We start from the raw sequence: 68152 nt of genomic DNA, 5'->3' as shown, positions 1-68152 counted from the left end.
AAGGTTTTATAGTTGTGTAGCTATAATTGCCTACTTCCAATTCATGTGAGCTCTGGTGGACAGTTGAGTCATTGTCAATGATGTACAATGTAACACATCTTACTTCTATAATGTATACAAAATGATGGCAAAAGTTCACCTTTTTGCTATACATGTAATTGAACCAGGTAAGTTAAAGAGATCTAGCCTAGGGAATGAATAAAAATAAGTATGGGGAGATATTTCTTTAACTACAACTTCTTTATATATCAAACTTAATTGTAAAATTAGTTCTTTGTCCAATTAAGTTACTTTTATTAATAATTGATTCAGCAAAATTTAACAAAATACAGTAATTAAATCATAAATGTCCGACCCTAAATTATATAATAATGTCTGAAAGAAAAATAAAGAGTATGAATTAGTAAAATTGTTTAAATGACAGGGTAGGGGCCTATGTAAAGTAAACTATACTCAACTTTCAATTTTCTTCTTCTGTACGCTTTCCCTACAGCATCTGAAAGAAAAATAAAGAGTATGAATTAGTAAAATTGTTTAAATGACAGGGTAGGGGCCTATGCAAAGTAAACTATACTCAACTTTCAATTTGCTTCTTCTGTACGCTTTCCCTACAATATCTGAAAGAAAAATAAAGAGTATGAATTAGTAAAATTGTATAAATGACAGGGTAGGGGGCCTATGTAAAGTAAACTATACTCAACTTTCAATTTGCTTCTTCTGTACGCTTTCCCTACAGCATCTGAAAGAAAAATAAAGAGTATGAATTAGTAAAATTGTTTAAATGACAGGGTAGGGGCCTATGTAAAGTAAACTATACTCAACTTTCAATTTTCTTCTTCTGTACGCTTTCCCTACAGCATCTGAAAGAAAAATAAAGAGTATGAATTAGTAAAATTGTTTAAATGACAGGGTAGGGGGCCTATGTAAAGTAAACTATACTCAACTTTCAATTTTCTTCTTCTGTACGCTTTCCCTACAACATCTGAAAGAAAAATAAAGAGTATGAATTAGTAAAATTGTATAAATGACAGGGTAGGGGGCCTATGTAAAGTAAACTATACTCAACTTTCAATTTGCTTCTTCTGTACGCTTTCACTACAGCATCTGAAAGAAAAATAAAGAGTATGAATTAGTAAAATTGTATAAAAGACAGGGTAGGGGCCTATGTAAAGTAAACTATACTCAACTTTCAATTTGCTTCTTCTGTACGCTTTCCCTACAGCATCTGAAAGAAAAATAAAGAGTATGAATTAGTGAAATTGTATTAATGACAGGGTAGCTAGGGCCTATGTAAAGTAAACTATACTCAACTTTCAATTTGCTTCTTCTGTACGCTTTCACTACAGCATCTGAAAGAAAAATAAAGAGTATGAATTAGTAAAATTGTATAAATGACAGGGTAGGGGCCTATGTAAAGTAAACTATACTCAACTTTCAATTTGCTTCTTCTGTACGCTTTCACTACAGCATCTGAAAGAAAAATAAAGAGTATGAATTAGTAAAATTGTTTAAATGACAGGGTAGGGGCCTATGTAAAGTAAACTATACTCAACTTTCAATTTTCTTCTTCTGTACGCTTTCCCTACAGCATCTGAAAGAAAAATAAAGAGTATGAATTAGTAAAATTGTTTAAATGACAGGGTAGGTGGCCTATGTAAAGTAAACTATACTCAACTTTCAATTTTCTTCTTCTGTACACTTTCCCTACAATATCTGAAAGAAAAATAAAGAGTATGAATTAGTAAAATTGTATAAATGACAGGGTAGGGGCCTATGTAAAGTAAACTATACTCAACTTTCAATTTTCTTCTTCTGTACGCTTTCCCTACAATATCTGAAAGAAAAATAAAGAGTATGAATTAGTAAAATTGTATAAATGACAGGGTAGGGGCCTATGTAAAGTAAACTATACTCAACTTTCAATTTGCTTCTTCTGTACACTTTCCCTACAGCATCTGAAAGAAAAATAAAGAGTATGAATTAGTAAAATTGTTTAAATGACAGGGTAGGGGCCTATGTTAAGTAAACTATACTCATCTTTCAATTTGCTTCTTCTGTACGCTTTCACTACAGCATCTGAAAGAAAAATAAAGAGTATGAATTAGTAAAATTGTATAAATGACAGGGTAGGGGCCTATGTAAAGTAAACTATACTCAACTTTTAATTTGCTTCTTCTGTACACTTTTCCCTACAGCATCTGAAAGAAAAATAAAGAGTATGAATTAGTAAAATTGTTTAAATGACAGGGTAGGGGCCTATGTAAAGTAAACTATACTCAACTTTCAATTTTCTTCTTCTGTACGCTTTCCCTACAGCATCTAAAAGAAAAATAAAGAGTATGAATTAGTAAAATTGTTTAAATGACAGGGTAGGGGCCTATGTTAAGTAAACTATACTCAACTTTCAATTTGCTTCTTCTGTACGCTTTCACTACAGCATCTGAAAGAAAAATAAAGAGAATGAATTAGTAAAATTGTATAAATGACAGGGTAGGGGCCTATGTAAAGTAAACTATACTCAACTTTCAATTTGCTTCTTCTGTACACTTTTCCCTACAGCATCTGAAAGAAAAATAAAGAGTATGAATTAGTAAAATTGTTTAAATGACAGGGTAGGGGCCTATGTAAAGTAAACTATACTCAACTTTCAATTTGCTTCTTCTGTACACTTTTCCCTACAGCATCTGAAAGAAAAATAAAGAGTATGAATTAGTGAAATTGTATAAATGACAGGGTAGCTAGGGCCTATGTAAAGTAAACTATACTCAACTTTCAATTTGCTTCTTCTGTACGCTTTCACTACAGCATCTGAAAGAAAAATAAAGAGTATGAATTAGTAAAATTGTATAAATGACAGGGTAGGGGCCTATGTAAAGTAAACTATACTCAACTTTCAATTTGCTTCTTCTGTACACTTTTCCCTACAGCATCTGAAAGAAAAATAAAGAGTATGAATTAGTAAAATTGTTTAAATGACAGGGAAGGGGCCTATGTAAAGTAAACTATACTCAACTTTCAATTTTCTTCTTCTGTACGCTTTCCCTACAGCATCTGAAAGAAAAATAAAGAGTATGAATTAGTAAAATTGTTTAAATGACAGGGTAGGGGCCTATGCAAAGTAAACTATACTCAACTTTCAATTTGCTTCTTCTGTACGCTTTCCCTACAATATCTGAAAGAAAAATAAAGAGTATGAATTAGTAAAATTGTATAAATGACAGGGTAGGGGCCTATGTAAAGTAAACTATACTCAACTTTCAATTTGCTTCTTCTGTACACTTTCCCTACAGCATCTGAAAGAAAAATAAAGAGTATGAATTAGTAAAATTGTTTAAATGACAGGGTAGGGGCCTATGTTAAGTAAACTATACTCAACTTTCAATTTGCTTCTTCTGTACGCTTTCACTACAGCATCTGAAAGAAAAATAAAGAGTATGAATTAGTAAAATTGTATAAATGACAGGGTAGGGGCCTATGTAAAGTAAACTATACTCAACTTTCAATTTTCTTCTTCTGTACACTTTTCCCTACAGCATCTGAAAGAAAAATAAAGAGTATGAATTAGTAAAATTGTTTAAATGACAGGGTAGGGGCCTATGTAAAGTAAACTATACTCAACTTTCAATTTTCTTCTTCTGTACGCTTTCCCTACAGCATCTGAAATAAAAATAAAAAGTATGAATTAGTAAAATTGTTTAAATGACAGGGTAGGGGCCTATGTAAAGTAAACTATACTCAACTTTCAATTTGCTTCTTCTGTACGCTTTCCCTACAGCATCTGAAAGAAAAATAAAGAGTATGAATTAGTAAAATTGTTTAAATGACAGGGTAGGGGCCTATGTAAAGTAAACTATACTCAACTTTCAATTTGCTTCTTCTGTACGCTTTCCCTACAGCATCTGAAAAAAAAATAAAGAGTATGAATTAGTAAAATTGTTTAAATGACAGGGTAGGGGCCTATGTTAGGTAAAATATTCTCAACTTTCAATTTTCTTCTTCTTCACTTTCAGCTCTCTTGGCTATATGCATATCTCTACAGTGCCTAACAAGGTTTTGTGAGACAAAACTGACCTTAAAACAATCAAATTGAATTTTGATATCAAAATAGGCAGATGGAACAGATATTTTGACTTTAAATAATGACTCTGACAATTTGGAAGATCAATTGTAATTATAACATTATTATGAAATTGAAAAATGTTTTCTTTCATTAGATAAACAATAATTTTATCTGGTGTAGTCATAAGTAAAATGTATTTTGGAATTTCTCTTAGCTTTCAATCTTAATGTAAACCAATTTGAAAACAGGACTTAAAATAAAAAATCTAAATTATTATATACCCGGTTAGATTGGCATATCAAAGAACCCAATAATCTAACTATTGATGAAATCAAACAAAGTTTAAATTCGGACACTTTGGACCTCAATGTGGACTAGAAAATAGGGCCCAAAAACAAAAGTCTTAATACATGGTTTGATTCAGCATATCAAAGACCCCCAATAATTCAATTTTTGTTAAAATCAAACAAAATTTAATTTTGGATCCTGATTTGGACCAACTTAAAAACTGGGCTCTGATCATCAAAAGTCTAAAAACATGTTTAAATTCAGCATATCAAAGAACCCAAAGAATTCATTATTTGTTAAAATCAAACTAAGTTAATATTGGATTCTTTAGACCCTAATGTAGACCAATTTGAAAACGGCACCAAAAATATAAATACACTGTTAGATATGGCATAAGAAACAACCTTAAATAATTCAGTTTTTGATAAGATCAGAAAGATCCATACACTTACATACCTGTTGAGACCATAACCCCTAAAATCAGTCCCAAACTTCCTTTCATGGTTTCATACCTTGTTGTTAAAAATTTATAGAGATCTGCATTCACTTAAACTAAAGTTATTGCTCCTAAACTAAATATCTTAGGATGATGCAGACAACAACACTGAAGGATGTATAAAAATAAACAAAAAACAAATATGCAACACATAAACAAACGACAAGCAATTAATTACAAGCTCCTAACTTAGGACAGGCACAAACATAGAGAATGTGGTGGGGTTCAACAAGTTAGCGGGATCCATACCGTCCCCTTAACCTGGGACAGTGGTGTAACAATTATAAGAACCAACTATTAAAACCAGAAAGGTTTAACTCATCAGATGGATAAAAATACAAATACTACAAATACAAGTGGACGTGCCTGGTTACTTGTCCATTCGAACAACAAAAAGACTCTAAGTAAAGATCTGAGAGTACTCGCAGTTACTGACAGCTATTTCAAAAGCAACTAACAACTAATAAAACATGAGTGCACACACTGAAATGTCTCACCTTCTTTACTGATCATTTATATTATGTTGATAGTCCTAGATATAAAGCTTCACTATACAACTATCACATAAACTTAACATGATCCAAAAAAATGAGGTCAAGGTCAAATAAACCAATAAACAAATACATGTACACCGTACAATAATTCAATACACTATACAGTTGACCTATTGCTTATAGTTTCTAAGAAACTGACTTAACTGGTCAGATGACCCATGCCAGGCAGACCTGAACAGCTTATAGTTCTTCCATACATGATATAACAAATAAAGTTGACCTTTTGCTTATAGATAAAGAAAAACAGACCAATTCACAAAAACTGCATGAGCAATGAACAGTAAAAATAAGGTCAAGGTCAAATAAAACCTAGGAGACTGACATGCACATCATAAAATATTTCCATACACCATATATATATATTTGACCTATTGCCTATAGTCATGATAGTGTTAGAAAAAAGACCAATTCTCAAAAACTTAATTTTGACCACTGAACCATGAAAACAAGGTCATGATCAGATGACACCTGCCAGTTGGACATGTACACCCTATAATCATTTCATACACCAAATATAGTAAACCTATTGCATACAGTATAAGAAAAACAGACAAAAAACACAAAAACTTAACTTTTACCACTGAAACATGAAAATGAGGTCAAGGACAGTGGGACATATACACTTTACAATCATTCCATACACCAAATTACTAGACATATTGCTTCTAGTATCTGAGATATGGACTTGACCACTGAAACTAAACCTTGTTCACTGATCCATGAAATGAGATCAAGGTAAAGTGAAAACTTTCTGCTGGGCATGAGCCTTGATGAGGACCTTGCAAGTTTATCACATACCAGATATAATTACAACTTTTTTTAAGTAGTCACTGAACTATGGAAATGAGGTCAAGGAAATCAACATTTGACAGATGGAAGCTCGTAAAATGAGGCGTCTATATATAAAGAATGAAGCATCCAGGTCTTCCACCTTCTAAAATATAAAGCTTTAAGAAGTTATCTGAAGCCGCTGACATAGCCACAGCTACAAAAGTCGCAGGCTCGACAAAAAATCCTGCATCTAACACTAAAATATCAATCAGTACAGATCCAACATCTAATGGATTTAGTGTAAAAACGTTTATAATATAAACAGACACAGAAAAACATAACCTTGTGCAAAGCAGCAATGCCAAGATACAGGTATCGACAAATTGTAGATCCATCAATGTGTTACATAACAATAATATTATAATAATATTCAGTGAACTTATTACAGCGTTGAATTGTTAAAGTTTTAGTATATGTTTATTTAACATGTTTAGAGGATCGATAAGTTTACCAGGATTGTTTCTATTTTTCCACGCATCATGTAAACGACATTTCCGTAAAAATGAGGATGTGCTATCCCTTTTGAAATAAGTTTTCTACAAGAACAAACAATCTTCAAAACCAAATTTTTATATCTATGGAAGAATTTAGTATAGATTTTAAGTAATTTGTGGTAAAGCAATCCCTGGCTTAACAATTTACAATAATACATAGTTTGTTCAAATAAAAAATGTCACAACAGACACAGGTATAGCAAACTTGTAGTGACATATAAGAGAGATGGGGCCAAAGAAACATCACAATCCAAAAATGGAAAATTAACAAAAGGAACAATGAAAAATCGTCACTTTTTTTAGTAAATCTTAGTGTGGAGTTTCCTGTTTAAAACTGAAATATCTGAAATTTGGAAAGGACTGTTATTACCTTTCAAAGGAGTAGGTCCAGTAATACCCTTTTTTGGCCCCAAAATATAGCAGTTTTACAAAATTGTTAAAATGTAAACTTTTAGGTACTTATTGGACAGTAGAATGCTTCTGCTACATAAATACTGGGCTGTTTTTGACAATGCAATGCACATATATCAGGTACCAGCACCATTAAGTCATGCTAAATTACTGAAATCTTCACAATTCTTGCATTTTAGTTAAGTTTTAGACGTTTTTTTTAGAAAGTGGCTGCATTCGTGTTCATATTAAAGTGAAAGTTGTATTTTATGATAATACATAACATATATAGAGGTTGAGGATGAACACGGATGCAACCACTTTCATTTTTGACAAAAACCATCTGAAAAGTGACATTTTTTGGCATATTTGCCAGATTTTTCATATTTCAGCTTAAATCGTTGCGGTTTTTGTGATTAAATCAGTTAAAATCTTTAACATAAACTAATTGATTCAAATGACATAGACACTTAAGTGTTTAAAAAGTGGTAAAAATCTTTCATCAGATGAACCTGAAATTTGAGGCCAAAATCGGTCTTTACCGAACCTACTCCTTTGATTTATTTAAAGCAAGTTTCTTGCATAAATTTCTGCACTATATTGAGAAAATTCTTCTTTATTTAACAAAAAAATGTCATCAATGTAACGGTAAGTGTTGTTGACTTTATCAATTAAATGCATTTTAGGTGGGTCTTTACCGAGTTTGTTTATAAACTGTGATCTATAACAGTATAAAAACTAGAGGCTCTAAAGAGCCTGTGTCACTCACCTTGGTCTATGTGAATATTTAACAAAGGATGCAGATGGATTCATGACAAAATTATGTTTTTTTTATGGTAAATTGTTTGTACATCTTATTTTACTGAACATTCTTGCTGCTTACAATTATTTCTATCTATATTGAACTTGGCCAAGTAGTTTCAGTGGAAAATGTTAGTTAAAATTTATAAATTTCATGAAAATTGTTTAAAATTGACTATAAAGGGCAATAACTCCTAAAGGGGTCAACTGACCCTTTTGGTTATGTTGACTTATTTGTAGATCTTACTTTGCTGCACATTATAGCTGGTTACAGTTTATCTTTATCTATAATAATATTCAAGATAATAACCAAAAACAGCAAAATTTACCTAAAATTACCAATTCAGGGGCAGCAACCCAACAACGGGTGGTCCAATTCATCTGAAAATTGCAGGGCAAATAGATCTTAACCTAAATAAACAATTTTACTCCATCAGATTTGCTCTGAAAGGTTTGGTTTTTGAGTAATTAGCCAAAAACTGCATTTTACCCTTACATTCTATTTTTAGCCATGGCAGCCATCTTGGTTGATTGGCCGGGTCATGCCACACATTTTTTAAACTAGATACCCCAATGATGATTGTGCCCAAGTTTGGTTTAATTTGGCCTGGTAGTTTCAGAGGAGAAGATTTTTGTAAAAGATTACTAAGATTAACGAAAAATGGTTAAAAATTGACTATAAAGGGCAATAACTCCTAAAGGGGTCAACTGACCATTTTGGTTATGTTGACTTATTTGTAGATCTTACTTTGCTGAACATTATTGCTGTTTACAGTTTATCTCTATCTATAATAATATTCAAGATAATAAGCAAAAACGGACAAAATTTTCCTAAAATTTCCAATTCAGGGGCAGAAACCCAACAAGGGGTTGTCAGATTCATCTGAAAATTTCAGGGCAGATAGATCTTGACCTGATTAACAATTTTATCTCCTGTCAGATTTGCTCTAAATGCTTTGGTTTTTGAGTTATAAGCCAAAAACTGCATTTTACCCCTATATTCTATTTTTAGCCATGGCGGCCATCTTGGTTGGTTTGTCTGAAAATTTCAGGGCAGATAGATCTTGACCTGATTAACAATTTTATCTCCTGTCCCTTCGGACCAGGTGAGCTAACAAGTCTGCTATAAAAGAGGCCCAATAAGTGCCCAAAGGAATGCCTACAACCTGTCCATAAACTCTGTTGCTGAAACGTACATAAAAAATTAACAGCTTCAATCACCTCATCACACCTCCAGTAAGAATATCTAGCATATTTACCTTTCTCATTAGAGAAGAAGGCTATAAATTAGGTGCAGCAAATTTTTTGCATTCAGATTTATCAAAAGACCATTTAGATGATTGATTCATGCATGTTCTGATTTAATCAATATATATATGTGTATGAAAAATTTGATTAACAGTTTGAAAGTAAATTTATTATAGCTTTAATAATCCAATCAAATTGTGTAAGATTCAATTTAACTGGTCCTTCGTCATAATAAGTAATAGGGCATGTAAGGACGGGGGCATATTCTATTTTATTATCGTGTCACATATTGCTTGGCAGTTGGCATACATATTATACAATGATATTAAAACTAATACAACCACAGGCACTTGATTCTGTCTTTTTGCACAGTTTACTATCCACAGCCATATGAAAGGTTGATTTACATGGATTAATTTTTCATATGGGTGTGGATCATGTGGATTGTAAATCTCACATTGACAGAAATAAGTAAATATTACAATAAAAACCCAGCAATATCTATTTGGCTTAACATTGCACAAAAAAAGGATATAAATATTATTAGAAATTCAACAACACTTTATTTATTTTTTTATTTTTCAGATTAAGTAATTTAAACTATGTGATAGTACTTTCAAAATGAATAAAATAAAAGATAAAATAAAATAAAATAAATAAAAAATATTATATTCTCTACAGAATGGAGTGGGTGAAAATTGAGTGTTCTTCAATTGTTTTTTTTCTCACAAAATTATCGATTTACATTTTAAATACAGCATATATTCATACCGGTCTACTCGACTTATACAGTAATCAATTTGAAAATAAAGAAAAAACTGAAATTTTCCCCAAAAGAAAAACAAATTGTCGTACCTAAATATAACTAAAAGTGGTCGTCACATCATAATCTTCTTGTGTTTTAACTCGTTCTCGGCATTAAAGTTAAAAATTCATATAAATGTGTACAAAAAATTCTTACCCAGTGTGCAGCCATTTGTGTTGTCAATAAGGAAGCTACCATTTGAAGATTAGGGGCAAGTAAGAAATTTAAAAACAAGACAAGACATAATTTTGGGTCATAAAAAGGCAATAAGATGATTTTTGTAATAAAGAAATCAGGACGAAAAAAAAATTAATAAAATGACATGACAGAGATTAAAAATAGAAAAATGCAGAACATTTATTTTTATCCTAGCCCCTCCCCCCCCCTAAATATCAAATGGTACCTCCTTAAAAAAATGACTGACCTAATTTTAATCCACAAAACGGAAATATTTTAAAATCGTGTTGAAAAACAGTCTGCTAGATAATTTCATTTTTTTCTTTTTTTTTAATCAAATATTTTGGTTCCCAGGAGGCCGATTTTTTGGAACAAAGTTATAGGTACGAGCAAGAATATTCCTTAGATCCAGATTCCAATCTATTGAGACTTTTAATGTGCCCATTTCAAAGGGAGATTATAATTTATTTACATTGCACAATATTTCGGTGCTAAGAATCATCTATAACTTAGGAGGATGTCCTTATCCACAAGAAAGCAGAAATTCGTCGAAGATGCTAATGCAGCTAAAGAGCTTTGCAATACAAACTCTCTGCCCTTTGGAGGTATTTCCATGACATTCTCAGATGAAAATTATGAAAGCTTTTCCACAAAGTCGTTTACCAGTTACTTTCGTTTTAATTACATTGTTTGTATTTTCTACAGGTTTAACGCAACGCGAAACATGGAGAGTAGCTCCTTGTTTGAGTAACTGTGTGATGAAAAAAAATATTTTGCCCTGAAAATGACATTTTAAAGGATAATAAAAAAAAAAACTAAACCACTTTCACAAGATTCTCAAACTAAAATCTCAGTGGCTAGTTTAGCAAGTCAGATTTATAGTTTTATTGTGAATGATGGTCTGTATCTTTAAATCAGTTTCACTCACCGTTTACCATATCAAAACATTTAAAATTATCTCATATTTGTGAAATTAAAGCATTAAAATAAACAACACACACATATGAAATGAAGCAAATTGATATCAACGTTAACCCAGAAGGAATATTATTGAAAAACCTAAACCCATCAAAAGCAATAGACCACTTTCGAGTTCATCCATCACCGGCAAAAACTCGTCAATTATGCACGCCTTTATGACGTCATTTACCAGATAGAGGGGGTCGCCTGTATCCCTGCACTATTTACGTTCATCAAGCGTTTTAGTGATCGTCTTTGTGCAGGATAAACTAGAAATAATGGTTGCTCTGTAGGTACTTACTGACAATTCCCTAATGACAGCAGTGTTTATTGTTAATTTTGAGAATTCAATTTGCCGAATAATTCGTACAATATAGAATTATTGTTTTCCAACCACTCGCTCGACATTGGAAAGGAAGTGACGACGCCCCTAAACGCACAAATGACGGTGATAAAGGCGCGTATAATGGACGAGTTTTTTACGGTGACGGATGAACTCGAAAGTGGTCTATTGGTCCAGACAAAGTATCACCTCATTTTCTTGAAGAAGTACATCATGAAATTTCACTTATGATATCTGACTTGTTCAAATCATCAGTAGATACATGCATAGTACCAAATGACTTGAGAGAGGCCATGGTTAGAGCAGTCTTCAAAAAAGGAGCAAAATCTAAGCCTGAAAATTATAGGCCTATCTCCCTCAGCTGTATTCATACTTTTTCTTAGCAAATCATAAGAACACATAATTGTATTCATCTGTAATGAAACAGTTAGATAATCATGACTTACTTTGCCCGTTACAACATGGGTTCAGATCAAAAGTTACCTGTGAAACACAACTATTAACATTGACACAAGAAATAGAATCCGGGTCTGTCCGCCCTGATTCTCGTTTGTTCTAGTTTCTGTTTGCCCTAATACCTGTTTGCCCCAAGTCTGTTCACCCTGATTTTATTTTTTAGTATAGTGTTGCGTTGTGTGTATATAATTGAATGTGTTGAAGACAGTCTACATTTTCGCAGAAAATTTATGATGTTTCATGCTATTAGGAAATAAGTTTCTTGGAATTTCAGCACTACATTGTATTTTTAAATGTAAAACTGAAGACTAAGTTGTTGTCTTGCTGCTACGAGGATAAGTTTCTGTGAATTCAAAGACTACAAAGTATTTGACATAAAACAACTAAAGACTAACATGACTAAATTATTTATATATTTAACTTTATTGAAACATTTAAACAATTTTAAAATATTCAGTAACAGTTATAACAAGATCAATTCCGAACTGTACTTATTTATATATAGCAAACAGGGTAATTTTTGATATTATTAGTGTGCTGTTATAAAAACTGTATAATAATAATAAGAAGAAGCTGGTGTCAAAAGGGAAGTATCTCTTGATAAAATTGATTTATTAGACTCGACTTTATCATATTTATAATGTTATGCTTTGATTATTTTTCAGATTTTTCCATCTCTGAATCCACTATTTCATTTGCTGTTACCTTGGAAACACCTAGATTTGAAAAATGTACAATTTGTGTAACAGATGACTACCCAGGTAAATCATTTAGCATCATTATTAATTGTTTATCAAAAATTTACCAGGGTAAATCATTTAGCATCATTTTAAATGGTTTAATAAAAAATTTACCCAGTTAAATCATTTAGGATCAAGGTTTTATCAAGAATTTACCCAGTTAAATCATTTAGCATCAATTTTAATGGTTTATCAAGAATTTACCCAGTTAAATGTTTTAGAATCATTATAAATGCTTTAATCAAGAATTTCTACAATGTGAAACTCAATTCTTGGTGTGAATTGGACATCAATTATGTTGCGACACATTCCAATTCCTCAGATGACATTAATGTCTACATTAGAATTTCATTTTGAAATTAGGCCATATTAAGTCAACTGTTATTAACTCTCTAATAGCATTCTAGTAAATGTCCGTAATACTACAGGCAAAAATCGTTTCAGATGGCATCATATTCAAGCAAAATATACAAGTAGCATATTGATGCTTAAAGGTAGAACGCTGGAAGTGGCTCATCATTCTCATTGACGGTGAATGTACCAGTAGTTCAAATGTTTCATTTCTTTCCAACCTCTTTAACATCAAAGTAAACAGTAGAACTTATGAATGACTAGAAACATCATTTTTGATCTAAATCACGAGTCAGAAAAAGTGTACATCTTGAATTCCTACAAAAATAAAGGCTCAATTCAAAAATTCCGGAAAAGGTCCATCCACCCCTCAACGAAAAGGAAATGACCGAAATTACACATTGTTTTTAACATTGAGAAGATGACTTTTTATACAATTTGTTCACTAATATTAAAACATTGTACTCATATTTCAGAAAATACCTTTATTTGTAAATTTGGAGAGAAAGAGGAGACAGAAATAATAAATAGCACAATACCAATAATTATTGTCAAACTACATAATGGTAAGTACTGTGTATTTATATTTTTATGGATACCTTATTTTGTGGATTGAAAAGCAAAAGTATCTTTATATTAAAAATTATCAGTTACATATCTTCTAAATTACAAAATATTGTTGGTTTATAGGATCATTTTAATACTTTATACAAGTTTTAATTATTATGTAATATTTTTGTTTAAATACTCATTTCCTGTTGTATTTAATTTATTTCTTATGAGTATAAAGTACTTCATGTATGAATGAACTATAACCCAGGAAATTGATCTTCTGTTTAAATTTAGATTTAACCAGCCCTCTTGAGACGATGAGTCAGTCATCATTGTCTGTACCTCCCTCTACACAGAGATCCATCAGTATGGAGTCTTCAGGATCTAGTTATATGGACTGTAAATCTACTGTGTCCAGTGAATCGGAAGAAGAAGATATGGACTACTATTACAAGGTATATAGATTTATCTGTGCTTTGAATGATACATGTATTCATGCATTCTTCACTCTAAACAGTTTAGCCTTACTTGTTAAACACATATGTTTGATGTTTGAAATTTACCTGTTGAGATTGCCAAGTGGCCTTGTGGTCATTAACATTTGCAATATAATTCTCGTACTCTGTCTAGCAATTCAACCAATGAAAACACTGTAGTTGGTGTTTTGAGTACGCATTTTGTACTTTGAGAACTAAGTAAAGTTTTATGACTGAAAGACCAGAGATACTATCAGTAGAACATAGATATTTGGTACACATTTACATCAAAATTCTTGAATCAATTTAGTTTAATTTTACACATATTTACCCTGTCCACTTATTATTAACTTTAATAACTCCCAGTCTTCATTTATTATTTGTTATATGAACCTCTTATATATATGGTGTACCTTAATTGTTATTCACCTAATATATATATTGAACAAGTTTATTTATTCCATGAAATTTTTATTGGATTTTTCTCAGAAACTCCATATTCAGCCTTTCTTTATTTTAGAAAAAATTGCTTCATAAGAGCATCACTGTATGATGTGTTTTAACATTCATAACTGAGCATCTTCCCGCTTACCAAATATATAAAGAGCAATTGTTCACAGTTCAAATTATTTTTACTGATAACTTTTAGATTGTCAAATTTTGCCAATATTTCAATTTCAGATATATGAGTAAACTTTAAAAAAAAAAGTAAACATTTCCCCTGATACATGATTAGATACATTTTGTCATTTTAAGCAAGTGATAGCAAGAGTAAAGTTAAAGACGAGAAAAAAGTCACAGAGAACTTCCAGGATAACACCCATGACCTCTTTGAGAATGTTAAAGTTTTTAATAACATCTGCAACAAAAGACTTGGAGGCAAGATATAATGATCCTTTATTCCAGACGTTAGATTATTTTATAATACATGACAGTTCACCATTATGTAGCATTTCATCTAGATTTAGACCAAAGTATTTTTGTTACAGGAAGAAGGTTGTGTTGGTCAGAAAATTTGTCCTGTGTTGGAAAAAGATATGGAAAAATTAGTAGAACTGTATGGAGAAGCAGCTATATCATACAGGTAATTAAACTGATAGACTAAAAATCACTTTTGTTGAAGTTAAAGTTATTTGAAAATTTGTCAAAGAAACCTTTAATTGCACAGTATTGTGCAATAGATTTGTAAGATCTTTGAACACATTTATTTTGTGTCAAAAACCTATATTATGTCAAAAATTTGATCACAATGCAAATTTAGACAGTATTAAACCTGAATATTGTGACCAAATTTGCCCCAACAGTTCAGGGTTCGACCACTGCGGTCGTATCAAGCTGAACTCACAGTGATTTTCCAACCCTCTTATTTGGGTCCAAATATGGGCCCCTGCCTCAATGAGAAATATGCTCTTTTTTTCATATTTTCAGCTCTAAAAGTCCCAATTGTATATAGACATCATTGTAAGGTTTTGTTGGTGTCGTAATGGGATATTTTGCTTGAAAATCTCTTGAAACTGTTCACAATTTATGTGTTTATAACTTATTCCTTCTCCGAATGCAGAATTTTGCACTTAATTTTTCAAAGTTTGGTGGGGACCAAGTTGCACGCTGCTGGTGTGAACTAATATATTTTTTCCGGAAATCTAACATTTCACGAACATTTATTCCATGGGTCCTGGGCCCCTTCCCTTAAACACTAGGATATCACTGGCTCAGCAAACCATCTTAGGGCTATTCCATTTAAACATAGATCAACCCCCAGGAAGGCATTTTGAAACCACTTCTAGTGGTGGGTGCCCTTTTCAAAGTTTTGATGAGGACAATCCTTCAAAATTTGTAAAAATGCTTCTCTGGGTGGCTGCCCTATTGTCATAGTGCCTTCCTGGGGGTTGATGTATGTTTAAATGGAATAGCCCTTATTTATATTTAGTGAACCTCAGGTTTATTTTTTTTGATTTGCCAAATATTGAATTGTCTCCATTTATATATTTTATATATTTCCAGATTACTAGATGCCATAGATGAGATAGATATACAGATTAATCTACCACTTAGTTCTATTATTGATGTAAGTAACATTTTATAATGATTCATTTATTCTGATAATTACATCATTTAAACTGGTTGTAACAAGTGGGAAATTTTTTGATAAAGTCTGCATCAAAAGCCTTTGAAGCAAGATATAGTGATTCTTTATTCCATACAACTCTATGACAGAAACTTAGTTTTAAGCAAAAGACATTATTAAATGCAAAATTTTTATAAAATATTTTTCAGTATTTATTTATTTTACCATGATAACATTCACATATTTTATATTTTTTGCAGGCCCCTGTAGCAGAAGCCTGGAAATTAAATAAGGAAGAACCTCTAAGTATTTGTCTTCATCTGTCGTATACAAATTATCTTGACATCCCAAGTGAGTTTTATTAAAATATTTTAATAAAAATATAGATCAATAATCTTATATTTCATTAGCCTACAGATGTTTTACTTACATAGGTAGCAGTATAGCCAAGAAAATAAAGTAGCACTTTTTGTTCTGGTCATTTCATCATCATATTTACAACTCTGCTTCCAAAACTGAAGTTTGCACAAATGCTATGTATAACTGAAGTGTTTCTATACTTTTTTTATTGCATTTGTGGCCTTTTTCCTAGTAATCGACAGTATTACTCGATTTATTTCACTTGACTGGGCGGAGTTTAACTGGTTCGCTCATAATAAACCAGGCCATCTATTGATAGGTGTATTAGGATAAACTCATCAATGAAGTGTCCAGTAATTCTTTTGTAAATTCCTTTGATGACACTGATAGGTGATTAGAAATCAGTATTAATTATAACGGCAATCATCCTGATCACACACATCTTCAAATAGATTGTCCTTATGCAAATTAAAACCTAGCTCCGCCCAATCAGTTGAAATAACATTGGTAATACATGTGGCTAGAAATTTTTTAGTTTTATGAAAAGCTGCTGTATAAACAGCACATAGTTTCCATTAAAGACTCATACTTAAAAGTATTACATTTCGATTATGTGTCCAGACTTATAATTATTATTTATTTTGCCAGGTCCACCAAAAGTGGAAGTTTTTCAGACATCTAGAAATGAAAAGAATGGGATTTCAAGTCAGATGAAAAAGTAAGTTCCTGTCTTGTACATACAATGTATATTGAAAAAAATGATTAAAAATAAATTATTTTGATTTTTCACTAGAATATATTAATTATATACGGCAGTTATTTATAACCAATACAAGTTCTTATATCATCTTTATATTACAACAATTTACCTTTAAATGAGATACCTAGAAGCAGATCTAACAAGACTATTCAAAAAGCATTAAATTTTAAGCATGTTACACAAGTTTATGATATCTTATATTAATAGCAATTTTATTCACAGATTTTCATGTTGTATGTTGTAACTTACAAATGAATATCTTTCTAGGGTAATGGAGACTTTTGTATTTCATCAATGGCCTAAAAATAGCAACAGGATGATAGATGAATATCATAAGCGACATGAAATTGTTTATAACCAAGTAAGGTATGTATAAGAAAAATATAAAGGCAACATTTCCTTAAAAGATTGATAAATATAACTTATACTAAAACTTCCAACATCATGGTCAAAACATGAAGAAACAAACACATGAAAATATATTTACCTGTATTTATAATGACAAAAAAGAACAGATGAGTGGTTTTTAGGATAATGCGTGCTCAAAGATTATCAAAATGGTTTTAGACAGTTAAAGTCATAAGAAACCTCAAATCCAAAAAAAAATAATGCATATGTTTTTTATAGCTCAATGGCTAGTGTTCATTGTAAAACTTATGTACATATACTTTTTTCTGAAGAAAGTTCTTTAATTTATTCATATTTTGAAGAAGTTTACTTCATTTGAATTGCTTCCTTCCAGCAAGCAATTCCCCCGACATATTTTCCGTATGCATGGTGACCTCAGTGTGACCCACCTCGTAAAGATCCGGTGACCACAATACGCATGGATGTCCTTAAAATAAACTATTATCTGAATTTACATGTTAAACACGTGCTCAATTTCCATGCGTTTTTGTTTATTTTTCGTCAATTGTTGACAAACAGGTGACAATCGTTAAACTTCGGCTTCAAAACACGAACTTTAATTACCTGCCATATTTTTACAACAACACTGACCGATTGAGAAAAAAAATGAAGATTATACGATATTTACACGAAAAAAATGATAAATTCGAGCACAGAAGACTAAGTTAATGATGTGTGTATGCATTGGTTCAAGAATTTGAAGAACATTATTTTTCACCGGTCACTCGTTTCTTATGACTTTAATGTTCTATATATTTTAATTGAAATTGAAAAAATTAACATCCTAAATTTGGTGTATATGAAGCACTTTTCTGGAATTTTCTTCATCAGGAATGCTCAAAACCAAAAAAAATGAAAGCATAGGATGTGTAAATATTTGAGAATCAATATGACCGAAAGGGACCTAAATAGAATAGCGAAAACCATCTCGTAGTCTATTTATGGACATAAAATTTACATTTTTTTATATTCTGAAATGCATTTTCTATGGCCTGTTTTGAAATGGATCAAAGTTTACATGGATTTATTTCACCTTTTATGAATTGTATATTTGTAACAGTGATGAAGAGGCAGCTTTAATGATAGAGGATAAAGATTTAGCCAGGATTATGGAGATTGGGTTTTCTGCTGAACAAGCTAGAGATGCTCTTATTCTAAGTCGCGGAGATTTTTTAGAAGCTATAAATTATTTATTTGCTAACAAAGATAGGTAAGTTTAGATTTCATACACATCAGTTTGGTTTTATGAGTTTACAGAAATTAGGTGGGACTGGGTATTTTATGTTCTGCCATTGATTGTTTATCTAATACCATTCAAAGTTAAGTTTTGTGTTCTGGTTTGGATAGTTAGCTATGATTGATTGTTTGATTCTCAAGGTTCAGTGGTGAATATATCTCACATGTTCCAGACAAAGTTAACTTTGAAGTTGTGGTCAGTTCAAATTGAAACTTAATACACCTGTGAAATGAAATTTTTAAAATATAGTAGATTCATTTTTTTAAACATTTTTATACGACCGCAAAATTTGAAAAAAAAATCGTCGTATATTGCTATCACGTTGGCGTCGTCGTCGTCTGAATACTTTTAGTTTTCACACTCTAACTTTAGTAAAAGTGAATAGAAATCTATGAAATTTTAACACAAGGTTTATGAGCACAAAAGGAAGGTTGGTATTGATTTTGGGAGTTTTGGTTCCAACATTTTAGGAATTAGGGGCCAAAAAGGGCCCAAAAACGTATTTTCTTGGTTTTCGCACTATAACTTTAGTTTCAGTTAATAGAAATCTATGAAATTTTTACACAAGGTTTATGACCACATAAGAAAGGTTGGGATTGATTTTGGGAGTTTTGGTTTCAACAGTTTAGGAATTAGGGGCCAAAAAAGGGCCCAAATAAGCATTATTCTTGGTTTTCGCTCAATAACTTTAGTTTAAGTAAATAGAAATCAATGAAATTTAAACACAATGTTTATGACCACAAAAGGAAGGTTGGTATTGATTTTGGGAGGTTTGGTCCCAACAGTTTAGGAATTAGGGGCCAAAAAGGGACCCAAATAAGCATTTTTCTTGGTTTTCGCACCATAACGTTAGTATTAGTAAATAGAAATCTATGAAATTTAAACACAAGGTTTATGACCATAAAAAGAAGGTTGGTACAGTACATTCCGGTTATTTGCATAGCCTATTTGTCAGAGGAAATTATGCAATAAAGCGGAGTATGCTTATATCCGAAATGCCAAATTACGGAGTCAAATAACATCGATAGTGCAGATCAGCAAAGAAGAAAGATGAACGTCCATAGTCCACTTACAACATATTGAATGCTTAATTATTCTAATAAAAGTTATTTGTCTAGTGTCATACATTTTATTTCATTGTGTATTCTTTCAATAAAGTTTATAAACACATTTTGTTTTAGTTTATTTATGTACCGACTTTTCCTTTACCTGAGATACGAAAATAAAATTGTTCTAAAAATAGATTTGTTTCTATGACCCGGATGTACAAATTACATTGTTACGCTTTGTTTAAAATAAACTGTTTAACAATACTACACAGTTTATAATCATTGTAAACAATAGTTGTGCAATGAACTGCCTTTGATATTCAGTATTTACCTATTACACAGTGATGTGACACTGTTACTTTAACATCGTTAGTTTCGTTTATGCAAAGGTGATGGGGCCCTGCACGGGTTATTTGCTGGAAACGAGTGTTGAAAGTGAGAAAATATAATAATCAGAAGTTAATTTTCTTTTAAAAAAATATTAAAAAGGAAAGATTGATGTATGAAATTCTTCAACCATATATAAATGCCCTGTAATATTTAACATAAATGTAGATCACCCAAGCTTAATTACGAGATTACACATTGAATAATGATTGATAATTAGAAGGCGTTGATGTTTTAAAAATTCACCCAAAATGTAATCTATGAACAATGTTTGAAATTCAATCAATAATTAACACCTTTTGAGATAGAAGATCATAGAATGGTTGTGTTTTTACAACAATCAGCTGATTGACATTTTTATGACCCTGAGGCTTAAAATAGAATATGGGAAACTTTACCTGTGTACACATCGAGGCCTTTTCTATAATCATATAAACATGAAAGATACTGTTTTAAAACTTTATTTGAATAACACACAAGTAAATGTGAAATAATAATGAAAATTATGATGCATTCAAGAAAAATATACTTACCAAATTGCCGTTTCCGGTTAAAAATCTCGTCAGTTTTAACTGAGCATATCTAGCTGGCGATTATTTTCTATGCAATAAACCGAAATGCCACTTGGAAGGCTATGCATATAACCGGACAATTTAACATTAGGTGAATGGGAAATGGTTTTGTGCAGGAGAAAAGTATGCAATTAACCAAATTATGCTATTAAGCGGTATGCAATTAAGTGGAATCGACTGTATTGATTTTGGGAGTTTTGGTCCCAACAGTTTAGGAATAAGGGGCCCAAAGGGTCCAAAACTAAACTTTGTTTGATTTCATCAAAATTGAATAATTGCGGTTCTTTGATATGCCGAATCTAACTGTGTATGTAGATTCTTAACGTTTGGTCCCGTTTTCAAATTGGTCTACATTAAGGTCCAAAGGGTCCAAAATTAAACTTAGTTTGATTTTGGCAAAAAATGATTCGGTTGGGTTCTTTGATATGCTGAATCTAAAAATGTACTTAGATTCTTGATTATTGGCCCAGTTTTCAAGTTGGTCCAAATCAGGGTCCAAAATTAAACTTTGTTTTATTTCATCAAAAATTTAATAAATGGGGTTCTTTGATATGCCAAATCTAACTGTGTATGTAGATTCTTCATTTTTGGTCCTGTTTTCATATTGGTCTACATTAAAGTCCAAAGGGTCCAAAATTAAACTTAGTTTGATTTTAACAAAAATTGAAATCTTGGGGTTCTTTGATATGCTGAATCCAAACATGTACTTAGATTTTTGATTATGGGCCCAGTTTTCAAGTTGGTCCAAATCAGGATCTAAAAATATTATTTTAAGTATTGTGCAATAGCAAGTCTTGTCAATTGCACAGTATTGCGCAATGTCAAGAAATATCTAATTGCACAATATTGTGAAATAGCAAATTTTTTTTAATTAGAGTTATCTTTCTTTGTCCAGAATATATATATATATAGTAAGCAAGAAATATCTAATTGCACAATATTGTGCAATAGCAAGATTTTTTTTTAATTGGAGTTATCTTTCTTTGTCCAGAATCAACTTAAATCTTTGTTATATACAATATACAATGTATATTTCATTTTTTACTACCAACTGATAAATTAAAATAATCTTTACCATTCAGTGATAACAAGCAGTTTTTTTTACATCCTTATATTTTATGATGTATTTAAATGAGTAGTTATTGTTGCAAACTCCATTAGAAATTTTAATTGAGATTAGTTTTGGAATAAGGGAAAGGGGGATGTGATTAAAAAAATTGGGTTCAATTTTTCTCATTTGAAATTTCATAAATAAAAAGAAAATTTCTTCAAACATTTTTTTGAGTGGATTAATATTCAACAGCATAGTGAATTGCTCTAAGAGAAAACAAAATTTTAAAGTTCATTAGAACACATTCATTCTGTGTCAGAAACCTATGCTGTGTCAACTATTTAATCACAATCCAAATTTAGAGCTGAATCCAGCTTGAATGTTGTGTCCATACTTGGCCCAACCGTTCAGGGTTCAACCTCTGCGGTCGTATAAAGCTACGCCCTGCGGAGCATCTGGTTGAAGTATATGATGAAGAATGTTAGAAAATAAATTTGATAGAAAGGTGATGTGTATGATTTATGTATACTTAAATTAAGATCAATTTTTGTTTATCTATAGTTTACAGACAGAGACATCATTAACAAAGAAAGAAGATAAGAAAGTGAAAGAATTAAAAACAACAGAAAGACAAAGTTCTGTGCCACATGAAAATAGGAAGAAGAAAAATATATTTAGACAAATAAGTCATGGCAGTGCTGCTTCTAGAAAATCACATGAACTTTCAGAGACAGCTGATTTACATTTAAAACCTTCATCCACCTGGTTTGGTAAAAATTCTAAAAGAATTCCTGAACCTGAGTTTGGCTTTCTAGTCCAGGTATGATTTATTATAGATTATATGATTCCTAGCCTAATTTATTATCTGATCACTTAGAAGATGAGGTTGTATTCACAAATTTAACAAGCAACTCTGATAGAAATGAGAAGGATATCAATCCATGGCAGAAAATAAGAACATACACAGCTAAAGACACAAAAAACAAATCAGTAGAATTTTCATTGCTGTTCTTCATCTTAAAGTCCCATTGAGGTCTTCTGTTAAACCGGAATTTCTTGTAAAAATGGAGACCCATTCATTCTTTTAAAAAAAAAAAATATTTAAGATTATTATAAAACAAGGTGTAATATCAGCATTAATATCTGAAGTTATTATGAATTTATCATATATACTGTAAATTTAGAAATTATTGTGTGCTTTTATTATAGCGATTTTGTCATTTTAGACTTAAATGCGATTTTAATTTTTACTATTTCAAGAAAAATCCTGTTAAAAATCATATTAAATATTTCAAAATGCGAGTTTAAATCATTGCGTACACAACTCAGTCGCATTTTTCACTATAATAAAAACCTCGCATTAATTTCTTAATTTACAATAATATCTTATCAGATGTTCTCAAAAATTTCTTTTTCTCAAATATCAGCATTTATTTTTTTGAACTATGTCTGACAATTCTGCTTCAGGCTTGAAACTTCTTGCATTGAATGAAAAACAGATGTCATGAAGGATATTTCAGTGTGACAAACTGAGGTTATGAACATTTAATATGTAAATAAAAAGATTTGTTAATTTGTTACTGAAATTGAATGACTGGTATGATGTCTATTTATGCTAACATTGATTATCTTTTATCTATTTATAGATATTTCAGTATTCTAGACAGAGTTTGCCAACTTTAAATGAGATCTCTATTGTCTATTTATAGATTTTTCAGTATTCCCGACAGAGATTACCAACTTTAATGAGATCTCTATTGTCTATTTATAGATTTTTCAGTATTCCCGACAGAGATTACCAACTTTAATGAGATCTGTATTGTCTATTTATAGATTTTTCAGTATTCCCGACAGAGATTACCAACTTAAATGAGGTCTGTATTGTCTATTTATAGATTTTTCAGTATTCTAGACAGAGATTACCAACTTTAAATGAGATCTGTATTATCTATTTATAGATTTTTCAGTATTCTAGACAGAGATTACCAACTTTAAATGAGATCTCTATTGTCTATTTATAGATTTTTCAGTATTCCCGACAGAGATTACCAACTTTAAATGAGTATTGTGTTGTATGTGATGAACCACATGTCTTTCAAAATGGAGCTATGCTTAAGGTTGGTAACATTAATATAGGAAGATGTGGTATGAGTGCCAACGAGACAACTCTCCATCCATGTAACAATTATAAAAGTAAAACATTATAGGTCAAGGTACAGCCTTCAACTTGGAACCTTGGGTCACAAGTAACAGCAAGCTATAAAGGGCCCCAAAAATAAATATTGAAAACCTTTCAAATAGGAAAACCAACTGTCTAATCTATATAAAAACAATCAATCATTTATGTATTTTTCCTTTAGTATAATGAAACATGATACCATGAGAACTATGCAATACATTTTATTTTTGAATGCTCTAAATACTTAAAATGGTAACATTTAGATATACTATTAACCAAGTGAAGGCACTTTGAAAATGGGGTAAACATTTATAGAGGTTATTTAGATTTTCAAGAAATATAAAGTTCTTTTTTATACTTCAAGATGCTAAAGTTTTGTTATATGTTCTACCCATTTATAAAAATCATAAATATATACAATACAACACAATACAAATATGTTTATTATGTGACATTGTGTATGACAAAATATGTACAATATTAATATATGAAATATTTAAATTAAACTACACCTGGCCCTATGAACCTATAAGTCACTTTAAATAGACACTATATTTATAATTCAGATTTTATATCTATATTATGTTCAATTTTAGCCAGCAGTATGCTCCAGAGAGTTATGTATATTTGCCTTCCAAACGTTAGGTGTTATGAGTGATGCTGCTGAAGATATCGCTACTGGTGCTGAGGTACATACTATTCTCTTTAGGGAATCTGAAAATTGTTTCACAAACAAAAGAAAACTTTTAAGAGAATGAGAGAAAATAAATTGGTTTGTCATGATCATTTTAGTCTTACTTCAGATCAACTTTAGTTATAAAAAAGAGACAAAATATATGAATGGGACATTAAAAACTCATTGGCAGAAGAGAAATTGACAAGGACATTGCAAAAAACAAAAACAATGAAAAAATGCAAACAGATCCACAAAACACCATATAAAAGAAGACCGATTCAGCAATACAAAACCAAACAAAAACTGTGGTTGAATCAGGTGCTCCAGAATGGTTAGCAGTTCCTGTGTAAGGTTGTAACTGATGCTTAAAAAATATCATCGTAGTTGGATATTATATTTCTACAAATGGAAAAAAGCAAATTTAAAATATAAAAATTACTCGGATATAAACTAAGATGTAACATCAGGGTCACTTTTTACCAAAATAGGTAATTTTGTAAAATTTTAATGAAGATGTCACTGAGTCTTGTCTTAAAGAAGAAAATATCTATATTTTTTTTCGTGTTAGTGATCAATTTTGCCATTTAAAAGACATAATGTGATCAAAGTTTGTTTTTTATCAAATGAAGATATCAGTTTTTCTGACTATGCTTAAGTAGTCACTAAACACACACACACACATATAGAAAAGGATGTTTTATTCAAAATGCATACTTCAGATTGTTTCTAACTAGTTATTGTTATTTTGTTTCTTTTTTAATTGTAGGTAGTAGATTTATTATTAACCATGACAAAGGCTGCAAGTAAACATAATAGACGTAACATAATATTTGACCCCTATCCAACAGTTGTAGATCCAAGTGACCCTAATGAATTAGCTTTAAATCCTAAAGTAAGTTAAAGCTGCATTAAAAATATTGAAATTATTGATATTTTAAATCTTTACTTGAACCAGAAATGCTTTCAAATTAAGGAAAAACACTTCTTTATTTTCACAAAAAAAGTTGGTTTTGGCAGAGTCTGAATTTTGTGATTTCTTTGTTCATACCTGTTCAGTAGGTAAATTTTCAAGTTTGTTGTATCCCTGTTTGTGATCCTTCTGTAATACAGATATAATTTAGGGGAGGGTATATATTTTTATTGCTAAACTAAAAGTACAGATAAATAAATTGATATCTAACCTGTGGAGATCTGTTGAAAAAATAAGAAAATTTTACATTTATACCTGATAGCTCATCAAAGATAACTAGCTTACAATCAGTACTCCCGGAATTCCTGTCATAAAACTTGCGAGTATAGTTATATACTCAGATACAGAAATCAACCAATCAAATTTTGACTATATTTTTATGACTGAGAGCCAAGGCATACATTTCTTCTACATAAGACTCGTCAGTAGCACTAAATTCAAAACAGTTAGAATGCCATATTTAAAACAAAACCAAAGAGTGTCAAAATCCAAAAATTCAGAAAAGTCGTGTCAAATATAACTACTGAAGGCATTATATGCCTGGGAGTAGACAAACTTAAGTGTTTCAATTATTTCAAACTATTTTTTGTTTGTTTTAAGGCTTTATCAGACTTAATGAGATTTTGATTATATTTTGCAGCATAAAGATTATGATGCAGTGGAAAAAATATTGAAGAATGTTATGTCAATGGAACAAATGACAGCATTGACTTCTAGTGATATCAAAAAAACATTAGATTCTAAAAATAAATTATGCTATCCTTTACTTCAATGGTGAGTATAGATCATGAAAATAATTTATGTTATCTTTTCCTCCAGTCATTCCAGTGGTGAGTATATATTTAGAAAAAACAAATTATGTTATCTTTTCCTCCAGTCATTCCAGTGGTGAGTTTGTATTAAGAAAAATAAATTATTTTATCCTTAATAATTTACTTACTTGTAATACGACCGCAAATTTTGAAAAAAAAATTGTCGTATATTGCTATCACGTTGGCGTCGTCGTCGTTGGCGTCCGAATACTTTTAGTTTTCGCACGCTAACTTTAGTAAAAGTGAATAGAAATCTATGAAATTTTAACACAAGGTATATGACCATAAAAGGAAGGTTGGTATTGATTTTGGGAGTTTTGGTCCCAACATTTTAGGAATTAGGGGCCAAAAAGGGCCCAAATAAGCATTTTCTTGGTTTTCGCACTATAACTTTAGTTTAAGTTAATAGAAATCTATGAAATTTTGACACAAGGTTTATGACCACAAAAGAAAGGTTGGGATTGATTTTGGGAGTTTTGGTTTCAACAGTTTAGGAATTAGGGGCCAAAAAAGGGCCCAAATAAGCATTATTCTTGGTTTTCGCACAATAACTTTGGTTTAAGTAAATAGAAATCAATGAAATTTAAACACAATGTTTATGACCACAAAAGGAAGGTTGGTATTGATTTTGGGAGTTTAGGTCCCAACAGTTTAGGAATTAGGGGCCAAAAAGGGACCCAAATAAGCATTTTTCTTGGTTTTCGCACCATAACGTTAGTATAAGTAAATAGAAATCTATGAAATTTAAACACAAGGTAAAAAGGAAGGTTGGTATTGATTTTGGGAGTTTTGGTCCCAACAGTTTAGGAAAAAGGGGCCCAAAGGGTCCAAAATTAAACTTTGTTTGATTTCATCAAAATTGAATAATTGGGGTTCTTTGATATGCCGAATCTAACTGTGTATGTAGATTCTTAACTTTTAGTCATGTTTTCAAATTGGTCTACATTAAGGTCCAAAGGGTCCAAAATTAAACTTAGTTTGATTTTGACAAAAAATGAATCGGTTGGGTTCTTTGATATGTTGAATCTAAAAATGTACTTAGATTCTTGATTATTGGCCCAGTTTTCAAGTTGGTCCAAATCTGGGTCCAAAATTAAACTTTATTTGATTTCATCAAAAATTGAATAAATGGGGTTCGTTGATATGCCAAAGCTAACTGTGTATGTAGATTCTTCATTTTTGGTCCCGTTTTCGATTGGCCTACATTAAGGTCCAAAGGGTCCATAATTAAACTAAGTTTGATTTTTACAAAAATTAAATTCTTGGGCCTCTTTGATATGCTAGCGAATGTACTTAGATTTTTGATTATGGGCGCAGTTTTCAAGTTGGTCCAAATCAGGATCTAAAATTATTATATTAAGTATTGTGCAATAGCAAGTCTTTTCAATTGCACATTATTGTGCAATGGCAAGAAATATCTAATTTCACAATATTGTGAAATAGCAAATTTTTTTTTTTAATTAGAGTTATCTTTCTTTGTCCAGAATAGTAAGCAAGAAATATCTTATTGCAAGAATTTTTTTTAATTGGAGTTATCTTTCTTTGTCCAGAATCAACTTAAATCTTTGTTATATACAATATACAATGTATATTCACTTTTTACTACCAACTGATAAATTTAAACGATCTTTACCATTCAGTGATAACAAGCAGTTTTTTTACATCTTAATATTTTATGATGTATTTAAATGAGTAGTTATTGTTGCAAACTCCATTAGAATATTTTAATTGAGATTAGTTTTGGAATAAGGGAAAGGGGGATGTGATTAAAAAATTGGGTTCAATTTTTCTCATTTGAAATTTCATAAATAAAAAGAAAATTTCTTCAAACATTTTTTTAGAGGATTAATATTCAACAGCATAGTGAATTGCTCTAAGAGAAAACAAAAATTTTAAGTTCATTAGAACACATTCATTCTGTGTCAGAAACCTCTGCTGTGTCAACTATTTAATCACAATCCAAATTTAGAGCTGAATCCAGCTTGAATGTTGTGTCCATACTTGCCCCAACCGTTCAGGGTTCAACCTCTGCGGTCGTATAAAGCTACGCCCTGCGGAGCATCTGGTTTACTATTAAATTGAAATTAAATAACTCAAATCGATATCAAGTGATAATTCTTATGTGGTTTGCATATTAGGGAATACATTGATATGATTGGTAAAGAGTACTTCCAGTTGTTGATTTTGACGTTGGTTATTTTTCTATAGACGATGTTGACCGAAGTACTTTTGGTAACCAATGATGAAGGCGAAAAATAACACTGATGTTACAACATTTATTTTCATTGCATGTTAACCCTTAAATAGAACAATACCCGAAAACAATTGTTTGAATGATAAAAAGAGTTTTTGAAGTTTGCTTTTTTTCAGATAGCAAATTTCAGTAAATAGGTACATATTTTTGCGTTAACCAATAAATATATTCATGCGCCAGCTGGCCAATTCAATGCCATAAATATACAATTTTTGTAGGATAGAGGTAACATGTGTGGAAAAATATATTCGCTATCTCCAATTTAAAAAATTTTAAGGATTAAACGTCTTTTTTAAAGAATTTATTGGTGTACAAACTGGACCAAGTCACTCACAAATATATCATATTTGTTTAAAAAGGGGTTTAATCCTATAATATCCCATTCTGAGTTGTTATGAACCTATGAATCATTATGTTTTTGGAGTTTAGTATGGCTATCATTATGACTGAACTAGTACACATTTTTGTGTAGGGGCCAGCTGAAGCACACCTTTGGATTTGAGATTTTCACACTGTGTTGAAGACCTTTTGTTTTTGCTCTGTGGTTGGGTTGTTGTCTCTTTGCCACATTCCCTATTTCCTTTCATTCACAATTTTGTGTTAAATGTTTTTACCATTACTGATTAGAAAATATTTATAGTATCAGTGCATATATAACATGTATAACATTAACGGGTTAAAAGAGAAAGCAACAAACTTTAATGGCCCTGCCATGCGTGAATCTGAGTATGATAATTGTGCTGGATATTTTTGGACACATGGACCTAAGGAAGTACCAATTTATTTACAAACTAAAGTTAGAGAAAGGAAACCAATTTTGGGTCCTTTGGCCCTACTGATATGAAAAATCAAGTAAAATGGATTTTAAATATGTATTATTTTTTTCAGGATAATTACCAGTAATAGGTCTCATATTGTTAAATTAACCCCAGAAAAGGTAAGACGTATGAATTATACTTGTATTCGAATTTAGCTTCAAGTCATCACTTCCATTATAGAATATTGGTAGTATTTGAGCACATTTAGAACTTCAAGCTTTGTTATATGCAGGGGCGGATGCAGGAATTTTCGAAAGGGGGGGTGCAAAACATATGTCCCGATACAAATGCATTGATCGGCAAAAATAAAGGGGGGGTGCGCACCCCCAGAACCCCCCCTCTGGATCCGCCACTGATATGACAATTAGACATATAGGTACATGTTTAAAATCAATAGCAAATTAAAGAATAAAATCAATGTTTGTTGTGAAAGCTTTTTAGCTCACCTGGCCCGAAGGGCCAAGTGAGCTTATGCCATCACTTGGCGTCTGTCGTTGTAAACTATTTCAAGAATCTTCTCCTCTGAAACTACTGGGCCAAATACTTCCAAACTTCAACTGAATGTTCCTTAGGGTATCTAGTTTATAAATTGTATCCGAGGTTTTGATTTATCAACAAACATGGTCGCCATTGCTAAAAATAGAACATAGGGGTCAAATGCCGTTTTTGGCTTATAACTCAAAAACCAAAGCATTTAGAGCAAATCTGAAATGGGGTAATATTGTTTATCGGGTCAAGATCTATCTGCCCTGAAATTTTCAGATGAATCAGACAACCCGTTGTTGGGTTGCTGCCCCTGAATTGGTAATTTTAAGGAAATTTTCCTGTTTTTGGTTATTATCTTGAATATTATTATAGATAGAGATAAACTGTAAACAGCAATAATGTTCAGCAAAGTAAGATTTACAAATAAGTCAACATGACCGAAATGGTCAGTTGACCCCTTTAGGAGTTATTGCCCTTTATAGTAAATTTTTAACCATTTTTCGTAAATCTTAGTTATCTTTTACAAAAATCTTCTCCTCTGAAACTACTGGGCCAAATACTTCCAAACTTTAACTGAATGTTCCTTAGGGTATCTAGTTTATAAATTGTATCCGAAGTTTTGATCTATCAACAAACATGGTCGCCATTGCTAAAAATAGAACATAGGGGTCAAATGCAGTTTTTGGCTTATAACTCAAAAACCAAAGCATTTAGAGCAAATCTGACATGGGGTAATATTGTTTATCAGGTCAAGATTTATCTGCCCTGAAATTTTCAGATGAATCAGACAACCTGTTGTTGGGTTACTGCCCCTGAATTGATAATCTTAAGGAAATTTTCCTGTTTTTGGTTATTATCTTGAATATTATTATAGATAGAGATACACTGTAAAGTGAGCAATAATGTTCAGCAAAGTAAGATCTACAAATAAGTCTATCTGACCAAAGTTGTCAATTGACCCCTTAAGGAGTTATTGCCCTTTAAAGACTTTTTTCACAATTTGTTCATCATGTTGACTTACTTTAAAATATCTTCTCCTTTGAAACTGCTGTATCAATTTCAGCCAAACTTAGGCTAAATTAGTTTCATAGTATCTAGTATAAATTTTATATTTTATTTCCTTGTATGTCAAGAAACATAGCTTCTATGGCTAAAATAGAACATAGGAGAAAATTTTTTTTTTTTGCTTTTGAAGAAAATAGGTTTATCCAAAAACATTTAAATAAATTGAAAAGCCAAAATAATCATTGATGAGAGATTTAACCAAAAGAATTAGGGTGAGCGATTCAGGCTCTTGAGAGCCTCTTGTTTGATAATGTCAGTTTCTGAATTATAAAAAATAGATGATAAATGTTAAAAAAAAAACTTGTCACCTGAGTCATGTCTTAAAATAGCATGAATAATTTTGCCTAATTTACACAATCCTGCAGGTGTTGTGATTTTGCCAACTATCACTATTTGCGGGGGATTTCCTCATGGAGGCTCCTAATTGAAAATTTGAAATAGCAATTTTATCAACGATATAAACACAACAATCAATTTTACCTTTAAAAGCATGAAGAAGCAAACAAACAACCGTTATATTGTAGAAATATTTTGTTTTCTTATTATTAGAGAATACCATTTATGAAGACACCATTCCAGTATTTGTTACTCAGCAGTCCACCTGCAAAAGAGGCTGCATTTAGAGAAGCTAAAGAAAAATATGGCAGTACTTTTGCTTTTCAGTATGTAGATTATCATTAGTTGTATACTGTAGATTTCTTTTATTCATGGGGTACGCATCTTTATGGAATTTATGGGCATGGGTAGTCCATATATTTTCTATATGCAGACTTTGACGAAAGCATAAAAATACTATTTTTTCTTCTATCAACAAAATTCAGAACACACAAAATCAATAGAATGCACAGTTATTTAGAATTCGGTGAGATATAGCTCAGAGATATAAACAGGTGTCACCTCTGTTCCAAATTTATTATGCCCCACCTACAATAGTAGAGGGGCATTATGTTTTCTGGTTTGCACATCTGTTCGTTTGTCTGTCAGTCTGTCGTTTGTCCAATTGTTCAGCTGTCTCGCTTCAGGTTAAATTTTTTATCAAGTTCGTTTTTGATGAAGTTGAAGTCAAATCAACTTGAAACTCAGTGCACATGTTTCCTATGATATGATCTTTCTAATTTAAAGGCCAAATTAGAGATTTTACCCCATTTTCATTGTCCACTGAACACAGAAAATGATAGTGTGGATCTGTGTAATGGGGACACATTCTTGTTTTAAAACTATTTCAACTGCAAATTCTCCTTTCTTATGGCAAATTTTCAAATGAAAGTAATCCACTTTTGATATTCTATAAAAAAAATTGTAATAATTTTACTTTTAAAGTTTGATGTCTCTTAAAACCATACAATCTGTTTTCTAATAGATAAGAGAAAATTATAATAAGAATTATGGAACTTTTATGAAAGAAAAATGTGAAATTAAAGTGTTTATATGAATACCTTCTGACAAATGTTTAAAAGATTATGTAAAATTTTATGAAGAGCTTGACGTGAAAATCTGAAATCAACACAGAAATCTAAAAACTTACAAATGTGATATTTTTACTACATGGGAGACAACTTTTGTTTAAATGGATAAATGAAAACTGTGAAGAGTTATTTCCCATGCAGTCTGTTTTCAATGCAGTTTTGTAGAATTGAATGAACAAAACATTTATTTTTTTATTAGTGGAATATTTGCTTTATATATAAAAGTATGAAACAGTAAGAATATCTATTTTGTATAAATGATTCTTCTCACCAAAATTCAAAAAAGATTTAAAATTAAGTGATAAATATGAGTATTGGAAAGGATAACTAATAAAACTGTAACAGAAATTGCTGGCATCTTAATTTTCTGTATACTAGTTACTATGGTTTCTCCTTGGGTATACTGAATGCAAAATTTGACATGATTTCCAATGATAAAAAGAAACCTTGTAATCAAAATCTGTTTTATATTTTTGCAGTGGTTCAGCTGTAGAAAACTGGCATTCTATAATTAGACAAGGTTTAATAGTAGCATCAGGAACCAATAAACAGGTTAGTATGAAAATTCAGTATAAAAATTTAAACCTGAAATCATTACTTCCGTGGATTCATTTATTTTCATGAGCACCAATTTTGCGTGGATGAAGGAAAAATTGTATATTGGTGGACATTCAATTTCATGGTTTTGTTGAAGTCTTTAAACAAGCCTTTAGAACATTTGTCATTGGTTGAAAATTTAATTTCGTGGTTCACCTATATCAACGAAATCCACGAAAATTTGTATCCAACGAATAATATTGAATCCACAGTAATTGTTGGATACCCTAACATAGATCAAAAGAATGAATATGACTATAGTACTATTAATAGGGCCTCTGTGGCTAAGTGATCTAACTAGTGGAACTACTGTATCACTAGCCTGTAAACCCTGAGGTTTAGAAATCAATCTTAATTGACTAAGGATTGACAGTTTTCCTACTGTGGTTCAGTGGTTCTCTTCATGCACTCCGTCTTCATTCTCCATGATTTGTTATGGATGAGCTCATAATGTCATACACATACTTCCTGTTTACCATAATGCCAATATGTTTAGTTTTGTTCTTTTAGAAAATATTTTAAAACTCCATGAGATGATATTTGTTTATATATATATAGGTTACTATTATAGGTAAATGGTGCAGCTTATGGTAAAGGCATCTACTTAAGTCCTAATGCAGGGACATCATTTGGTTATTCTAGAATGTATGCTAGTGGGGGAGGCAAAAAGAAAGAGGTAAGTTAGAAATACTAGTAATGGATGAAACAGTACAAATTTTTTTAAAAGGACACAATATGTAGTGTGACACACTTACACACCCAATGTTTTATAATTGCCACTAGAATGTTGGTCATGAATTCAGATTATTGACTCCATGATTTATAATTTCCACAAGATTCTTTGTCATGTGACTAGCTTACTGACTCCATGTTTTATAATTGTCACTAGAAACGTTGTCGTGTTACAAGTCTATTGACTCTCTGATGTATAATTTCTCTAAATATTGTGTCATGTGACCAGCTTACAAACTCCAGACCTTTTAAAAATATATTTGCCACATAAATTAGTTTTTTTTTTAAATGGTTGGTACTTATGTCATGATCTGTCATTGTGTCGTCATCAACGTTTTTTCATGACTTACTCACGGCTTATAATGGAATTTAAAAATATATTAAAATGAATGAATGTAATACTTTTTCTGTCTATTCGAAATAACATCAACACCCATAGTGGGTTATTTTAAAGTGGGCACCACTTTTTTATGTTATTTCTTCAAAGACTTAAAAAATATTACAGTCATTCCTTAAAGGGTTAAGATAAGAAGAATTGGTTATTTGAAATTTTAATTTCATAACGAATTGTTCAATAGTAAATTTGACAAACTGTAATATTTTGTATTCATTATAGACTATATTTGAGGTCAATATATATATTGACCTGAAAGAAGTATAATGATTCATTGCTCACTGAGGGGGGAAGTTTAACATCATTCTGAATGAATTAAAATTAATGATATTTTAAGTATAGCATGTTTTTTTATTTCAGAACAGATCAGAAAGATTTTTACGAGGGGATAATAACACATTGTTTTGTATAGCTTTATGTGAAGGTGAGTCTCTAGTATTTAATCATATATTTATATGAGTAGATCTTGTCAATATAAATATGATAGATATCATTCAAATGCAACCACTGAATTACAGTCTTTTGGTGCAGGCACATACAGAATGTGCTGGGTTTAACATGATTGCAAGTATTTACACCCCCCATCCCCCCTTTTTCATTGGACAGTAGTGTAGGAGCGCAACATAAGAAAATTCTGTAAAAGTCAGCTTTAAATTGCTTAACTTATTAAATTTACTTGAAACACAAAAATCAACTACTGTAACAAAAAAAAAACACAACTTCTATATAAATGCAAAATAACTGACATTTACTAAGACCTAGTTAAAAACCAATTATAACCACAACAAATAATAATAAAATCATGTTTCCCAAGCCAAAAATACAATTCATGCACATCCAACAGATTTACATCAAAATAAAAAAAAATGCCTTACCTTAAAAACATAATACAGTGAGTGATATCATTAAGTGTCCATTGTAACACTTTCACAAATTATACAGTAAGGTCCAGCAGATTTGTTTTTATAATGTACATGTATAACAATTTCATTTACAATTTATGTTTTAAAAGCAGAAATGCACTGCAACAAAATATCACAAAACGTACATTGAGGTTTTATTATTAATATCCATGGGATACCAGTTGTTATGGATTTAATGGGGATAGGTACAGGGTTTCCCCTGTGTCAATTATTTTTTTCGCTACCTATTTCGCCAAAACAATATATTTTTCGCCACTTTAATATTTTTTTCGCCAAATATATTTTTCCTTTAAAATTTTCTTTTTTTCCAGCACCCCCCCCCTAAATAAGGAGTGTTTTTTACAACAAAACGAAGAATCTTATTACTTGGAATTGATCCCTCGTGTAAGGTGTAGTCATTACATTGACGGGTTACTCTCATGCCAAGCTTTTAAATAGATTTCTTCATAACGACAGTTTTCTTTTCTAGACCATCGTAAATAAGTAAAACTATATGCTTGAAACACCTGTGTTACTGAAACGACTCAGTTAAAGTACCCACTCAAATCAATGATCTATATGAAAGTTAAATGATAAAGTTTAAAATCAGAGACCTTTCTAGTTTTTGAACATTTTTCGTCATAACAATAATTTTCTTTTCAAAAGAAGCAGAGGAAGCGTAAATTTTGCTTCAAACACGTGCGTCGCAAAGCGGTAAATAAATCCCTTTTGAGACATGTGACAGAAGCCATTTAACCATATCATTTTGTCATATCATACAATCAACACCTTTATTAATTAGTCCTTTGATGTCGATAGCTATAAATGCAATCAGCTGATTATTGATTTTCAGTCAAAATCTTAACGAGTCAAGGTGAATTCCAAGTATTGTCTGATCGGTAAAGTCAGAGAAACCAGAAAAAAGTAAACAAACAAGATGGCTGAAAATAAATCGTTATATATATTTCTTTCGCCAAATTCTTTCGCCAATGACGAATTTTAATCGACACAATTATTATTTTTTCGCAAATTGCGAAAATGGCGACCTCCAGCGGAAACCCTGGATAGGTAAAGCTTAAATATCATTTTTTAATGAAGCACATTTTTTTATAGGCTTGATTTTGTGGTTTTGGCACTAAAGTCTGCATTCAAGCATACAAACAAATTGTGCTCCATTAAACATTGAAATTCACCCTCCAATCTAAGAGGGAAAAAATGAATTCACAGTATTTGAATGCATTGAATATAAAAAAAAAATGCCTTTTATTTTCAGTGATAACATGGCCACAGTTGAAGAAATCCGGTCAGATTTGGGTTTGTCCAGAGGGTGATTATGTTTGTACAAGATTTTTCTTTGTGTAAGTATAGCAACAAAAAGATGGAAATAAAATTGAATAATTATAAATCAAGTTAACAGCAGTATCAACCATTTGTTACAGTTTGTTTGACTAGGTCAGTTTAGTCAAAACCACTTAGGTTTTTAAGGGCATACGATACAGTTACAGGGAAGGCAGTGACGTTGCTAATGTAATTTGTTATTTTCGCGACGTCAAACTGTGACATATCGGGAAAAGATGCATTTTTCGACTGATTATTATCATTCAAACTGATTTAATTTGAAAACAAGTTCATGGACCCATATTTTTCAAAACGGCATTTTGTTTCATTTTACAGGGAGATTATGTGACCCAAATTTTATAAAACTGTAAATAGAGGATTTCTTTTAATTTTGATAAACATGCAGTAAAAAATGACGTTTTTTCCTCAATTCGTGAATATTTGATAACTATGAGTTATTTCTGAATAAAAAAATGCATATTTTTTTAAGATATTTATAAAATACAGAAATTACCGATTATTTAACCAAAAAAAATAATGTGTTTATCTTTTATAACAAAAAAGTTATGTCTTTCTTTCCAAAAAGAAATTACAGCCACAATTCTAAATTTTGAGCAAATATACAAAATTTAGACCTCATTTTACTCAAAAAGTAGCACATGAAGGTATATTTTTTATTACATTTTTAATTTAATCAGGTAAAAAATAGCATATATGCAAATTTTCAGGAAATTGTAAATACAGGATCAAAACTGTATTGTATGCCCTTAAGTATTGCTTAGTTAACAAATGTTAAAGTTTCTGATAAGGTCAATGATATTTGTTGCGTAGTTTAATAAGCATTAGCACATCTCATATCATTATGGATTATTTAAACTTTCCCCCTTCAGTTATGGACTACAGATTCACAAATTTTTGCATAATTTAATCAAAGTTTTTGATTAGGTCAGTTTGTGCCAAACCACTAATGATAAGTCAATAGTTCACTTGTTAAAGTTTAAAATTAGGTCAGTTTAACAGAATCATATGATAATTGGTATACAGTTGTATTAGCAATAGTTTACCTTATTTCCTTGGACATACTTTGGTCCTGAACCTTCATTCATGGTCTATTGACTTTTGGTGTTTTGCATAGTTTACATGTAAAAGTTCAGTCAAACCTGCATAAGAGACCACATGTATTAAGCAGTACGTGTATTATCAAACCTTTGTCTTATGAAACCACTATTATGCATTCCCTTAAGTGGTCTCTTAAAACAGGTTTCACTGTTTACTGTGCATTCATTTATTTTCGTGGGTATCAATTTTCGTGGATTGATAAAAACTTGTATTTTCTTGGATATTTGATTTCGTGACTTTGCCAATCCCTGTATACAAAGTCAATTGAAAAGTTGTTATTCGTTGAACATTTGAATTTGTGGTTCACCTGTACCCACGAAACCAACAAAAATTGATATCCAACGAATATTAATGAATCCACAGTAGCAATTTTGATATTAACATTTACATTTGACTATCAAAATAATACATGTGAGACATATATATCTCTGTGTCAAGTTATTTTTAAGAAGTTTTCTTTATTTTTAGATATGAAGAAGCAACAGGACATGAGAATATAGATACACAACAGAAACAGTATAACGAGGCTATACTAAATGCATTGAAATAAAAATTATTTATAGACGTCTTGGAAAATACAGGCAAGTAGGTTTTGCATACACAAGTACTGTAAATTCAGAAATTATTGCAGTGATTTTATTGATGCGAAAAATGTGGTCAGGTCAGCAATTATAAACACTTTGAAATTATAATTTCAGAAGTGGTCAATCTTAAAACTTTTGCATTCACATTTACTAATTTGGGATTTTTTTCCAGTGTCCAAGAATTCACAATAATTAATACAAACATTTTAATTTCTAAATTCACAGTACTTATATATATAGGCTAACCTTGTCTATAGGGCCATGTGAGCTTTTGTCATCAACTTGTGTCTGTTTATTCCTTAGAAAATTCATCTTATCCTCTTAAACCATTGACTTAAGGAGTATGTATGGCCATGAATGCCTAAATTTGACCTTTAAGTCAAAATTTGTAAGATCAATTAGGAAAATCTTAGATACCGGGGATACAATTTATTTTTAACTAATCCCAAAATTCTTTCTGTTGTTTCTTTTTACAATGTCGTTAGCTTCTTATGTATGGTATTTTTTAAGGTTTTTTATAGCCAGGTTGTCTATTTTTATGCATTTGGAAGGTCAATTTCCTTCTGATAAACACTGACCACATCATCTGACCGAAATACAATTGATATAAATAAATCTATTTGGGTCAAATTCATATCGTTATCAAAAATATATGACAAATGTTGTTTGAGGCTAAAAAACTATTAAGATTTAATCCAAAAAATAGTTGAAATTAGGAGTTGCTTTATAAGACCAAAAAAAATGTGGACTTCTAGGTCTTTTTTGCACTTCAGTCTTCAAATCTTTACAACAGAATCTTTAATGTTGTATTCTGGAAGAAATTAATGTTTTGAATTTTTTTTCTATATGTTATTCCCAAAGAAGTCCTAATCACTGAATTCATGCTATCAAAAGCCTTATATGGCTAGCTCGATAGTTGAAATTCTCTCAACTTTATCACACCTATTTAAATTAACAAAACATAGTGCATTCAGCACAACATTATTTGGGCATCTTATTGTTTCAGGCAAGGGTGAAGGTTGGTACCAAACATGATGTGTTTGTTTGCATCTGTCCTAAGTCAGGAACCTGATGTTCAGTGGTTGTCCTTTGTTGTTGTGATAAGAATTGTTTCTCATTTCTGGAATTTTATATAGATTAGACTGTTGGTTTTCCTCTTTATCATCATTTTGGTGTCCTTTATAGCTTTTCATTAGGTGTGACTCAAGGCTGTGTGTTGAAGACTTTGCTTTGACCAGTAATGGTTCACTTTTACAAATTGTGACTTTGATGGAGAGTTGTCTCATTTGCACTAATACCACATCTTCTTATATCTAATCACTGATAAATTGTAGAAGAAACATCTGTTTGGCTACAACATTTTAATCCTGGTATCTATGAAGAGTTTAAATATACTGCATTCATTAAAATTTCAAGAAATTTATTTATGAAGTATATACACAGATATACAATTTACTAAATGATGAATACAAACACGTAAAACCATATTTGTTTAACAAAATTACCAAAAATGTACATGATGCATGAATTAGTATCTGTTCTCAAAATATCAATGTTATTATTTAAAATTGGAGTTATCTTCCTTGGTCCATAATTGCTTTCAGTGTTTATACAATGTAATGTTTAATTCCCACTGCAAAATGAATACAAGCTTTACCCTTCAATGCTCACAGGCACTGTGATTAACATAACACAAGGCATCAAAATTTGTAGTACAAAATGTACATGCAAATATAATAATTATAAATTTTCATTTTTATTCACTTGGATTGGATAAAATTTTCATATTGACATAATGTACACATGTACCTGTCTCACAGGGATATCTTCTCATTAACAGGAACTTACCCTTGCACATGGGAAGCATTATTTAAATAACATGATAGTAAACAGGTGTTTTGAGTTTTGACATTTTAGAGACTTTTTATGCAATGAACAGTAAACCACTAAACCTTTGAATTTTACTTGGATTATGTCGTGGCGCTATTTTAAGATTTTTAAAATCAATGTCATGAATTTTGGAAGTTTAAAAACAATATGCATCAGTATCAGTTTATAAAGCATCTATGATTGTAAAAGTTTTTGTTAAGGTTACGGAGGAGAGAAATATATCTGTTTGTAACCCTTTATTCAGTGTATTTTCATTTTGAAACCAGCAGTCCTGCATTTATTCAGTATTTCTTTCATCTTATTTTCCTTGTTCTATTTTGATCATTTGATGACAATTTTATATGATGAGTATCAAGCTCCAGCTGCAGGAATGATGGAGCACTTGATCACTATGATTCTTAGATACATAGTCATACATACTGTAGCCAGGAGTGGGGCCAGAATTTGATGTTAGAGAGCACTCCCTAGCAGTAGGAGTAAGAGGTTTTATAGAGGTGGGGTCTGATTCCACCACTACAATAAATTGAACTAAAATATTAATTTTAAAATGCGCAATTAGCACAACTAAAAAGGTGTTTAATTTGAAGCTTTTAATGCCAGTTTAGTAAAATTCAAAGGTTTATTCCCGATTGTCCCACTTTTTAAAATTTTAGAGTTCTGATTGTCCCACATGAAAAGTTCTGATTGTCCCACATTATTTTATGTAGTAAAATGTTCTTAGATAAACAAGGCAACTGTTGTTTGTTTTGCTAAATAAACAAGAATTAATTATTACACATTTAACATTAATTTTATAAAAGTATAAAAAAATATTTTTTTTAAATTATTAGATTGATACACTTTTGATTAAAAAAATATAATATTTCTGATTTATGAAATAGATCTTTTAAGGTCTTTAATTAAACTTTTTTTCTGAACCTGATTTTGGGGTTTATATATGACTCTAGAAAAATAATTGGTGACGAAAATGAGATGGTGGTGCACTTGTTTTTGCTGCAGCCATTTGAAAGTACCCAATTCTGAAAATTTTCTCAGTTTTCATCAAATGTTATCCATTTTTGGGTTATTATCATGAAAAAAAATCACAGTTTCACAATTAAACTTTACTTTTTTTCATACTTTCAATAAAGATAGAGTGGGCCAATCTGAATAGATCTAACTTTAAAAAAAAAACTAGAAGTAGGTGTTAATTTAAGAAAGTTTTCATCAAATGTTTTCCATTTTTGGGCTATTATCATGAAAAAAAAATCACAGTTTCACAATAAAACTTTACTTTTTTTCATACTTTCAATAAAGATAGAGTGGACCAATCTGAATAGATCTAACTTAAAAAAAAAAAACTAGAAGTAGGTGTTAATTTAAGAAAGGTAAATTTTATAAAATTTTATTGCTTTTTTGTGTCAAATTGACCATTCTGTCAATTTGTCAATTTTGGAATTTTCTCTTTTTTTAGAACACAAATCTAATTATTTCAACCTCTTTGTTATAATTCATTGAAAAAATACATATTTGAGAAATTTTGAAAGATTTTTTTTGTATATGGGATGCACATGCTTCTGGTAAAATCATTTCTTGTACCCCCATCTACTTTCTCTAAATTTGCTGCTGTCTAGAATTTTTCCAGATCAGCCTTTCCAAGAATCACTATTAAAGGTTGTTTTTCCAATTTTCCCATTTTTTTTGCAGTCAACAGGACTCTTCACCAATTATAAAGAAGAGCCAAACTTCCATAAGAAATAAGAAGATGTGGTATGATTGTCAATGAGACAACTCTCCCAAAGAGACCAAATGACACAGCAATTAACAACTATAGGTCACCATACGGCCTTCAGCAATGATCAAATCCCATACCACATAGCTTCAAAAGGCCCCAAAACGACTAATGTAAAACGAGAAAACTAATGGCATAATTCATGTACAAAATAATGAACGAAAAACAAATATGTTACACGGCAACAAACGACAACCACTGACTGACAGGCTCCTGGCTTGGGACATCATCACAATAAAGACACTACGTACAGATCTGAGAGTACTCGCAGTACTGACTAAAAAAAATTTTTTTTTTTAAAAGACTTCATTTAATATTATATGATACTTCAATTGTACCTTCTATGAGCAAAATAAAATATGTAAATATTATTATTTGTTCTTATTTTGTTCATATTTTATAAGTTACATTGATTAGTAACCTTTGATTAACTGCAACACGCTATAAAAACAAATTAATCATTATAAAAACAGTTCCCAATTGTCCCACATTTAAACTTCCCAATTGTCCCACAAACATATTCCCGATTGTCCCACAAAATTTCATTACCTTTTTACCTGTAATTTCAAAAAGTGGGACAATCGGGAAGACACCAATTCAAATTAGATATTAAAAAAGAACAATTAACACAACTGAAAAGGTGTTTAATCACAAAGATATTTAAGCTGATTTCAGTAGAATGGATTTTTTTTACCAATGTTGCACCACTGAGCAAGACCCACAAAGATTGACTCAACATAAGTGTTAATTCTTGGAACTCTAAGACAGATTCAGGGATGGTAATATTAGACTAGGTAATTGAAAGTGTACAGAGTGCCTGAGATATAAGCTATTTCTATTTTGATAGAAAACGAATTCTAAGAATTATTTGTTGAATCTACATGTGTATTGTGTTCTTTTTATAACACAAGTCAAGAACATTCAAATGAAATGAATGGTTTCTTTTTTTTTTAATTTTGTGTTAATTTTCATGCTGTTGTTTAATCAATTAGTTGAAAAGAAATACATGTGATATAGAAACACTAAGGGCTTGTTCTGGTGGAGTGAAGCCAATGTGATTTTTTTTTGGAAAAGGGGGGTGGGGTTAAAAATGGTTGAAATATAAAAAGAAGATGTGGTATGATTGCCAGTGAGACTACTCTTCAAGAGAGAACAAATGACACAGAAATTAACAACTATAGGTCACAGTATGGTCTTCAACAATTAGAAAAACCCATACCACATAGTCAGCAATAAAAGGCTCCAACAATTCCAAATTAGAAAACTGACAGCCTAATTTATGTACAAAATATGGATGAAAAACAAATATGTCAAACAGCAACAAATGACAACCCCTAAATTACAGGTTTCATAACATGCACATATAAAGTGGCAGGGTTATTTAAAACTAGTTTGAAGCAACCAACCCTCCCCTAAACTGGGACAGTGGTGTAACAATACAACATAAGAACAAACTATAAAAATCAGATGAAAAAGGCTGAACTGATCAAAGAGATACAGTACGTTTGTAATAACATTTTTATTTTTAGGTTAAGATTGCATGAAATGCAATCATAACCTTTTGGGACTGACTTAATATCTAAATCTTCCACAGCTACCATTTTGATACACAAAATATAGTGCATTGATCATAACATTCAATACATTTCAAGAAATTTATCAATGTAGTATATGGTCAGTTATTCAAGGCACAAAATGATGTTACTCTTGTCAAGAAAATTACATAACTTTTGCAAGGTGCAGGAATCTTATAACTGTTCTAAAAATATAATTGATGTCATTGTTTAATTCATCTTTAAAAATTGGATTTATCTTCCTTTGTCTACAATTTTTGTTAAACTACAACCAATGCAATATTTAATTCTACATCTCTCTGATAATTTGAAGCAATCTTTACCCTCAGTGCTTACAAGCACTTTGATTATTGAAATGGTATAAGAAACTGGGATGCACATCATTTTTATGATCGACTAAAACTGGAACTTTTCTTTAGATTCATTTACCCCATTTCAAGCAAAGTCAGATCTGTGGTCTTTGATATCTAAGAAGTTTGGTTTATGATAGTCTACTGATAAACCCAAGGTGAAAAGTAGGTGAGGGTTGAGGTCTTAAAATAATAATTTAACCCTGCCCTATTATTTTTATGTACCTTTGTCCAAGTCATGTTCCTTGTCAGAGGTAGACATGATGTACAGACACCAAATAAATCTAGAGTTATTGCCCTTAGATCATGTCGACCACAAATTATGCAGATGACAAATTAATAGGCTGATTAATAATGAATTTCAGACTAAATATGATTTAATGAAATATTAATCAATATTGTTTGTATAAAAATGAAAGTTTGATTATGCTTTATGCACAGTCATATATTGATAGTATCGGCTAGTACAAGTTTTGACTTGTTTGTATAATTGATTAAATCAGATTAAAATATTCATGTGTCACTCATGTAACAGGTAAAATTTATCATTCCCAATATTTTTTGTCCTTCAATCGGAAACAGTTAACATACCAAGTGTGTATAATTGTCTCCAGCAGTTCTCTCCTATCATGCTATATTTAATTGTTTCTACAAAATGAAAATAAGAAGATATGGTTTGATTGTCAAGTAGACAACTATCCCCCAGAGACCATGTGATGTAGAAGTTTGTTTGATAAGAACTACTGTTTTCAATCCAGGCTTTTATGTTTAAGTCCCACTGTGTTTTTGTTCTGATTCTATCTTCCTGTGACACTGATACCATCTTTATTGAAAGATGAATTGATTGGTCTATATTTGAAGTCCAGAATCTGAAGAAAAAAACAGATATAGTTATATAAACAAATTTATTTTCATTCTCAATTTTATTATGTTGTTAAAAAGTTCAAAATATCTTGTACTTAAGGAATTATTTGATTGAAATTTAATTTATTTTTTACAACTTTTTTATCCGTGTTTTTGAGGTGATACATTAGGATCGTTTCTAGTCCTATGTATTTTCCCTGTACATGATTGAAGATTCACTACCTGTGACCACATATGGACAAAACTGATTTCTGCATGTTTTATACAGATTTTTTCATTGATTAATTTCTGATCTAATACTGTAAATTAATAATTAAATTGTAATTGACTTGAAAGTATTGGTTTGTTAAAGCTTATTAAAAGTATCTGGTAACTGTGGTAGTTTTCATCATCTGATACAAACCATAGTGACTATACTGTATGGGCTTTGCTTATTTTTAAAGCCTGTACGGTGACCTGTAGTTGTTGATCACTGTGTTATTTGGTGTTTTCCTTTATATAAGTACCTCTGTCTGTACTGGTAGATTCCTTCATTATTTGTCCAACCCCATTAGAGCTGCGAGGGTACAGAAGAACCTATCTTAGATATTATCTACACTCCCTATCTGTTTTAATGAAGAAGTGTCGCTAAGGTATTTACTAGGACAATCAACTGTAATTGGTACATTAATCTATTGATTTCCTGTTATTGATGAGGTAAGGGGCCATGTGTACCAGATTGTTGAACCTAGTTAATGGAAGGCCCCCAAGTCATTAGTGAATTACATGCTGATAGGAGATTTCATGATACATGTACATGTACATCATCACCAATTCTGTGATAACGATTTAGTGTCAACATATGTGTGCTTTACCTGCATAAGAAAGCCAAGTACTTTTTTCTGATTTTATCTTTCTTCAATAGTGTTTGTCTTCCCTAGAAATATTTGTGAAAAGTTTAATGAAATAATGTAATATATTGAAGAAAAAAATAACATGACATAGTTGTAAAGATTTCCCGGTTTCTTTTATATATTTTCTCTGATTGAAAAATGTATATAGATATAATTTTTGTGACCTTGACTAGCTCATATCATTAAAAATGTCCTTTTGTAACCTTTGTATTATTATTATTATACGTGTGCATGTAATGACACCACATTATATTTTGCCAAGTTGGTGGAAAACATGGTCATATTTAACCTTTTTAGAAAAAGAAACAATTTGTGGAAAGAAACCAGGATACATGAGAAGACCTCAGAAACTATATAAAGATATGTAATTCTTTTTATACTTTGATCTGAAAGTCTTCACCATGCTAATTTTTAGGTGGTCACTGCTTGTAAAAGAGTTAATTGACTTACTCAGGAGGGATATAAAGGTTACTTGTTTATAATCAGATCCTACTTCATACAACCTCACTTCACAGTGACAGCTAAAATTATCTGCTCCTGCTTTTAATTTTGCTTCTTTTCATATCATACATCTATATTGATGATTTGAAAACCCACTGGACATACAGCAACAGTCAATCAATCAATTAGAAAAATGTGCATGAACAGTTTGTGACCAAATTGTATTGAAATGTTGTGTTACACCATGAGCATATAAATTGGGATGATTTATTAGAAGCTTCAAATCTTTTAGACTGTCCCCTGTTGAGATTAATACCAGGGTGATAAAGGGTTATTTTTCGTGCAACGTGATCGCCGTTTTTTATTTCTCGTTCAATGTGTTTTTACTGTTTTATTTGATGTTCAGTCGTGCAAGACATGTGCCTCGTTTAACGTGTTCTGCTTATTTGATTGTACGTGCATCGTGATTTTCAAATGCTTATTTTGCGTACTCTATATTTTTCAAATAAAATTCAAACACTTGGCAGGGATCGTCAAGAAATATTTTTTTTAAGCTATAAACCAATTGTATCATAAATATGTATACTAAATCGGGAATATCAAGTTAAACAGAGAGTTAATGCCATGATGATATACAAGGAGACAGTACATGACTTAGTCACAAAAGGTTCACATCAAAGTATTTATTTTTCGTGCAACGTTCATTACAAAAATTATGTCTTATTTCACGTTTTTTTCGTGCAAGTACCCCCCTTTACCACCCTCTAATACTATTCAATTTGTCTGTATTTTTTGTCACGATACATTTTACTATATGAGGGAACAACAGAAATGATGCAATAAACTCCATCAGTGTCTTTCATCATACTATTTTATGTTTTGGGTCTTCAGAACAATTAGATCTAAAAGTGCACATTAGAAGTAAACATTTCAATGAAAAGGTAGCTTGAATAATGAGTGGTATGCATTTAAATTAATATAAATATAATTACCCTTTTGATGTGCACATCAAAGAAAGTCTTGGAAATCACTCCCAATCAGTAAAGTTTCAAGAAAAAACACTACCTTATTTGGAGGTAAAGTAATTTTGTGCATACATGTTTTTGATCAGTGTGATTTTGTAGATATTCTTAAGAGAATCTATTACAAGCTTTCTATATCAATATGTCAGTTGCAGTTTACAAGTTTTACATCCTAGTTCAACAATAGTACAATTATCTCAGGAAATCTTATTTTGTTGTATTATGTTATCTTATATGTTGTTTATGTTCAAATGTATAAGTATTTCTCTTTTGCACTATTGTTTTTATACGCCCCCTAGGATTGTTTTTCTTACAACATGTATGCATGCTTGCATAGATTGTATCAAACTTCAATGTGTTCTCCTTGTTTACTTTATGACTGAAGCAAAGATGTTTAGGTACTATTATAATAGAATCAAATGTCTGTCTTTTGGAGCATTTTGAAAATGGCATAGCTATAGGAATATAGGTTAGGGTGGGGCTGGGCACTCACAAACATATTTAACCCTGTCTAATTCTTTATGTACCTGTCCAAAGTAGAGTAATGAAATGATTGTCATTGGTTCATGAATGTCATATTTGTTTTTTGTAAAAAAAAAAAATGGGCCCTTTAGTTTCTGGTTTGAATTGCTTGTTATTTTTCATATATGGGCCTTTTATAGCAGACTATAGGTATGGATTTTTTCTCAATGTTTAAGCCGTACTTTGACCTATAATTTCTAATATATATCCACGTCATTTAAATTCTACTGAACAGTTGTCTTATTTTCCATCATACCATATCTTCAAAACATCTTTTGGTTTTTTGTGGCATTGAGTTGCTTTGTCATTGATGTAGGCGTCATATTTCCTTTTATTCATTTTATGATTCTTTCTCCAAATTCTATTTAATCAAATATTCTTCAGGTAAATCTGTTGTACTTTTAAAACCCACCAAAATACTATCACATGTAATAGTATATATATGTTGTACATGTTACCTGGAAATAAAAGTGTTATTTTTAGTCAGATGACTAAGTGTATTGAAACAAACGATTGTAAAACTTTACAGGAAATTTGTAAATTCTTTTACCTTGGGTTGTAAATAAATATGACCCAATACACAAACACTTGTAAACATATTTCAAAGTGAGAGATATGCTTCAGTGATCTTGCATAACAGTCTGTAAAGTTAAAAGAAGTAGAAAGCTTAAGACACTTATCAAAGAGGCATCATAGAACTGAAAACAGGGGGTCTGTTATACAAATAAATTGTTTTACTTTTATACTATAGCTTCTCTTTGAGTTTTTTTAGCCACATTTGTATGTCCCGTTTATGAGCATTATGTACCATAGTTTGTTTGATTTTTCCATTGTAAAGGTGTGAGGGCATCAACACATGTTTTCTGGTCTGTTCGTCTGTTCGTCTGTCCCGTTTCAAGGTTAAAGTTTTTGGTAGAGGTAGTTTTTGATGAAGTGGAAGTTTTTACCCCATTTTCATGGTCCACTGAAAATGATAATGCAGATGGGGCATCCATGTACTAGGGACACATTCTTGTTTTGTTGTTGCTATGATTATTTCAGTCATCTACTGTAGATTTCGTGGACTGAGGAAAACTTGCATTTCTGTGGATATTTGATAATTGGTGGTTCTGCAAAATTCTGCATACAAACTATAGCTAATAGAGAATATTTTTAGTTGTTCATCTGTACATACCCACAAAACAACAAAAAATGGTTTTCAACCAATAATAATAAATTCCACAGTATTATGTTAATTTTGTCACACAAATCTGTTTATTAAACAATAAAATATACATTTGTTTGTTGTTTGTAAACAACTATTCTTCTCTTAGATATGTTGAATTTTGACTTATGTTGTTTACTACATGTACTAGATAAGTGTAATTTGTACTTGACCTATAATCTAGCTCTAGGCTTACTGATACACCTTTCCCTGCAATAAACTCTTTTTATTAATCCTATAAAGTTACATAACCAAGTTGTATTATGGCTAGCTTAGCATAATCAACATTGTGTTTGCTTATAAACCTTGCAGCTTAAAGGTAGATATTAGGTACTAAAGGCTAATGAAGAATGAACCTGAATGAACTTTAATTTGAAGTGATTGTAAATGTTTTGAATAATAAACAAACATTTATTTTTGATTACTGGTTGTTACATTTAAATCGTATATTAAATAATGGTGTTTTAATAAGTGCCATGATCCCGTTGATAAGAGTAACGTTACATTAAACATTTTTCTTTGAATCTTTTTCAAATGATTTCAGTGTTGGGAGAAAATCGTTTTGCAAAAAGAAATTATTTTTATTTTAATTATCATAATTCTTAAACATTATGCAAATTATTGTATAATTTTTTTTTAATGTTTAATTGTTTTCCTAAAAGTTTTATTCGATTTCTAGCTTTTTATCGTTTTTCAAAAGTACAGGATATCAATCTTTTAGAAAATCAAAATCAAAAATAGAAATTGTTTTAAGTCAATCTGGGTGTCTTAAAAGATAAAAAAACAGGAAAAAACTTTGACGTGTTCCTTTAGAAATCTATGTTAGAATATTGTCCTGATTCCGCATTTCAATACATCAAAAGAGGATTAGTTGTAATTATATAAGCTTACCCGTTCACTGATTTAAACAAGGTCACTGTTCATATCTTTATAGTGGACATTGACATCAGTCATATTACTGTACACTTTACTGGACATTTACATTACTAAGTTCAATTAGTAGTAACATTATGCATTTTACCAAGTTCAAGTTCAATTATTTTTAATTTGTTGCTTAGGGTAATGGTATTTTCAGCAGTCCAAAGGTTATATAATGTTTCAAAGTTTTATATACGCTGCATAACCTTGTCCAATGTTTTATCTAACACAACTATTTTTTTAAATATTAAGAGAAAGGTTACAGTTTGTTTTCACAGGTTTTCATTGTTTTTCTCGTATAATTATCAACAGGACTTATATTTTAAAGTTAATAGATTTGTATATGTAAATAATAATATAAATCCTAAATACTGTTTGGAAGTTTAGCATGCATGGTGTTCATTTTCGCTGATCTATTTTGCATTATTGTTTAGGGGCCCACTGAAGCCTACTTCAGTGGGTAATTTTCTTGTAGGGTTAATTCATCTTAGACCCATTGGTGGCCTTGGACTGTTTTCTGCACTTTTGTCAGATTTTTGTCTCTTGGACACATTCCCGGTTTCCATTCTTTGCAGAAAGAAACTTATAGATTTCATTACAAAATTGTTGACTTTTAGGGAAGTGGCAAGTTTCAAAGATAAATTTTAAGAGGCATGATTGTCCAAAAATGGCATAAAATGATACGTCAGACATCTTACTGGTTAATGGTACATGTATTTCAGCATTTTTGAAAGGTCTAATACCGAATTATATATGCTTGTCTATTGGTTTAAGATATGACCCCTTACAATGTTTTGTCTTTTTTATTGTATTGTTAGGTTGCTGTGGTTGTGATGAACATATATCTCTATTTACTCCCATACTGTAAAATGATTTATTTTCACAGAAATTGAATTTCATGATTTTATAAAAGGCCAATCCTCATACCTGCCAACTTTTCAAAATGCCCATGGGGGTTTTGCGTTCAAGATGGCTGTCATAGAATCAAATACATTTTAATGTTGTTTTTTTACTTCTTCATACTTTCATAAGCTAAATGTCATTGAAAAATTAATTGTTTTGTTTAAAATTGTGGACAAAATTTCTCTTTTGGAGCCTCCATGGCGGAAATCCCTAGCAAATAGTGACAGTTGGCACGTATGAATCCTGTTTGCGAGGTTTTATTGTTCGTGTTTATCTTTTCCTGGTAATCTTATCTGCCCAATAGATATATTATATTGGAGGAACACTTTTTTTTATGATTTTATCTTATTCATGAAATTAGTGAAAATAAACCCCAGGCAAAATTTCCCACTTAGTAATATCCTTGTAATGTATTGTTAAACACAGACGATTTTAAATGTTCAGAAAAAGGTTATAGTTTATTTCAAAGGACAACATTAAGTTTTAGATTTGAAATAAAGAAATAATTAGTAATGTTGTTAAGATTATAATACAGCATTATAACAATTACCAATATTAATATGTTGGGCATCTGTCCGAGAGCAAGAAATGCTTACTTGAGAAGTGTTAAGCATCTTTATAGTCTATTCAACACCAAAATCTTTTCAAACTATTAGTCATATAAGTCTAGAGACCAATATTCCAACATTTGTCTAATGTGTTAATTTACAGGCATGGATCCAGCCATTTTAAAAAGAGGGATTCCAACTTAATATCCCCATTCAAATGCATTGATCGGCCAAAAAAGGGGGGTTCCAAACCCCCTCCCCCCCTGGATCCACCAATGAATTTTGCAAAACATTACTAGTCGGAATAGCATTTTACTAGTTTTGGGTATTGGACTAGAGGTTTACAGTGGAGAGTATTTAAGGGTAATATGCATGAAATTTGATTATTTACTAGTTTGCAGTTTGCTCGAAGGTCTAGTTATAATTTTGAAAATAATATTGGACTTTGACTTCAGTTAAATATCTCTGTCAGGGCCTGTTGGATGAGAATGAGAATGAGTCATTGGGATTATAGCAGTTTTGTTCATCTAAATAACACATTGCTGCAGGGTCTGAAACATGACTGGTGATGTATGGATAATGTCAGTGACATAAAATGAAATATCAGCAAATATGGAAATTAGAAGTCAATGTGGTTTTTTTCTATGCAGCGATCATAAAAGTTGTAAAAATGAGGCCCTAATTATTCAAAAGCTCCTAATTTTATTAATAACTATGCAATTTCTTTGATATGCAGCCTTCTTTATCCTGTTGTTGTGTCCTGTTTGTTTGCCACATACCAGTGGCAGATCCTAGGGGGGTGGTCCAGGAGTTGGATTTTTTTTTGTCAATCAATGCATTTGAATGTGGACATATACCGGGTAGTTGAAACACCCTTCTATCCTGGGTTGGGAATCCCCTTTTTAAAATGGCTGGACCCCCCTGCATACATCAATGTATGTTTTTTCCTGATAGGATTTGTAAATACATATTATTACTTGACTTATAATTATGTTCTCTGTTGGATAGTTGTCTCATTGGCATACAACATCTAATTTTATGTTTACACCAGCCATTGAACCTATGTAAAAGTCTTTAGGATATTAAAGTCACCACTTATCACACTAAAACTATCTGTCGATACATTTTAATGCAAATTTAAGTTTTAAATTACATATAATTGAACAGATTGTCATTAAATCTTTTATTTCATGATGTTTTTCATTATTTTCTAGGTTTAAAAATGGACGTTTGGTGTTTAAGTGATACAACGTACTCTGCTGGCAGAAATTCATCATTATGGTGTTGCTATTAATGATTGTTTTGTGATGAGGTCGCACCAGATTTCAAGGCCAAATTTAGAGAATATGACAAAAGCAGTGAATCAAATAAACCAGGATTATTGTTTCATTTTAATGTATTAATGTATGCAGGAAATGTCTCTGTAATGATTCACAAGAAGTGCTGTCACAGTAAAACTACTCTTGCATGAATAGAAATTCAAGTAGAGATTGACAATATTGTTACAAGCTTGTTACTTTTTTCCTTCTTCCTCCATGAGGATATATACAAAAGGCCAAGCAAAACAAAATATATGTGTTTTTAAAGGTTTCCTGAAAGACTCTTTTGGTTTATGATGATGTCTTTCATAAACTATGCACCAACATTTCAGTTGTAGCAACTTTTTATATACAGACTTGACCAAAACTATTGTCAAATTTTCATTGAAGACCAATGATTCAATATTGTAACCCAAAAAAAAATCCAAATTCAGATATGAATCATAAAAATTGTTTGACAGAAAACTCTAAATACAAAAACAAAATTGTGAGGGAGATAATGTTTGACTCATTTTTACCTTAAATGGTTCAAAGAAAAGTGTTTGATAATTTCTTGCTTTTCTTGCAAATTTGATCTTTCACTTTCCAAAGACTTTGCATGAATTCAGTCAGAAACCTTCAAATGTTTTTCTTTTTTGTTGATTTACCAACATGACCACATATAATAGAACTAGAACATAAGGATAGTAACATTAATAGTTTATTGACAAATGTGTTAACATAAATAGCTTGCCTTGTATATTCCTTCGGCTTCAGACTTTACAGATTAAGGAGAAAATGTAAAATTGCACTCTGAGATACAAGGAATTTAGATATGAGCACCCCACCCTGTCCCCTTTAAAAAAACAACTTGCTAGATGCAAGGTACTGCAATTTTTTTTGTCAAATGCATAGTTATTTATATATTTATGACATAATTGAGACATCAAAAACGACATTTTTGGACTCATAAGACTAAATTTTTCAAGGATTGATGAATACTTCTATATTTTTTCGACTCTAGGAGCCAAATAATGGTTTATACTAAACCTCCCCCTGTGATTTATGATGACATTCCTGACTATAGAAATAAAAACAAAAATCCTAAAAGGAGCTTTAATTTTGATAAGAAAAGATGGGTTGAGGTCACAAAAATTATGCTTGAAACATGAAATCCAACAGTTTGATTTGTTGATTTTGGAGTATGAGTACAAAATACTGACTCGAAAGTTTTATGACTTCAAGGCAAGATGTACTATGTCTCTATTGCTGTGGAAGATTTCTTGATTTTATTTACTTGATGTGTAAAAAAACCTAACATTTATCAAGAGATAGTTTTAAGCTAACTGCATGTGATGCTGGTTCCACAGAATCTTATTTTTTCTATCGATGATGATAATCAGAGAACCAAAGTCATAATATACTTTTTTACCCTATAAATAATACTGTTGACTTTACCACATTTAGACATATATAATATTATGAATTCAGAAATCATGCATGTATTATTGCAATTATTGACAGAAATAAGAAATAAATTTATGCAAATTCAGAAAATTTAAATATATGAATAATGGAAAGGAAATGTGATTTCTGGTAAATACTTTACTATTCATTTCACATTTTTCTCAACTGGTTAATTAAGTTATTTATTATTTTTAAGAAATGTATTTTTTTTATTTTTTAGGCATAATTTTCTTAAAGTGTGCAATAGCTTTTAAGCACTTTTGTTTATAAAAATGGATTTTCATTTTTGAAGCAGTTCCTTTATATTCTATAGTTATACAATTTGGTAGGTTGTATGTTTCTTGGATCTCTGTTAACAATTGATCATATAAGTGTGTTGATCTCTGTTGACAGTTGAGCATACTATTGTGTAGATCTCTGTTAACAGTCGGTCAATAAATTATTTGGATCTCTTGTTAACAGTTGAACATATTATTGTGTAGATCTCTGTTAACAGTTGAGCATATAATTGTGTAGATCTCTGTTAACAGTCCGTCATTAAATTATTTGGATCTCTTGTTAACAGTTGACCATATTATTGTGTAGATCTCTGTTAACAGTTGAGCATATAATTGTGTAGATCTCTATCAACAGTCCGTCATTAAATTATTTTGATCTCTTGTTAACAGTTGATCATATAATTTTGTAGATCTCTGTTAACAGTTCAACCAACAACTTCATATTTCTTTGGATCATATTAGTGTTATGTTGTTTGAACTAATCAAAATAAAAGAGGGACCATTAATTTATAATCATTTGAGATTGTGATGTTTTGTACCTTGTAACTTTTAATTTTACTTAAGGTAAATTAGAGTACAAACACCTTGTCAAAACTTTAAATGTCTGTGAACAGAGCCACATGTATTACATGGTCCTATTTCCCTCTTGAACTTTATACATTCTCTTAATGAATTAAAGTGGTCAGGTCATTCACTAAAAAACCTTCATAAAGTGACTCATAGACAGGTTGTGTTAATTGTGGCCATTAGAACAATACCAGCTTTCACATTGTTATGTATTCATTTCTGACCGATATTGAGCTGGTATTCGGTTTAAAAAATGTGAGATCATAAGTGTGAATGTGGTTGACCTTCTTTTGATATCATTGTAGGCAGTTGACAAACTGTTCAAATAGGTTGGGTTTTTTTCTGGTGATATAATTTGGAATGGTTATGTTTAAGTATTATATATAGTCTTTGAAATTTCAAATTCCTATATAAGGTTGTTAAAGTAAAGTTTTGAATTGACAAAATTTAGATATTTTAAACAGAATTGTTACATTCATATACAGGGTGAACTTCTTGAAAATATTGGTATGCATAACTATGTTCAACTCCATTATATTTTGAATGACCTTTTGACCTCATTAAGTTTATTAGACATTAGAAAACTTGTGATATCCATTTTCAAACTATTGAACTGGTTTTCAGGTGCAAGGTGAGGGAAAGATACTTATTGAAGACTGAAGTAAATATATTTTGAATAGCATATTAAAAAGCAACAGTCTTGGACTAGTTCAACACAGAGTTCATATTTCATTTCTCATAAACACGTTCTTGTGCATGTAATGTTTGCCACTGTACATTTTTCAACACTAAATTTGTCATCGTCAGCATAATATAGTTATAAGTTAACCACTATCATTAGAAGATCATGTTCATATATAATTTACACTTTGATATGTATAGTGAGGACATTTGTGATACATGTGCACTAACAGTCCTTATTACACCACACATCAAGCAACTAGTTTTAGATGTGATCTCTATCTAGAATTGTGCAATTTCAGGAAAAGATTAACAGAAGTTGTTTTTGATAAGAGATTATGAATTATGAAAGATCAGTTTTATAATAAGGAAATAATTGTATTCATATTTCATAATTTGTTTTATAAGCTATTTATCTTTATTTTGTTTATTTTTTTAGATCAAATTATTATATGTTTTATATGCATTTTGTTTTGTTTTCTGACTGATTTACTGTTATTTGTAATATACATACATAATGAATTTGTTAATAAAAGGCTACAATAATTAAACCATAGAATTGATTAATATTTTAAAACCTGTCATAAATAAACATGTGAAATATGATATAATAATAATGATAACCGAGAGACAACAACAAAAAAGCAAACATTGATCAAATATACTGCAGTGGAGGGGGAAAGATTGATTTCTTAGACATTAAATACATTGCATGTTAAACTAACATTTTTCACAATCAGTACCTTTGTCAAATGGATTTATAGAAAGGAGTATCTATAGATGAAAGCAAGTAAGAGATACAAGTCACATCAATCTATAAATCGGACAGTATATGCATTTTCAAAATTAAAGTGATATGCAGTAAGGTAATCAATATCACATATGGTGTGGAAGGTAGGATTTCAGAGCTCATAGAAAGAGGTAATGATATCCCTATTAACAACCGCTGGTAGGTTAGGGTTGAGAGCTCACTATATAACTTTTAAGAACCAGTTGGAAAAGTTCAATGACTGTCATGTAAAGACTGGATCAAGTGACCATACGTTTTATTGACAGTTAATTTGTTGAGGGTCCAATTCCTGTATCATGTCACATACACAAATATGCCAAATGTACAAGTTTGTCATATCTATGCATCGTAACTCATACATGTTGATTACCTCTGATTCACTACAGTAAGGGTTAACTTTTTGCCTAACATCTGCCAGGGTCAATTAACCTTTTGATATCCTGGAGATATACATAGTAACAATGTGTTGTCTTATCATAGTTCACCAAGGTTAAAAAACTATTTATAGAATACGATGTACATGTATTAGAAAATATTGAAAAGCATATTAACAAAAATGATTTGGAAATACATGGTTGGTATATAGACAAATCCGGTTGAAAGGTTTTAAAGTAGGAGAGAAAATTATTTCTCTTGCTGCCACTATATAATCAAAAATCTATATTTTATGAGAAGCAATATAGGTATTGTCGTCAAGATCTACCAACCAGCTGCTAGCAAAACAATTTTCTTTTTGATTTAAATTTCAGACGTCTTTTAATTAACACACCTCAAGAAATACCTGATTTTTACAGGTGTCCGTAGGTGACTATTTATACAGTTCGCTGGCCGGAGATAACCTTTCCATTGACTTACTGACCACTTGTTGACCACAAAAGGTTTATTTGGTAACACAAGTGATTCCAATGTGAAACAGGTGACCAGCAGCAATTAATCAATTGTAATATCGTAATAAATTTGGGTAATTTGACATGGCAGAAATAGTGGTTATACAGTGTGGATCATGGCAGTTATATATTTTACATTCTATGGGTGAACAGAACCTTCTTCAAACATTTAGCGTTATTTATTAATAAGTATGTCTATACAAGTGAGAGGTTTAGCAAGCTTCTAAAACCATATTTAATCTACCATTTGACAGAGTTTTTAACTGTGCCGCATTAGCGGTCCGGGGGTTGGACCTCCCCCTTTTTGGACAATCAATACATTTGAATGGGGACATACAGTTGGAAACGCCCCCCCTCTTTATCTATATTTTGGCTGGATCCGCTCCTATGTGGATATTCATACCGACCAAGGGACATCTAACCTCCTTATACATGCATCACTAAAAGGCTGACTGAAGATGCTACATTGGCTAAATATCCCTAAAATATCTAAATGTATACTTTAGCTATAATATATATAGTTAGCTTACAACTTAAATTTCATTCATTGCATGTTTTATTAAACATAACAAAATGCATCAAACGCTTTCATGTATAACGTTTCAGGTTTCAATAAAAGTAAAATTTCCTTTACTAAAATAAATGTACCAATGAGGGATATTGATATCATAAGTTTGTCAAAAATTTACCACAAACAGATTTATTCTGGAAGTATGATTCATGACAACTGCTAACGCCACATTCCGGCCTGTGGCTGAGAAATTAAACATCACACATTGAAAATACAAACAATCGCCCGTGTCTAGAATTTGCAGTACTACATGCGTGCTGTATACCATAGGCATATTTGTGGGAGCAACCCTCTTTTGATTGTGCTAAATGTATGATATGCAGTCCTACTAATACTGCCGTATTGATCCCCTTTTTTCACAAACTATGTTAATTTTATAGATCTTTATAGTATTACTAGTAGATCTTTTATAGGCTCAGTTTTTTTTTCTCGACATCGGGGCTCTTTTTGAACAAACACTTGTCTATTGTTGGAAACTCTTATATTGACCTACTTTTCTGAAAATACAAATGAGATACGTATATGTGTCTTTTTAATACAAAAATAAGTATAGATATTATAGGGTATGATTGTCAATGGGACAACTATCCACCCGAGTTCAAATGACGTGGATATAGGTAATTACTCCTTTCTTTATACCTAGTCCGAGATTACTCTGACGTCCAACGGCTGCTTTGCCAGACAAGCTGGGGCCGTCCAAAACAGCCGTTGGACGTCAGAGTAATCTCGGACTACTTTATACCCAAATCATAGATTGAGACTTTAAACAAATATAACCAGTAACAGGTCACCGTTCGGCCTTCAACAATGAAAAAATCTGATACTGCATATCTAATCAGCTATAAAAAGACCATGACATAAAATGTGAAACAATTTTGATTTTTGTCTCGACGTATACCCATATCTGTTCAGATCATTTAAATCTTTTGAAAAGATACGCACTCGAAACAAAAAGGTGGAAAGCTAAAGACATAAAACCATTGAAACTCTTAAGTGGTCTGGAAATAGTTGAATCATCAGTTCTTTACACAGACTCAGCTTGAGTATCTCGGAAATATTAGTTATTCTTCAAATGCGGATATAGGGTGTCAGGGTGCACCCTCCTATTGAGCTAGATCTATATGGTTAATGCGTAGACCTTTAACATGTTGGATTCATTTCATACTTTGTATAGTTGCCCCCCCCCCCCCCCCCCCCCCCCCTTTTCCGCTTTCAAAATCCTTGATCCGCATCTGAAGTTCTAGATTTTTAGATTGTTTACATATTTTAACGATACAAAAAATAAAGGTTTTCGGAATTTTCCTGGACCAGAAAGGATTTGAGTAAGGCACTAATTTAATAATACAGATGTTTTTGCATTTCTTTATAGCGATTGTTAATGCCAATTTAATGTTAACTACCTCGTGATATACAATCTACATGATCACGAGAAAATGAAATTAAATCTGCAAAAAATATAACCCAGAGTATTCAAATTTTTATTTTCAGATATATATAAAGCCGAAATATTTTTAATTATATTTCCATCTTTTATTTAATTTTATTCGATGAAACATAACTTTCGGGAAAATTATTCAATTAATTGTTTTAATTTCATGGTTTCTGATGATTCGGTGATGTTTCATGCGTATCTTAGGTGCTAATGTTTACCAATGATATGCGAAATGGAAATTGATTATTTTCTGCTGAATAATCAGATTGATCAGTCCATGGTAATCATCTGTAATAAACATTTTATTTATAGTTCAACGTCCTCGTGTAGCTCTCACTTTCACTTCTTTCACGTATAGTTCGTCATTATTGATCTCCGAAAAGGTGAAAAGGGTAAAAGTTTAACGTCCTGGTTATTATACCCAAGTTGCGTGGATTTATTTTAAATTATCTATATTTACATGATAAAAACCTGTACATATAAAACGGTGTTACATAAGCGTCTAATAATATTCTTGCAATTAATTTCATCAGTGTGGGTTCTTTTGGTTATTTTACTGTCAATCAAAAAAATATGAATGGAATTTTCCATCTACAAGACGGATTTTATTTTTTCGGGTATATATGATTTCTCCATCTGTTATTTGTATAATTTCCTTTAAAATCTGTGTGATTTCATTCCGACACATTTCCTCTCCCTTTTGCACTATATGATGGGTACATGATTTTTTTTCTTTTTCATCGTACGTTTTCTATTGTTGTTTTTTTGGGATTTTTTTTGCATTTGTTAAGGCATTTGCAAATGAAACGAATAGATGAATACTCAATTCAGCATGACTATACAAAACGCCTTATTTGTACATAACAAAAAACAAGAATAAAAAGGGGGCATGTGTCCAAGAGACAACAACCTGACCAAAAAGCACCGAGAACACTGCAGAGGCATGCAATGCATGGGTTCGGAGTCGGACTAATGGTCCCAATAAACAATAAAGTATACATTGCGAAATGAAAATTTTGGGAATTTCGGATCCTCAACGCTGTTCAACTTTGTACTTGTTTGGCTTTATAAATATTTTGATATGAGCGTCACTGATGAGTCTTATGTAGACGAAACGCGCGTCTGGCGTACTAAATTATAATCCTGATACTTTTGATAACTTTTTATGGACACCACAAGTTAAGTTGTTTTATTGTCACACACTAAAAACATTTCAATAATACTTGAGTATAAGAGATTGATGATTGATTTTTGATTGCTCAACGTCCAGTGGCAAATATGTCATGCATGTTCAAGACTAGGACAAATTTACAATAAATACAATGGGTAGGTCCTATAACAGGACCTGTTATAGACAATGTTCAGGATAAAGTTCGAGCATAGTGTCACTGGAGAATGATGTCTAGATATATAGGGACTAGTTTTGCATTGCAACATGCAACTCAGCAAGTCGGATGTCCCTCAATAAGTTATATAACGTGCAGAGTGAGGTACTCTTTACCCAAGGTGTCAGATTTAACATGTGTATCCGAAGTTACACAGCCAAATGGACACCCCTTCTTGTCAGTGGTTTAGTGACCCTATTTCTATTTCTCAGTCACTTCTCGGTATATTTGATATTAGAAGACAAATGCATATTTTGTGTAAAAAAAACTATAGAAAATAAATTTTAAAATATACTAGAGATTTGATAAGAAATTCAAAATTATGTTATACATCTGTCCATAATATATATGCCATTGTTCAACTATGAAACCTTTAGCGATTTGACAAGTTGTCATCTGTAACTTTTTACATCAAAATACAAAATGAACCGCTATGTTCATGCATGCAACTTGTTCTTCTGTCAATGTCCAGCTATACAAACGGAACATGGCATACACAATCAAGACGACGATCGAAGATAAATATCTTTGAATTTATTTTCATCAAGGAATTGTATGTTCAAATATACAATTCCTTGTTTTCATGAATCGTTAGTTTCTGATATATAGTCTCACGTCCTGTGGAAAATTTTGAATTCTCAATAAGTATCCCCTATTACTTAGTTTCCCCATATACTTTTTTTCTAAAAAATTCCCGTTGATAAGTTAAAAAAAAAGCACTTAGAAACCAAGGTTCCCGCAAATTTCTAAGGCAAATTTGACATCAGCCGAATTCGACTTTTATCCAAGTCCCTTTTCGTTAAATATATCCTACATTTTTTTCTACGTATTTAAACATCTCCGTTAATTTTAATGTTTAGGTTGGAGCGTTCCTGATGGGGTGTAATCAAGATTTTAAGGCGCTTCGGACGATTCTGATTAATAAATGTATGTACTGTGCCCGAGACTGTGCCTAGTTTTCTAATTCTAATCTTGTTTGCATTACTGGTTTGAAATCGATGAAAGCGGTCAATTTACTAATCTCAGTCGGCCTGTGATTAGTCTGTTTCTTATAAGCAAACATCTAACAATAATGACTATCGCGCCAAAAATGGTTGTTGTACTACTGCTCCTTCAAACACTCTTAAAAGTTTTAAAACATCTTTTATTAGTATCACCTGTCCACTTCTCTTAGTACCAACAAAGGGCTTTCAACTTGTTATTGTTTGTACTTTGGGTTGTAATAGATACCCAAGATCAATAAGGACACGCGCCGCCGTTTGATTTTGTGTTCTGGCAGATGGCTCCTTGAATGTGTGCAAGAACCGTTACAATACGGTCACCGATCTTGCAGGTGCTTTAAATGTCCACTCTTCGGCATGCGCGCATCACTAAGTATAGTTATTTTTATCAATTTTTTAATTGATTCTCTTCTGATGCTAAATTTCCAATATTTTGGTGATTGAAATAAAGAGTTGTTTAAATACCTTTCTGTTTGTTTCATTGTGTCTATCGACTAAACTTTCAATGGTCTGATTTATTCAACGAAAAAAATCAATATTAAATATAGATATAATGTTGATTCTGATGCATTTAATTTGTTAGATATATCGACTAATTGACTAATTAATAGTTTATACAGAACATGAAAAAACAAGGATTTATTTTTTATCCGGATATCCTTCCTGAATCTTCCTGTTTATGACCAGTCCTTGCTTCCGTGTGTTGCATCAAATATCACGTCAATCGTCGAAAATAATGGCTTATCACACTTTTCAGTAAAGACGGTCATGATCGTCATCATTAGATAGATTTCCTATTTTGAGAGAAATGAGACGATTAGCGTAGTTTGACAGTTTAAGACCCGCTATGGATAATTTATAATATTATCAATTATAAAGCAAGGAATTGTAAATATTTAAATCAATTCCTTGAGTTAAGGCCCATATATAGTATGACTATAACAAAAATGTATTATTTCAATCATCTTGTATTCGGTGACATGGACATACCCGAGAGTGTCGAGGTTTCAAGACAACATTTTTCATTTTTGCGTTACAGAATCTGCCTGTGCAGGGATAATTATTTTCGGATCCTATACCAGGACGGTTTCAATTCATTTTAGTCATGCTCCTTGTCCCTTCCCGACAATCCGCATTTTCTCTCCGGAAATCAAATGGTCCTCTCTTATATGACCATGACAACTCGACGATATATTATACATTTTTCATATCAAAAGCTTCATATTCGACTTCTCTTTTCAATAAGGAGACATGATTAGACAATACACGAAGCGTTGTGTTCTGTATAAAACTATTAATTCTGCATGGCTACAAATCAAACTTTTTAGGCCATGGCGGATCTCCGAAGGAACAGCAGCACCGTGATATGCCAACGAAATTGAAAAAGAGGGCGGTCAGTAAAAGTTTGAAAATGTACAAAATCAAAATTTTGCCATATATATCATGAGTAATTGGTACCGTCGGGGTCTCCACCAAGTTAATTGTTTGTGAGAAACATTATTTCATTGTAATTTAAACAACTATAACAATAACTAATATCAAACCATAGGAAATGGTTTTGGTTTGATATGATGTTTACACGGTAGCGAATACTGGTAAAAATTATTAGATTTATAAGAGAAAATTTGTCAAAAAAGTATAGAGTATGTAAGTAATAAAAAAAGATATGGACAATTTAAAATTGGAAAGAAATCAAGTATTTGCATAATAAAACTTACTCTACAAATCCTTGCAAAAACGAATGATAATATACTCAATAAAGAAAACACATATAACATAAAATCTCGCATAAAATAGCCCATACTACTAAAATAATTTGCTGCATGAGATATGATTTAGATATCTACGCGATATTTTTAAGATAAAGGGATGTACCATGCACCCCCCTTTTTTTAATCTAAAATCTCTGAGATAAGTCGCTAATTTGATTTAGGTCAATTTTACTATAAATTTAATTTTGGAGCCTTTTTGTAAAGGGCGTGTTTACAAAAGTTTTCATTTATATGTTAGGGTTTTTGATTAGCCGAGGTTGAAGGTTAATGTAAAAGATTTGACCAATCAAAACCAGTCGCTTTCAAACACCCGAAGTAAACAAACATCGCTTGCCTCAACGTGTAAATTTGACAGAAGGAAATTTTACTGTTAGGGAACACACGATATCGAATGCTTGCTTGAATTTTTGTAAAGAAATTTAATTTTTGATAATATGTTTAATATAACAACACTACTACAAGCTGCTGAATATCTAGAAAGACGTGAAAGAGGTATATTTATCATTTTAATGCGTTTCTTAGCGGATTTTAATCGTTTGTTGACAAATTTTGCTGACAACGGTACTCTTGGATATAGACAAATATTTGTTTACTTTGCATTTTAGAGGCAGAGCATGGCTATGCATCCACAGCTCCTATGCCAGATTATGTGAGCAAAAAGAAAATCAAACCAAAGAAATCTCAGGGTAATAGGTAAGTTGTTCGATAAGTGTCAATTTCACGTGTCAATTTTCATCGCCGCCATGTTGGAATCAGCTGATGAGAGTTTCCCAAAACAAAATTGAAACGAAAGCAGAATTCTTTTCTGTAAGCCGAAATGATTATTTTCCAATGAAAGGATTAGATTAAAAGTACTTTTCTTCAAATATTTTAGTTTTTATTGTATACTGCAATGTAATATGAATGCATTTTATCTCCGAATATTTTGGATCACCATGACCCAAATCGATGTGGACGGCCATCTTTGATAAAACGCTGATGTTTACAAAATACAGCAGCTGAAGAAAATGTAAACAATAACAATAAAATTATATATTATGCTATATTTTTGTTCATGTTTTTAACAAAGGGATATAAGTAACAATTTGAATAAATTCAAAAGGATTCTTTAATTTTAGTAGAGGACAATTTCGAAATTCTTTAATAGCCAGTATTTTTTTCCTGGAAGTTTTCCAAATTCTTCCTACTTATTAAATTGATGAAAGAAGGGAAATTTGCAAACTTATAAGTTTTGTTATTTTACTTCAGCCACATGTTCCAAATCTTCTGTGGATTTGAAAAAGAAATGTACATATGTTCAGAGGACATAAAAAATTGCCTTTTTGTTACTTTTGAAGATATTTATAAAAAAAATAATGTGGTTTATCATGTTTATATAGGATTTATTTTTAAATTAGATGAAATCACTATCAAGAATTTACGGAAACTTTACTTTACTATGCCCACGTGGAAATAGCTTGACATGCGAGTTATTGGCTTGGATCATTAATTCCTTTGTATGGTTAATTCAGGCTATATTTACAATAGAAAACCAGTTTGTAATAGCTTACTAATTATTATATGTAATATGACATGTTATATTGTTTAAATATTTTTTTGTTCATATTCTTTACCAATAACTAGGTTTCTGATAGGCAAAATGTATAGGGTTGGCACATGTTTAATTAAAATGTCAGATCTAGTTGTTGTAATTATAACCTTTAGGTTACAACCATTCAGTGGCCAGTACTTCGGTACTGGCATGACAATACAGATACATGTATTGTGTTCCTAAATTTAAAAACAATTTTAGATTATGGAATATACATGTATCTCCCTCATGGCTGCAAAGCACTAATTAGTTGCCCAGACTGTATCCTTTTTGGTTTATAAGCTCCTCTTTTAATGAGTTTTGGATTTTCAAATATTTTTGCCTTGTGCATATTTTAAATGCACATACATTGTACCATGATTTTCAAGTTACAATGTATTATAGGGGGTTACAAAACACCTTGCATTAGCCAACCCTTTGTGGAGTGAAAGTTGTATGACTGTATAAGTACATACATTGTACATGCACATTTTTATCAACCCCACAAAAGAAAAATAACAGGGCTGTGTCTTTTTCCCCCTCCTTAAACCCCCCCCCCCCCCCCCACAAAAAAAAATATATGAAAAATTGACGTTCAGAAATTAAACAAATATAAAATAACATTACATGGATGTTTTATAATTATACATTGTATATAAAGATCCCATCATTTTGATTAGAAGACAACATATTACCTGGTGTTTTATGTACCAATGAAACATAAGATCCATGACAACAAACACTCTCCATGACAACGTTCCAACAAATAGTAAGAACATTTTAAACATAAAAAGAATTCATTTAATTTGTAATGTCCATTTTTCACATTAAAATGTATTAGAAAAATAAATAAAATTGAATGCTCCTGCTTTTGATTTTTATACAGTATTAAAAGATTGACCCTGCTAATAATATGAACTTTTTACAAAAATGTTTGGTTCATGCTTTTATCCTTATTTGAAGTAAGGTAAATTGTAATTTGTTAAGATGTATACATATACAAGTTACATGCACATATTGACAATTACATGGTCAAAGAGATATATATATATCTTGATTAGATTATTTAATACATGTATAAAGAAAAATGCCAAAATTACTGAATAAAAATAAAGGAGAGCAATGTAAACTGTATTGATTTTGCTCATTGTTGAAGTTTATTAGGTAAATTTAGATGCTATGTCCTTGTGCTTTGGTCTGAGGTCTTACTCATTTCCCTAGTTATAATTTTATAAATAGAAAATTGAAAAATAAACATTAACTACTTGCACTAGATTATAATGGGTCAATATATACATCAGTATCTTTGTGATACTTTTTGTACATGTATGAACAATGATGGAGAGAAATGCTTCAAAATGCACTTTCTTTTTTACCAGTATTTGATTTTTATCTTCCATTTTCAGATCTACACACAATGAGCTGGAGAAAAACAGGTAGGTGTTGCTATCAATAGATTGGTCATGACCTAGTTTCTATGTTTACTGTTTATGCCGGCAAAGGGAGATCATTTAATGGTATTTCTAGGTCAGCACTTGTTGATAATATAATGGGACATATTTTAAATTTCTGATTGACACTTGAAATTGAAATGACAAGGTGATTTTGATTAGAAATTCAGATGGTCTCTCAAGGAAGTTAGTTTAAATAAATATTTGGTCACATGATGTTTTCATTTAGGATAAAAACACTAAAGATTGGATAAGAAATATACTTTATTAAAGAGGTCAATTGCATAAAAATTATCATATCCAGAGTAAGATGGGCAAAATATGAAGGAGGAGCAAAGATGCAATATCTATATTTAATTATAATATTTGCCATATGTTCTTATCATGTATGATTTGGCTGTGGTATTAGGTACCAGTTGGATTTCTGGGTTTTGATTAGCATCTGGTAAAAATTGGTTTAACTGTTGATGTTTATTTATCAAATCATAGATTAACACTGATGCTTAACATGATTTTACCCTTTATGAAAACCATCTGTTAGTCTTAAATTGGTTGTCAAGCTATGCAATTTATATGAGTATGATGATATATGTACATAATATAGTGTGATCAGATTAAATTTCATATGAGCAATATGTACAATATATATTCACTGTATATATAAATTTTAAATGTTCTTAGTAGGTAAAAAAAATAATTATAGAATATACAGTATAAAAAAACTGTTTTAAGAAAGCTGTGGTATTGTTTTCTGAAGTGACTTTTTCAGTTTCTAAACTGAAATTTTATATTTTGTTAGCAATTTTTTTCTTGGATTTGAGATCTAAACGAACTATTGAAACGTTTTAAGATATCTGTCTTAGTTAGTCATATTAATATGGATAAATAATGGCTACATTTTATATGTACCATATAAGTAACATATGTACAAATGATAAAATTTTATGTACATGTATTCTTGTTTAACTACGAATGTAAATTAATGTTAATTTATAATATAATTGCAGACGAGCACATTTAAGATCATCTTTAGAAACATTAAAAGATTTAGTTCCATTGGGGAATGATCACACACGCCATACAACATTAGGACTTCTTACAAATGCCAAAGGATTTATCAGGGTGAGATAATTTATATACATGTACAACAGATGTTCAAACTGTTTAAATATTGAGTGAAAAAAGAGATAGAAGTTAAATTGAAAATGAATATAGCTATTTATGGTTAGTTCATGTATTTATGCTATGAAAATAAGAAAGTTTAACATTATAGTGTACATTAGTCATATGCAGGATAACAATTTTTCTTGTTCAATAACCATTATAACACGGAAAAACAAGATTATTCTATGATTTGCGATACACATGTTGAAATTTTTACTTGATCTTCAATAAGATGATTTTAGGACCACCTCTATCTGGTATCTTCAATGTAATGTTCAAATAAATGTATCCATCCACATTGAAGGCAAAATCACATAAAAAAATATAAATTGTTTTTTTCAAAGACAATTTATATTATTAAATTAAGCAAACTAGATTATTAACTCTAATCCAGAAAAAGAATATTTGATTTCCACACACTTGTATGTAATGAATAATATTATATATTTACTTTTAAGGTGTTATAATGATTTTTTTTAATATTTTAGAACCTAGAAGATAAAGAAAAAAAATATAATCAACAGAAGGATCAGTTGAAAAGAGAACACCGATTTTTGCAGCGTCGTTTAGAAAGTTTAATGGAAGGCCAGTACCGAGTTCCACATGAAAGAAGTATCAGTGAATGTAGTACG

General features: G+C 31.0%; 2 protein-coding genes across 3 annotated transcripts in view; both read left to right on the top strand.

Annotated features, from left to right (window-relative positions):
- The first annotated feature begins 10548 nt into the window (after positions 1 to 10548).
- On the top strand, positions 10549 to 53355 carry LOC134715300 (protein mono-ADP-ribosyltransferase PARP6-like). 2 transcript variants are annotated; one of them, XM_063577404.1, is made up of 23 exons: positions 10549 to 10749; positions 12569 to 12664; positions 13471 to 13560; positions 13841 to 14001; positions 15012 to 15106; positions 16027 to 16090; positions 16351 to 16441; positions 17099 to 17168; positions 17478 to 17576; positions 18679 to 18828; positions 22476 to 22734; positions 23936 to 24031; positions 24690 to 24782; positions 25536 to 25661; positions 26380 to 26513; positions 29694 to 29742; positions 31724 to 31836; positions 33120 to 33192; positions 33809 to 33913; positions 34724 to 34787; positions 36539 to 36623; positions 38191 to 38303; positions 52421 to 53355. In XM_063577404.1, the coding sequence occupies exons 1-22, from the start codon at positions 10662 to 10664 to the stop codon at positions 38270 to 38272; spliced, it is 2283 nt and encodes a 760-aa protein (XP_063433474.1). In that variant the 5' UTR covers positions 10549 to 10661; the 3' UTR covers positions 38273 to 38303; positions 52421 to 53355. The 2 variants fall into 2 exon arrangements, with proteins under 2 accessions (XP_063433474.1, XP_063433475.1); XM_063577405.1 differs by having other exon boundaries at positions 38191 to 38307.
- Positions 53356 to 63625: 10270 nt separating this feature from the next.
- The window catches only part of LOC134715299 (max-interacting protein 1-like), a 7814-nt gene continuing 3287 nt past the window's right edge, over positions 63626 to 68152 (top strand). Inside the window, exons 1-5 of the mRNA XM_063577403.1 lie at positions 63626 to 63827; positions 63941 to 64028; positions 66312 to 66341; positions 67364 to 67478; positions 68009 to 68152. The exon at positions 68009 to 68152 is cut by the window's right edge and continues 34 nt beyond it. Of these exons, the coding sequence (XP_063433473.1) occupies positions 63770 to 63827; positions 63941 to 64028; positions 66312 to 66341; positions 67364 to 67478; positions 68009 to 68152 (435 nt within the window). The 5' untranslated portion in view covers positions 63626 to 63769. The remainder of the gene's footprint in view (positions 63828 to 63940; positions 64029 to 66311; positions 66342 to 67363; positions 67479 to 68008) is intronic.

This window comes from Mytilus trossulus, chromosome 4 (assembly GCF_036588685.1).
Source record: "Mytilus trossulus isolate FHL-02 chromosome 4, PNRI_Mtr1.1.1.hap1, whole genome shotgun sequence".
Lineage (NCBI taxonomy): Eukaryota > Metazoa > Mollusca > Bivalvia > Mytilida > Mytilidae > Mytilus > Mytilus trossulus.
Note: the sequence above shows the minus strand (reverse complement) of the source record. Positions and strands in the feature narration are given on the sequence as shown.

Excerpts from the sequence above, each read along its gene's own strand:
- LOC134715300 (XM_063577404.1), top strand. The coding sequence starts at position 10,662 with ATGTCCTTATCCACAAGAAAGCAGAAATTCGTCGAAGATGCTAATGCA. Across the intron at positions 16,091-16,350 it reads CACTTAGTTCTATTATTGAT|GCCCCTGTAGCAGAAGCCTG; the intron begins GTAAGTAACATT and ends TATTTTTTGCAG. Across the intron at positions 34,788-36,538 it reads TTGTATAGCTTTATGTGAAG|TGATAACATGGCCACAGTTG; the intron begins GTGAGTCTCTAG and ends TTTTATTTTCAG.